Genomic DNA, 72,089 nt, shown 5'->3' with positions numbered 1-72,089 from the left:
GGTGAATATGCTATATGATTTGATGACTCTCCAAAGGCTGCCATGACCAAAAGCAGCCCCTGCCTGCTGCCTTGTGTTCTCATTAAACTCATTTCACTGTAGGAATCCTGTAGATCAACACAGGATGCTCCATGCGGGAGGAGACAGTCCCATTGTACAGATGACATGAATGAAGCTCAGAGCTTAAGCAACTACTCCTTGCAGCATCTAGCAGCATTCTGGGAACCTAGCTTATACTTGATAACACCGACTCAGCATCAGCACCAAGCTGAGATCTGTGACCTAGTTCAGACTCATTAGCTGTCATCATGCCATCAGCAAGGCTGTGGCCTATCTGAGCAATCCCACAGGTATCAGAGGGAAATGACTATCAGTGGTTCCCAACACTAGATGCATCTTAGAATTACATGGGGAATTTAAAAAGAAAATAGGCTGATACCTGAACCACACTCCAGACCAATTGAATCAATCTCTGAGTTTAAGACTTGGGCATTATTCTTTTTTAAAAAGTTCCCAAGATGATTCTAAAATGCAGTCAGGGTTGAAAATTACTAAGCTGTGTGAATTATTTTTGGAAAAAAGTAGAGATTAATTGAGCTGGGGAGTGCCAGATCTTCATTGTTGAGCACTGAGAATGGACCCCCTGAGTGCCTTCCTGGGATGGGTCAGAGAAAGAGGGAAGAATAGGGTAGACAGGGACAGAATTAAATTCAGATGTTTTCTATCACCACTGAGGTCAAACCAGCTTGCACTGTCTGAAATCCACCCGTCATTGTACTTCATTAATTTGAACTCAAGGTGGGAATTTATAAATACTCTCAAACTATGAGGAAATGGCTTTGTTTAACAAGGGAAAGATATAAATATGACTGTCAGTGACCTCCTTTGGCCTGCTTAAGGGGATAAGCCCTACAAACACAGACACACATGCACACGCACACACACACGGACACATGCCAATGGCGGGCATGTTAACGATACATCAGATTTTAGTCATTAAAGTAGATCTGTGGGGACCTCTATTTGCCAAACACTGTTTCTGGCATATGGTTAGAGGCTCAATAAATGTTTGTTGAATTAATGAATAAATGAACATATTGTCACTGTAGAAATCACCACATGCTCTTTGGATTATAGAAGTTTTAAAAAGAAATGTTATATTTTGAGGTCCAAACAAAAATGAGTAGACCTGTCTCCATCCAGAACATGGGGGACTGTAGCCCAGAAATTCCAGATTTTCGCTGGAAAGTTTCCACTGGTTTTGCTTTCAAGATATTCAAGCTCTAAACTCTCCTTTCTGTATACTCCAAGGCTGGCTCCAGCCCGGTTAAAGTTTGGCCAATAATATATAGGGCAAGGCTGCATGTCTGCTCCTTATATGTGCCCTGTAACAGGGAGGCAACTGCCCCCTCCACTTGGTTTTTCTTCTGGGCATTGCCCTTTCAGGGGACACATTAACATCCCAGGGATCTCCAGACTTGCCAGTCAAAACACTGATAAAGGCAGAGGAATGTGAACTCATAAACCCCATGATTTTGGGGTATTCCCTGAAGCAACCAAGGCTTACAGGTATATCTCAAGTTTCCTGAATTTTTACATTTAAAAATTTAAGATTTTTATTCTACTATTATAGTCTACTTGCCAAAAAAGTTCTTGTTTTCTTTAATATTAAATTTTCTGGTTTAAAATAATATTTTTCCTAAGGTTTCACCTAATCCCTACCTTATCTCTGATTACTTTCCCAGATGTACATGCCCAGTTTGAAAAGCACATGATGAGCCAATTTGGGAAGAAGCTTAAAGGAGAGTGACCCCAACAAGGAGGGAGCTGTGACCTGAGTCCAGGAGAAGTGATTAGAGGAACTGGGGGTGATTGTTGCTAAGAGGAAGGGTTCCAGGGGCAGGCATTCAGCTGTTTTCATATGTCTGAAGGCGAATCTGTAAGACATATATCAAACTAAGTTCTACCACTTAACCAATAGTGCATCCCCTGTTGATAAACATAAAACTCCTTGATGTCCTGGGGATTCTGGTACCTGTCCTCTGAAAGAGCACAAGTGGCTCTGACCTCTGGGTATCCCATCAGCCAAGATGTCATCAAGCTGTTGTTTGTATCACGGAAAATAGTATTTATTTTTCATTTCTCAGCTTTAAATATTATAAATTGAATTGTGCAATTTCAAACCATTTACATCATTTACCCCTTCTCTCACCTGGAGATTCTGTTGCATCCACCCAACCTGCTTCCTTATCTTCTTGCTGAGTTTCACTATCTTAAGTATGTAGCTCCACAAAGCAGAATTTGTCCACTGAGGATGTTTTAGAGAGGTAGATTTTATCACAGAAAAGAAGACTTTCTGGACATGACAGCCACCTAGCCATGTGATGAATTGACATGGGAGACAGTAAGCACCTGATGACTACAGATATGTAAGGAGACGCCAAGGGATGACTTGTCACCAGAGCTTTGGGTTGGACTCTGTGATTTCCAGTTCTGACTTTGTGTTTCAGGAACTAGGACATACCACATGGGAAGCCACACAACAGTCACACCTTTGTAGGTGAGATGTTTCCAGTACTTTAAAGACTGTTCTCCATACTTTGAAAACATCCTGGGACCAAAAATGGAAAGCAGATATTCTACTCAGGAAGTGATTCTAGAAAACACCTGTAGAAGATGGGAAAGTAAGACAGGGAGAAGAGAGCCAATAAAAATGGGTAGAAGAGCAAGTTACTACTGTAGGCAGCTAGAGTTAAATCATGCTGCGACCATGTGAGAGTCAGCACAGAACATGTTTTGAGTCATTGCTTCAGAGGGGCAAGGGAGCTGGGGTATTTGTACACCCACTCCTGTCAGTTGTCTGTTGAGATTGCACAAGCAGGGAGAGAGGCATTGGCTGGAGAAAGTGCTAGGAAAGAAAGGCTTATACTGGCAGCAGAAAACAGTGCACTGGAATGATATGTTTTGCTGGAAGGTCCAGGGGTATGCAGTAATAGCTTATGTTATAACTCTGTAAGATGTTTGACTTCATTCCCCCTGCTTTAAACCATTCTGTCTAGCCTTAATAAAAGGGTAATCACCTGCCATTCCAGTCCTTATCTGACGCAATGCCTTCGCAGTGTTATGTTGACGTGCTGTGTTATGTTATGTGGTTGCTGTGAGCTTAGCAGGGAGGCGAACACTGTCCCATAATAGAAAGTCACTTGCCTTGCAGAGCCTTGGAGACCAGGCCTCCCAAATTCCCAGATGAGTCTGATGTTCTTGATTGGGCATACAGATCCAAGCATCCTCTTTCCTCCTCTCCCCACAAGCTAGTCTTGCTCTTTCTTCCTGGAACATTTAAATTCCTCAAGTCCTCTGCTCTCTTGTTCATTCTAAGATTAGACAGCTAACTGGTTTCGATGGCAAGTCTTGGGGGGATTAATTGAAGGGGCGGGATTAACAAACCTCCCCTAAGTCAAAACTCCAGATCTGAGTCATCACGAATGATGCCTTTTTAAGTGCTTCCATCTTTGCTGGCATCGCTTTGCTGACCAGAGGAAGAACAGCAGACGGGAGACAGTGGGCCCCAATCTGCCCTCACAACCACAACACTTCCTGGAACCAAAGGGCTGGTAATATGTACAAATGAGAGGGGCAAGTTCTCAGGCAGGCCCTCCCCAGAGGGGAGTTAATCTTCACTGAAGACGTACTTTATTCTGAGAATCTGTCTGTTAAACCCTGTGCAGGCAGCTGTTGTTTCCACATTAGAGGGCCTGTTGACAGCCTCTCTGTCAAAAGAGCTTTGGTGTAGGGATTTCAAACTTTGAGAACCATGCCCTCCTCTCAGTCTCTGCTGGATTCATTTTGCCAGAGGTGCCAACCAAGAACAATTTTTTTTTCTTTCATATCTTTGGACACCAAGGCCTGGGACTGACTACAGCCTCTTCTGGATCAACTGAACTTTTCCTGGTCTTTTCTTTGCATATTCCCCTTTATCAGATGTTGTAAGCTGAGACCTGGGTATATCTTATGCCCCCAAGTGTTCCTGCCTCCTGGAGTGTGTAGTTACACTGACTAGAGGTGGGTGGTGGGAACCAGGCACATTCACAAAGACAAAGCCAAATATGAGAGCCTTGAAATTGCTGCTAGGGGTTCAAAATCCCTTTGCTTGCCAGCTATGTATCCTCAGCCAAGCCACTTAACTTCTTTCTCTCCCTGCTTCCTTGTCTATAAAATGGAAATAAGGATAGCACCTGCCTCATGGAGTCATGGAAAAGATAAAATGAGATTACCCATGAAAAGCGCCTTGCCTGGCACACAGTAAGAGCTTGATAAATGAGAACTGCTTTCATCATCATCATCATCATCATCATCACCATCATCATCATCATCTGAACTTCCAGAAATACCAATACTGGGCTTTCGTAAGAGGATTAGGCCTCATTCATTGAGAAGAATAAGAGGCAGCTTATTAAATAATGAAGATTTGGAGATGTGCCTGGAAGAATGGGAAGAATTTGGACAAGAAGTGAAGTCATTGGGGAGGTGGAAAGTCAGAGAAGAAGAGAGAGGAGGGCATTCCAGGTGAGGTGGGGATAATGCCCAGCTGTGTGTAGGAATTAGCAAATAACCCATTTGGTTGGAGTGGGTATAAGAGACACAGAGAAGGGGAAATGAGATACAGGGGGTAGGCTAAGCTGGGCCTAAATACCAGGCTTGGGAGGGGTGAGCACCAGGCATGGTTTAACTAGAAGCTGATTCGATCAGAGCAAGGAGTGTGCATGCTCAGGCACAATTTTAGGAAAGGCCAAATTCCTAAGGTAAGAAAATTCTCCTTGAGTCTTAACAAAACGGCCAACATGACCACATGCTTAGATGTTCCATTTGTCAAATTACATCCTTTGGTTTGACAGCAAAGCTGAGGCCTTGAGTTAGGTTCCTGGAGAGTGAGGGGTAGGACATTTTATTGGACTGTATTGAATTTGTTGAGACCCCTGCAATTCCCCTGGAAGGGGCCATGGATACGGGGTCAATTTACCCTCCGACCTGCAGCCACAAAATTGATAACCAGCTGCCACAGTCTATGGGGGAGATGAACTGCTTTGTGGTGCTGTTCAATAAATCTGCTATTAGCAGGGAAAGTGCTTACATGCACTTTAAAAAAATTAAACAACAAAATAAGAGCAGTTGATTGACAAGGCATCAATAAAGCTGTGTGGGTGCACTATTGACCTCCCCCCCTCAAAACACACACCTGCCAATCTGTATTTATTAGAAATCAGTTTCTATAAATAGCTTGTGGCAGAGAAAACAGTAAGCTATTTCTCAAATTCATGATGATGAAATCCTAACCGTTTAATACTTGGCTCTTGGTTCAATTTAGTTGATTGTTCACTGCAGCTGAATTGTAGAGAATCAGTGGTAAGGGGTTGTTTTCAGGAGATGGTTACTAATATTTTAACTTCCACTTTTGAGACAGAGCTGCTAGTTCCCACTCCAGATTCATTATTCCTTTTTACTGACCAACTGAACCCCAGTTTGTTCTCAGGGTAGCAATATGCTGCACCCCCACCCCCCCAAAAAAAGCTTTCTTATTCTTCTTTAAAGCTATGGTTCACCACACAGTTCTGGCTGATAAGACACAGACTTGGAGTTTCTGGGAAAGTTTTTGTTGTTCTGACATATATGCTACCCTTTTCTCCTTCTCTCCTGTTTTCTTCCTGCCTGGAATGTGGATGTAAGTCTGGAGGTACAGCAGCCATGTTGTGACTATGAAGTTATAAGCTTGAGGCTCAAGACCACTATGCTAAGCATGGTGGAGCAGAAAGATGGATATGGCCGAAGTCCCTAATGTTGTTGAGTCACTTACAGACCCAGGCTTTCTATTCATAGACTCTTGGTTGTGTGATGAAAATAAACTCTCTTCTGTTTAAGCCACTGTAGAAGAATTGTTTATTAATTGAAGCTGACCACATCCCTAACTGATGCAGTCTTCTTCCAGAATCTCATCTCAAATTTATGCTGCAAGTATGTGAAGCTCGTATGCCTAGCATTGGATGAGATTCAATGTTGGTAAAGTAGAGCCATACAGTAATTAAGAATAGAGCATGGTGGCTCTTGAATCAGACAGACCTGGGTTCAGATCCAGGAGCAAGCTGCCACTTACGAGCTCTGGGACCTTGGTCAGGTTTATTCACAGGTCTGAGCCTCACCTACCTCATGGGTAAAGTGTAGCCATATTACTTACTCCATTGGTTGTTATAAATATGATGGTGAATGTAAAAAGCATAGTCCTACGTCTCTTTTAAGGTCTTTTCCCCATTTATTCCATCTAGGTGTCAAACTTCATCCCCACCACTCACTAAACATGTCAAGCATTCTTACCTCTGAGCTTTTTTCCATTTCCCCCACCTAGAATCCCCTTCCCTGGGTTCCCACCCAGCAGAGCCCTATCCACCTCTAAGGACCTTCCTCCACAAAGTCTCCATCATCATGTCTAGCTAGAGGGAGCTCTGTCTTATCTCTCCAGGTCATTTCCATGAAAGGCAGTGTTGCTAAGTGGTTACAAACAAGGGGTTCAGACTGAGACAAATCAAACAACTCTTCCATGTCTCAGATGTGTGATGCAGAGCCTCCCAGAGGCCTGCCCCACTTCAAGGAGGAAGAAGCCATTCTAGGTTGGGAAATGGTAAGGAACACAGAAGGGGCTCCGAGCTGTAGTTCCCAGGAGAAGAGATCTCCAGTACCACCCCAGAGAGTCATGTATGGATGGGAGTAAGAAGCTATAGAAGCCACCCTGGCTGTCTTACTCCATTTTGTGCTGCTATAACAGAATACCAGAGACTGGATAATTTATAATAAACAGAAATGTATTAACTCATGGTTCTGGAGGCTGGGAAGTCTAAGACCGAGGAGCCAGCATCTGGCAAGGGCCTTCTTGCTGCATCATCTTATAGTGGAAGGGCAAAGAGCTGGAGAGAGAGAGAGACAGAGAGAGAAATAGAGAGAAAGAAAGAAGAGTCCTACCTGTGCTTTCATAAGGAACCCACTCCCGCAATAACCTACCTTCTTCTGTGATAACACATTAATCCATTTATGAGACTAGAGCCCTCATGACCTAATCACCTCTTAAAGGTCTCACCTCCCAATACCAGCACATTGGGTATCAAGTATCCAGCACATGAACTTTGGGGGACACATTCAAACCATAGTAATTGCTTTGTTTCTTTTCTGAACTGTGACCTCTGACTACATGCTCATGTCATTGTGGACAGAAAAGTAAGTGTTGGTTTGAAAGCTTCTCTGAAAGCTTCCCAGGGCTGGGTCTTTCAGACTTGCTGTCTTCTCTGGCTGGCTCAGGCTTGAGTCTGTCTGCCTGTCCTCTCTCTCCGACCAAACTCTCCCCATTGCAGGGGCAATCTAATAGAGAGAATTGATTAGACAATTGAGAAAAGAATTGGGAAGCCAAACAGGATGGCAAGGCAGCCTAGGTCTGGAGTGGTAATAGGAGGAGGTGGTGTCACCAAAGCCCAGAATCTGGAGTCACTATAATGGAGCTGCCCAGTTGGGAGCTGGAGCAACTGAGGAGACACAGCACTGCCAAAGGCTCAGCAAGGGGAGAAAATGCACCAAGGCTTGTCCTGCCTCTGGCCTGTCAATCTCCTTTCAGTCTCTCCTATTGGTCCAACAGACAAGGAAGGCCTTGACAAGGGAGCCTGGGAAATATATTTCCCTGTAGAGCAGGAAATGTATTAGCGAGGAAACAGGTCCAAGCTGTAGGTGATAGGGTCAGGAATGGCTCCTTAGATGTTCACTGCATAGGCTCAGAGCCTTTAGACCTACAAGGCAGCTCGGAGCACACCAAGACCATCCCTCCACTTTACAGATAAGTAAACTGAAGCAGAGAGAGAGACGGAGAGACTGACTTGCTCAAGTCTTCACAGCCAATCTGGAGCCACAATCTTGATCTCTAGACATCCAAGGCCGAGAGCACTTTTTCCCTGAATACTTCCAGTGGCTGTTTCTATGAACAGCAGAACTCCAAGTGCCAGAGGCTTTGCAGTGCATGCTTCCTACCTCTTCTGCCAATTTTCAAGCTGCTTAATTAAAAACCAGCTCCCTATGTCTCAACATCAGCTCAGCCTGGATTTTGCATGACAAAGCCCTCCACCTAGCAGAGAGTAAGAAGCCCTTGCTCAAGAAAGCCAGATGGGCACAGGCATGGCTGAAGAAGGCCTGAGAAGAGGGCAGATACATGCTAAAAGCTCAAAACAGAGAGCAGTGTGCAGGGGGTCCACAAACCCAGGGTCTGGTTGGTCATAGGTACACACCTTCCCATGATCCAAAGAGGAATGTGCTTGTGGTGCGGCTTGTGCTGTGCATGCTCTTCCTGGGCATTATTCTCAGCTCATTGCACCTTCATTTCACAACCTTTACTGGGAACCACCAAGCCCCAGGCCTATGCTGAGCACTTGACAATGACAATCTCATATTTTCTCTCATCATCTCTCCAAGTGGGTATTGTCAACCTAATTTCACACGAGAAGAAAATAAGTCAGAGTTTATTTCTCACCATCATTCACTCAATCGTGGGGGTCTCCTATCTACCAGGCACTATGCTAAGCCTTCTCTAAGTCATTATGTTACTTAATCCTCAAATTGGCATTATGGTCTACAATGACCCTTTCAGATGAGGAAGCTGAGGCTTGAAGAACATATTGATTTTATTCATTATTTCAATGAATTCTGAAGTAGGCCAAACTGGTTTTTCTACCGTGGGGGAGGAGTGGCCAGAGTACAGGACAGGCCTGCAGTCCCCTGGAAGACTCTCCCAAATGTCCTTTCCCTCTGGGCAAGGGGTTTGGCCCATCTGTCATCAACAGGCCTGCAGGTGGCAGGTTAGTAGGGCAAGCCTTTGGGAATCTTTCCAGACCCCTGCCCTTTGGCCTAGTTCTCAGCTTTGCAGTCTTGGTGACCCTACACTGGTTCATGTCAGCCTCAGATTTGCTTTCTAAGAGAGGCAGGGCTAGGATCCTTTTCCCCAATTGACTAATGAAGATGGAGGCAAGTCCTGTAGCCTGTGCAGTCCAAAATTGTAGACTAAGGTATAATGAATCCTTTGGTGCCCTGGCTAGAATCCTGCTATGGGCTGGGGAATGCAGCCCTCAGTGGCATAAGTGTTGGCTGCTAGTGGCTCACAGGTTTTCCTTTTTCCAGACAATTGTCCTGAGAAGATTGTGAGCCCTTTTTCCTGGGCAGTTAAATTCCCCAATACCTGAGAATGACCCGTAGCCAATGATCAACTGACATGAGGGGATGAAAGCCTAGACACGTGGCCTCTGAGTGGAAGTCCCTCTGAGTTGTGATTCATGCTCTAGGGCTCACTGGGCATGTAGGCTGAAGCTAGACACCAGCTAAGACCAAGTTCTGGGTTAGCCCTTTCCTTTACTCTAGCCCACTTCTCTTAATCTCTTTCTCTGGAAAAAAAAGAATCAACCGTATCCCTGTTCTGGGTTCTGCTTCTAAGGATGACCGAAGGTATCTGAGTAAAACCTTGGAAATCATCTAGTCCAAGTCCCCATTTTTATGGAGTCCTGCCCTGTTCCCAAGCCAGGATGGGTTGCCTTTCTCATTGAAGATTATATTGCATTTTCTTCTAATTGTTTGCTTATCTATCAGTCCCTTTTGATTGACTAAAAGATATTCAAGGACAGGACTCAGTTGTAGTCAACTTTCTGTCTTCCTCTTCAGTGCCTGCCTGTGGTAAAAACCCACTGATAAGAACAACAATAATAGCAACAGCAATAATGTTAAATATTGCTGACACTTACCAATTATTTACTATATGCCAAGCACAGTTCTAGTGATTTGACATATATTAATTTATTTATACCTTGCTATAATCCTCTTAAATAGGAAATATTATTATCCCACTTTGCAGATGAGGAAACCGAGGTCTGAGAAGAGCAATGAAGGGGAAGAATCAGGACTGGAATGCTGCACTCCTGACTCCTTCCTGGGGCTCTCTCTCTTCCTCTATGCTCAGAGAGGATGCACAGCCCCACTATGAAGGCAGGCGAGAATTTGTTCAAAAGTTTCCCAAACAATGTTTCTCATATCAACCTCTCAGTACAAGAAAGTAGCAGTATGCTTGACAAAAGCAAACCAGGATAAAATGAAACACACTGGTCCAGCATGAATCATACAAAAATGGAGAAGAAAGATTGATTATTGAATGTCAGATCTCTGCTCCAGGTAATATTTCATCAGGTTAGGAAATGAAGGCATATCAGAAGCCTGTCTGAGAGTTGGGTGGGGAATGCAGAAGGAAGGAATCTCTCTTCTGAACTTCAGCCATCACTGCCCTTGAAGGTATTTTTACCTCCCTTGGAGACACGTCGACTCCTCAGACATATCTTTTTGCTCTTTCCACTTAGGATCTGAACCATGGAGGGATTCTCAGGATCTTGAGGCTGTGAGAGACTCTAGGGGTCACCTAACTCATCCCCAATTCAGGAATGATAATAATAGTAAGAAAATTTGTTAGCATGTAATGAGCACATGCTATGGAGCAGGCACTGTGCTAAGTGCTTTATGTATTGTCTCAACCATCCTAAGAGGTAGGTCCTGCAGATAGCTCCAATTTCCCGAAGAAGAAACAGGATAGAGAGAGAGTTGAAGTAACTTGCTTTAAATCATGCAAAAAGTAACTATATTTGTTAGGATAGCATTAGTTCTGTAACAAGCAATCCCCAAAATGTTAATGCTTATAGCAGTATAAATTCTTAACAGTCTAGAACCTCTAAATGCCCTACCATTCTAATGAAAGTGCTTCTGGTCACTGGGTACTGTCCTGTACGTGGTGCTTTAGGGACCCTGACTCCTTCTGTCTTGCAGCTCTGCTACTCTCTAGGGCCTTTCTTCTGTGGACCACACCCACCGGGTAAAAGAGAGAACATGGGACAGGCACATCTGGTCCTTAGAATCTTGGTCCAGATGTTACGTGTATCATTTCCTTTCTCATCACTGGTGAGAAACAATGATGGAGTCAAATCTCAAAGCAGGGGGAAGACAGCCACTTCTCAGGGACAACTCTGCGCTACAGAATGAAAGCAATGAATGAAGGCAGGACGAGGGAGAAGGAGGGAAGGACATTACAACTTTATCTGTCCTCTTTAACCAAAAATGTAAACCCTTTCCCAAAACTCCCCCAGAAACTTCCACTTAGGTCTCATTGGCCAGGGCAGGGTCACAGATCTGTCCCTAGCTGCAAGGGAAACAGGGAAGACCGAGAATAGGATTGGCAGGATTAGCTTATATCCATGATGTTCTATCACCTGGAAGGGGGTGTGTTCCCTTCTAGAACTAAAACAGGATGCACTTAGCAAGGAAGAATGGGGGTAGGTGCATATGGAGTAACAACCTGCTTGGGTCTATCATACATTCATTTATTCAAAGTCTATTCCGCAAATGTCCTCTGAGCACCTTCTCTGTGTCAAGCACAGCACCAGGGGCTGGAAGAGGTGTTCTTTCTATCATCCAAGGCCATTCTCACCTCCAGTCAATACTGCAGTGAAACTGCCCTCACCAAGGCTACCAGGAAGCTCAAGAGAGATAACCCCAGAGACATCTTCCAGGGCTCTTCCTAGACCTTGTGGCTGCATTAGATACTTTTAACATGTCAAGGTCATCTCTCTTATTTAGGGTGGCCCGGAACAAATCCAGGGCCCCAGGATCAGATGTGGACATCGCATGACCAGATGTGAAGGTGTTCTTCCCCATCAACTCCATCAGCAAAGAGGACCCTGAAGATCTGGCAGCCTGACCCACAAGCCGCTCCTTTGGCTGCCTGGAGGGATGCAGGGAGGGGCCTTTCCCATCATTTCTGATGATTGAACCAAATTCATGTTCAGAATGTATAGAAGTAATTTGGGCCAAATTTTCATGTTAACTGCTTAGATGAAAAATGCTCAATGTCAGTTAAATTTGGTTGGATTATAAGACAACACAGTTGAGATCAAGAACATGTGGCCTGATTTGATTTAACCCAGAGAAGAAATGCCTTTTTCTTTCTGCTGAGCTATAACATTATACATATAAAGATACATACACGCTTGCTCTCTGCCAGAAATGTCAACTGCTTTTGATCTCTCCCTTCAGATATTAAAGTTTCCCCTCCTTGCCCCTCAGCCTGGTGGGCCCCGTAAGGGCTTTCAAACCAATAAACAAGCCTGGAGCTGCTGAGATGGTAGAAGCTGTTTGCCTTTCTGAGCCAGAGCACCATGGCCCAAAGGTCGTGTTTAATCAGCCTCAAGGTTTTGGTTAACATTGACTTATTGTTTAAAATAGCATTTCAATAACCTCAGACCCTTCCTACTCCCCCTCATCACCCATGGGAAGAAGGAGAGAGAGGCCCTTGGGTTTGGGGTTTTGTGTGTTTGTTGTTAAGGTTCTGAAGCAAATGAGCTGTGCTTGGCTGGTGGCCATGGTGGAGAGCTCGCCTCCTGGCTTCAGGGAGGGACCTGGCCTGAATGCCAGGACCAGGTCCTGAGGGCCCCCCTGCTAATAGGACTTAACAAGGCAGAATGGCAGCTGCAGATTGTGTTTCTTTCTTCTCCTCTTCTCAGACTCTAAAGATAGATCATGCTCTTTAGAAGACAGCAGGCAGCCAGTCTTGTATGAATTCTCCATCTTGCCCACCATAGTGAGTAGGAGAGGAGAGCAGAGGCACTGTAGTCTTAGAAGCTGTTTGCAAACTCACCTAAGACTAAAGATGGTAGAAAGCACTCACTGCCATTCCTACTCTTAGAGAGGTCCTTCATGCCACACAAAGTCCCCTGAGATGGCTGTTTGGCTGCTTCTGCTCTCTCTGTTCTTCTTCCTTTTGTCCAAATTCCAAATTTCTCACTGGACATTCCCCAAATATCCTTGGTCAACCCAGTTTCTCCCCGTTTCCCTTTCTTTCTTTCCTTCTCATAGTTCTCAGAATAACCATAGAATATGCTGGGAATGCAGTATCCTGAGATAGGTAGGATCTGCTTGGGACAGCTGATGTGGATTGGCTCTATGTCCCCACCCAACTCTCATCTTGAATTGTAATCCCCATAATCCTCATGTGTGTCAAGGGAGAGCCCTGGTGGGAAGTGATTGGATCATGGGGATAGTTTCCTCCATGCTGTTCTCATGATAGTGAGTGAGTTCTCACAAGATCTGATGGTTTTATAAGTGTTTGACAGTTCCTCCTTTACACACTCTCTCTCGCCTGCTACCATATAAGACGTACCTGCTTCCCCTTCCACCATGATTGTAAGTTTCCTGAGGCCTCCCCATCCAGGAAGAACTCTGAGTCACTTAAACGTCTTTCCTTTAAAAATTACCCAGTCTCAGGTAATACGTTTATAGCAGTGTGAAAATGGACTAATTTAACTGCCCAGGCCCTGTTCCTGTTCCTCCTAGAGACTATAATATCCTGCATTGGGAAGGAACTGTGCAGGACAGCCCAGCCTTTGTTCCTCTTGTCCCTAGAAACAGAATGTCTTTCAAAACTTTTCCCAGTGAGTCATGTTTTCCTGAAGTATATAACCTAAGGCAGGTTGCCTTCGGGGTCCTATCTTTCATCCTTCATCCTCCAACCACCACACTTTCTTGAGCCTTGGAGTATCTGCTTACAATGGATTATAAGCTTCCTTTGTCTTTGCGGTTTATCTGTAAGCAATAAATCCACTTCATATAACTTGTGTGACTATGTTCTGTCCCACTGGACTAAGGCAATTGGTAAAGCTTAACCAGAATGCAGTGGGTGGAAGCATTCAGACTCCTATTCTTGGTGGTTGGCATGGTGATGATCTCGCTGTCCTCCATGCAGTGAGAGTTTTCCCCTGGGAATGGTAATCAGTGAACCTACTTTACTCCCTCTTCCCACAGGATCCTGGTCCTTCCCTGGGGGCATTATTCCTGGGCCATCCTTGGAGGCTGGTGGTAGACAGCCTCTATTTAAGACAAATTTGGCTCTTCTTAACAATCTTTCTAGTAAAGCATTCTTTCAGTGTATTACTATGATAAAAAAAATACCCTGCTCATCTGGCTACCCAGTGAGTCTGGGGCTAATCATGTTTGGGGTCAAATAGTTCAGCCAGTCTGTATTAATCAGCATTAGGTAGACTATGCTGCAATAACAAAATAACCATGTCTCAATGCAACAGGAGTTCATTTGTCACCCATAAAAAATCCTATGCAAGTGGAGCAGCTCTTCAGGCCATCTGATCTCCATGCAGTGACTCAGTGATCCAGGCGGTTTCCCTTATCCCAACACATGGCCTCCATGACCACTGAAGAGACAACTGGAAGGTTAAATCAGTATTTAGAATGCTTTCGCTTAGGAGTACTACTCACCACTTCTGCTCACAGCCGACTGGCCAGAACAAATCATATAGCCATACTTACTGCAAGACATCTGGAAAATTTGAGGAAACATATGGATATTAGGTGAGCTGGAAATTCCTTTGCCCCACACGCATCTCTCTCCATATCTCGGAATCATCATCGTTTCTAGGAGAACGCGTGGGATCTTAACAGGGTATGGAGAAGTCACTTCTGAACCTATTGTTAGAGATGGATTGGGATATGCCAGAACCCTGAAGCAGAGATGGAAGGGACACCACCAGAATAGTAATAATAGCTAATATTTATTAAGTACTTCCTATATGTCAAGCATGTGCTTAACCTTTTCATGCATTGCCTTATTTATTCCTCTCAATGACCCTGAGACTCAGAGAAGTTAAGTGATTTGCCCCAGTCTCTCGGTCAATACTGGGCAGAGCCGCCTCTTCACACTGCAGAGGACTAGGTGACCCTGGGCTGTGCATGCGTCAACCCCAAGGGGTCATTGTGCCTCCAGAGAGGAGCTTTCAGCTCCTGCCATAGCTGATGGTTTCTAGCCTCAGCAGTCCTCAGAAAGCACATCACCTGGAGACGCTGCCCCTCAGGGGACCTAGTGTGCCTCCAGCCATGCCTTCTCAGTGGGCCAGGCATCCCTAGGGTTAGGTTCTTATAGAATAGCAGCTCCAATCCTGCCTGAATGCCCAGATTTGGCTGAGAAGATCATCAGTTCCTGCAGACCTCAGGTGTGCAGTCCTGGTGTCCAGGAAAGAGAGGCAGGTGAATCCCAAGGCTTGTCTCCAAGCAGAGCACCATGACCAACCCCAGGGAGAGAAAGAAGAGCCACCTCCTCGGGGCTCTCTTCCTGCCACAGCCTCCCTACAGCTTGATGGGAGCTGTTTTTCTTCTCCATTAGGCCTGAAAAGGGGAGGCCTGTGAGAATCTGATCTGTAGCTAAATATTATAAGGGATTGGGGATATTTCATTGTCACATCCTAATCCAGGCCCCAAGAATTGGGTACACATGTGACAGGAAAGCTGGTTGGGTGGGGCAAAAATTTCTTCACTCATTTGGCCACTTATTGGGTCGCTAATGGCAGTGCAGGCTCTGCATCCAGCCCAGAAAGAAAAATGGCACAAGCCTTCCTCTGCCTACCCTCCAGCAGGAGGTAGACAAATCATCCCAAGAGAAGGGGAAATAAGTATAGTAGAAGGAGATACAAAATATGTTGAAGTCCCAGGGGTGACAGTCACTTCCCACATGCAGGGAAGGCTTCAGTGAGGAGGTGATGAGGATTCTGAAGGGTTTCACCTCATTTGGCCCCAGGGGTGGGGGCAGGCAGCGAGAACAGCATGTACAAAACCCAGGACTGTTGAAATGCGTGTTGTGTCCCAACAATGTTAATCTATCCAGCATGACTGTGAAATTGGGCACAGGCTGTGCAGAGGAGATGAAAATGGCTGGAGAGAGATTTCCGCTTGGAGATGATGGGCTCTGGGGGAAATTCACAGGAATGGTGGCATTTGACTTGAGCCCTCCTGAAAGTTGAGTGGATGTGGAGATGGAGATTGGGGTTTATCCTGGGTAGAGGCTCAAGGCCAAGAAGGGTAGGGCCTGTGTGAAGAGGGAGGGGTGGCCCCAGGCAGAGGGTAGGCTTTTCATTTGCTGCGTAACAAATTGCTGCAAACACAGCAGACTGAAACAACATCCGTGTATTAGCTCACAGGTCTGTAGGTCAGTCTGACACAGCATGACCTTATTCTCTGCCCAGGGTCTCACCGGCTGAAATCAAGGTGTTGGCTGGGACCACAGCCCTCACCTGGGGATCAGGGTACTCTTCCAAGCTCTCTGGTTGTTGACAAAATTCATTTCCTTGTGGCTGTGGGATTGAGGTCCCCAGTATCCTGCCTTCAGCCCCGAGAGGTTGTCCTTTCCATCAGCAGTGCACAGCCTGGGTGTTTACCTTCTCCATGGCCTGAGTTCTGTCTGACTTTCCCTTGTCCATTCAGTGGAAGAAAACTCTCTGCTTTAAAGGGTTCCCATGATCAGGTTAGAGTTGCCCAGACAATCTCTGTATCTGAATGTCAACTGATTTGGGACTTTAATTTTACCTGCAAAAAATTGATGTTCCCAAAACCCTTCTGGCTCCATGCAAAGGGTAGGTGTTCCCTTCACCTCAACACCTAGATTCATATTTGATTAACCATGGGTCAGGAATCTTGGGGGTGGGGGCAGCTTAGAATTATATCTACCATTCTGGGCAGCTGGCGTGGAAAAGCAGAAAATTTGAAATAGAGTAGCAGGGAGAGGAAGCAGGCCCAGGCCGAGGAGTCTTCTAAGGCAGGTAAGGGATGACATTCACCCTGAGGCTTGGACTCAAGAGCAGTGGCATTCCCTGGGGGGCCTGGCTTAGGGTGGACTGCATGGAAGGGCCATGGCTTAGAGTGGAAGCTGCTGAACCTGATTGGCTGTGCCTAGGTTGGGCTCCCACTGGGCTTCTGAGTCCAGTGTGGGAGGGAAGAGGTGGGGCAAATACCTGCAGGGAAGAGACTCTGGGCCCCGCCAGGTACTGGAGCCCAACCAGCTTTCAATCCCTGCTAGGCTTTCTATAGCTGCCCAGAGAAGCAGAAAGCCTCCATGCAAGGTTCTGCTGGTCCAGCCACTTCCCTTCTAAGCCCCAATGTCCTCACTGTCTAGGCTGAAGCACCAGGGAAGATGCAGCTGGGAGACACTTCTATCTCCATTTTCAAGGCAGGCCTTGGGTCAAAGCAGGTAGCCAAAGCTTAGAACAGTCAAGAGGCATGATTAGGGCCATCTCCATTTGTTTGCAGAGGTGGAAACTGAGACCCAGAGACAGTAAGTTCTGGGCAGGGTCAGAGCTGGTAAGGTCAGAGGGCAATTGAGATGTAGTCCTCTCTTTGTTCACTCAAGTTCCTGATATCCCCCCCATCTCAGGAATCTTATGGCTTTCTTTGTGTCCTTCCTTCCACAAACTCTGGGGCTCAAGCCTTCCTGTGCAGAAAAGAGACCCCAGTCTCACTTCTGAATGAATCACTGGGAATTTGATGTGCTGCTCGGACCAGGATTAGGGATTGGTACTGGGACAATGTTTAACCCGCAGGAATGAACTGCAAAAGTCAGCATATCAGTGAAGGCCGAGAGGGAGGGAGGGAACTCTCACAGGAGGAGAGCAGGGCCCTTCCTGGTGCTCTGAAATCACAGTTCACACCTCTTAGGCACCCTCTGTCCTCCACCTAAATGGAGGCACTAATTTGTTCCCCTTGTTTCTTAACCCATTTTCTTTCTCCACTGCCCCCCCCGCCCCACACTCGACCAAACCCTCAGTTCTAAAATGTTTTCTTGAAATACTTTAGTGACTACATATGTGATAAGGACAGAAGCCTCTGCTGTGAGCGCCCTGAATTGCCATATTGTCTGAAGCCACACCTTGGGCTGCCCAAAGCAACTGGGATGGAGAGATTCACTAGACACAGCCTGGAAAAGGAAGTGGTATCCCTGGCCCCCTCCCACTGAGCAAGCCTCATCGGAGTCTGCGCAGCCGTCAGCTTTGGTGCCCAGGTGGAGGGGAGCTGGTGACATTCCCCCGAGCACGTGGAAACAGATGCCTCAGAAAGCCTGTGGATTACTTGCCTGGCACGCACTCCCTGCTAATTAAGTTTCACTATTTACCTCTGGAAAGAGAAGAGGCTGTCTGGGCTCTGGAGAGGGCCTGACCCCTCCCCTCTCTCCTTCCCATCCTCCACCCCGAGTCAGGCCCCAAAACCTTTCTGGCTCCATGCAAAGGGTAGGCACCTCTTTGGGGTCTGGAGGAGAGGAGAAGTTACATAAGACTATGCCCATCCCCAGGCCATCTCTGTGGGTAAAGAACAAGGCTGGGGGTAGGGGGTAAGAAAATGAGGCAGTTCAGGCTAAGCCAATTAGCTCTTTCTAGCTACATGACCTTGATCTTTCTGCAGGCCATTTTCCTCATTTGTAAAGTGGGGAGATATTCACATTTACCTGTGAGGATGGTTGGTGGAATTAGAAGAGAGTGTATGGGGGGGGTGGGAGAAGAAGCTGGATCCCGACCCAATGTACATTCTGTTCTTCCTCTTTACCTACAGACTTATGATTCTTTATTTGAGCAGTAAAGCGCTTAGATAAAATAATATATTTCTGGCCATCCTCATAGCTAAGGATGACCCATGAGATGTGGATGGAAGCTATTGGTGGTGATGGTGGAGTTTCCAGGCATGTTATAGAAGCCTGCCTCAACTGAGAGACAAGTCTGCTGTCTTTCCCTCCTCCTTCGCTCCTCCTTCTTGCCTGCAGTGCACACATGATGGCTGGAGCTCCAATGGCCATCTTGGAACATGAAGCAACCTTGAGAGTAGATCCACCTGCTGAAGATAGTGGAATTAACAGATGCAGCTGTCACACTGGCCCTGGGCAGTCTACTCCTGGGCTTTTTCTGAGGGATAGAGAAGTAATCGCTAATTTTTATTTAAGGCATTGGTTCTCAAACTTTAGCATGCATTAGAATCACCAGGTGCACTTGCTAAAATACAGATTGTTGGGCCCCATCTTCAGATATTCTCATCTCAGCGCAGCCTGAGAATTTCATGTCTAACATTTTCCCAGGTAATGCTGCTGCTGCAGGTCTGGGTGTCACACTTTGAGAACCAATGATTCAAGCCATCATGGATCAGATTTTGATTTTATGTAGCACAACCCAATCCTAACGTAGATAGCCGGGTGAGCACTTTGCACTGAATAAATGGGATTCATATTTTCGTACAGGGACCAAGTGATTGTGAGGCTGCCTGTTCACCCCACTGAGACCCACCCGTGGGAGGAAATCAGAGGCTTAAGGGGGCTGGAAGGGAGCAGAGGGAGTGATGGCCACTCTGCTCATCCCCCACTAAAGGGCAGCCTTGATTGACCTCAAGAACCCCAGAGAAGGCTTGGTGGTCCCAAAACCCTTGTGTGGGGAGAGGCTGAGTCCCCACCTTGCTCAGGCCTATTTTATAGCATCTGCTATTCTTCCAAGTGTCCTAGAAACTTAACAAGTATTACAAGAAAGTTTTTTTTTTTAAAGCGGGGGCCTTGGGTGAAATGTTTCCAGAGCCAAGCCCTCTGCATGTATTATCTCATTTAATCCTCATGACCCATCTCAAAGTTGAGGAAGCTGAGGCCGACAATGGCTAAGTAACTTGCCCATAGTCACAAAATACTAGGAAGTGATGGAGCCCAGACTCAACCATAAATCTGCCTGACTGTAAATGCCACATTCCAAATGATGATTTAAGGCTGGTGTCACCCCTGCCCCACCCCTGGGCTGTGCTAAACTGTATTCTCAGAGACAGGAAAGCCAGAGGGCTTTGGAGAAGCTTTAGGAGAGGGTGGGGTGGGCAGAGAGTTGGATCCACCCAAGCTCTGGGTCCACCCTCCTACCCTGTGTCCATGGATCCCCAGTAAGAGCTGAACATCAAGTCCTGTAGAGGCTGAGGGAGGTGGCCCCCTGCTCCCGGCAGGTGACCTGTGGTGCAGATTGGAAGCCATACTCCTCTCAAGGGGAGGGGGTCAGTGGTCCAGCACTTCTAGCTGTTCCAATAAAATATGAAGTCTGGCAGCTCCAGGCCATAGCTCTCTCCTCTGAGTGATGACCTTGCAATCGGTTCTCAAGTTAGCTTGATTTATCCACTCCAACCTGGGCAGCCCGAAAGGATGAATGAGCTCCAGGGCCTGCAGAGGAAAGCAGGGTCCCTGGGAGCAGTGAGGCTGTGGGAGTGGGGGCCGTTTGTCACCGGCGAGCCCTGCTTAATTGTGGGAAAATGAAGCAAGGAGGTACTGGATTGCACTGTATAAATCACAGTCTTTTGTAGTACCACCTGGGGCCCAGTCTGACCTGGACGGTACTCCTGTTTGGAGAGAGCCGCAGGACACAGACTGGCTGCTCTGCCCAACAACCACTCTGTGAAAGGGGCAGGCTTGTGTAAGGGCCTCAACGCGGACCCTGCAGGGAGGGACAGGAGAGCTATGTGGTATTGCAGCTGCAGTGCAATCTGGTGTGCTCTGCAGTCAGGGTGTCCTTGGTTCATATCCTAGTTGTGCCATTGGCTGGCCATGGGGCAGTGGCCATGTCATATAACCTCTGTCTTCTGGGCGTCATGATTAAGAGCACTGACTGTGAATTTGAATGTGGGCTCTGCCCCTACTAGCAGTGTGGCTTTGGGCAAGTCACTTTATCTGTCCCTGTGCCTCAATTTCTTCATCTGTAAAATGGGGCTAAATAATAGGACTTAGCTAATAGAGCTGTATCAGTTTCCCAGCCCTGCCATAACAAATTGCCACAAGCCACGTGGTGTAAAGCAACATAAATGTATTCTCTCAGAGTTCTGGAGACCCAAAGTTTGAAATCAAGGTGTTGGCAGGGCTGTATTCCCTCTAGAGTCTCTCAGGGAGAATCCTGCATTGCCTCTTTCTGCTTCTGGTGGCTTCAGGAGTCCCTGGCTGCACCTCTCCCACCTCTGCCTGTGTCTCCTATTGCCTTCTCCTCCCTGTGTCTGTTTTCCTCTCTGTTTTTCATGAGGACACTTGTCATTGGATTTAGGGCCCACCTGGGTAATCCAGGGGGATCTTATCTCAAGATGTTTAACTTAATTACATTTGTCAAAACTCTTTTTCCAAATACAGTCACACTTGCAAGTTTCAGGGGTTAGATCTTAAATATATCTTTTTTGGGGGGGGATTGGGGAGGCACCACTCAACTCACTACAGGGCTGCTATGAGAATTAATGAATTAATATTTGTAAAGTTCTTAGAAGAGGGCCTGGCACCCAGTAAGTGCTAACAAGTATCCGATGTATTTATATACATACATACATATGTGTGTGTATATATAAAATATATGCGATATTATAAATTAAGATATATGCAATATTATAAATTAAGCTATACCATATTAATACATACGTTGATATATACATTAACATAGTATAATTTATCTACATGTATATGTGTACAGAAAATAATGGCATACATCTTGCAGCAAGTCAGACTGAGACCACCTTTGCAAAAATTATAACAGTAAGAAAATTGTGGCACTGAAAAAGTTCTGATCTAACCAACTCCCATCTTGCCTTTAACCTTCAGACTGGCCTTCATCACACCTGGGCTTGGGCCAAGCCAATTTTGGGAGAAATTTAGTTTATAGTTTAAATGAAAATAGCCCTTTCCCCAAACTAAATCACCTTCGTAAAGCTAATGAGAGAACACCAGGTTAGGAAGATGAGAGGAACCTGAATTCTGCTAAGATACAGACATAAATGATTCCTGGCTATTATTCCAGAACTTGCAAGATTTCAACTTCTCCAATTACTCCTGCAGATAAAATCACTCTTACAGAACCTAAGGTTAGCCTTTTGAGATGCCTTTTCATGTCTTTGCATTTCTGATGACTTATGGCTCCACCAGGACCCTCTAATCAGTCCTGTGGCCCCCACCCACACAAGAGAATTAATGTATTAACATCTGTAAAGGACCATTTTCCACACCTCTATGATTGCATCCCCCCAACCAATCAGCTGCACCCATTCCCTTGCCTGCCAAACCATCCTTGAAAAACCCTAGCTTCTGAATTTTCGGGGAGGCTGATCTGAGTAATAACAAAACCCTGGTCTCTCATTCAGTCAGCTCTGCGTGAATTAAACTCTCTCTACTGCAGTTTCCCTGTCTTGATAAATCAGCTTTATCTAACCCATTGGGTGATTACAAGACGATTGTAAAGATTAGAGAGGATGATGAGTGTGAAGTGGCTGTCAGTGTTTCAGAGTAGAGTAGATACTCAACAAATGGTAGCTTTTGTAATTATGACATTGTACCAGGCCCAGGGATGGAGTAGAGCAATCATTCAAGTACTTATAGATATTTATTGATTATTCATCATGTGTCAGGTGCTGTGTTAGGCACTGGGGAGACAGAAAGGGATACAATACAATAATCCTCTGCCCTCATGGAACTGATATTGTGGTGGGAAAAACAGATAAACAAATATATATACTGTAATATCACCCAGAGATAAGGAAGGGCAAACACTAGCTATCAATAATGACTGTAACTGTAATGCAAAATCAAATTGCATCCTGGTAGAGAGTGGACCCTGTAGGAAGACAGGCATGAGAACTGATCATCCCCATTGACCATCTCAGGGTCTGCAAGTGGAAAGAGAGGAGCTGGGGCTGATAGGCAAGTCTCAGAAGACTTCAGGGTGCAGAGGCAGGTCTTGAACTACGAGGAACAACCACTGTGGTGCTTTACTATAATAAGAAATATATATTGAAACTTTGTTCATGGTTCCTGACAGAAGGAGCTCTAAGACCCTTGAAATCTCTGGACTGTTGAGTGTCTTTTTGTATGTTAATGAGATGATTGGTGGCTGGAAGCCCCTAGATAGCTTCAGGATGAGGACTGGTTGGCAGAGGAACCAACCATGTAATTAGAGGGCCGGAACTTTCAGCCCCACCCCCTTACCTCTTGGGAGAGGAGAGAAGCTGGAGCTGGAGGTCAACCACCAATGTCCAATGATTTAATCAATCATGCCTATATAATGAAGTCTCCATAAAAGTCTAAACAATTGAGCTTCTAGATTGGTGAGTGCTTTCACATGCCAGGAGGTTGGCACAATCCAAATTTCCAGGGACCAGAGCTCCCATGCTTGGTACACGAGCTATTAACCATGACACTAAAAGAGATTGAGAAAAAGAGTGCTGAGGGGTGTGCCAACAAAGTGCTATGTGCACCCATGGGGTATGCAACTGGTACACCTATGTGCACCAGGCGAGGGACTGATTGCACTATGGGAAAAAGACAGTTTTCACAGAGAATATGAGTTGAGACTTGAGTACAGGTAGAATGATATTAAGTAAACATTGGGGAAAAGGAATTCCAGGTAGGAAAAACCAGCCATGCCTGGCTATCTTTCCTCCTGGATCACTTGAATCACTCACTGTAGAGGCCACCAGCCACCATGTGGTGGGGACGCTCAGACAGCCCTAGAGAGAGGTCCATGTGGTGAGGAACTGAGGCCTCCTGCCGACAGCCACCATCACCTAGCCATCCTAGTGAGTCAGCCGTATTGGAAAAGGATCCCCCGAGCCCCAGTGAATCCTTCAGACCATAACCTATGTACCCCTTCATTTGGTTATTCATTTGTATTTGTTAAAATATCCTTTAATAAAACCAGTAAACATAAGTAAAGTGTTTCCCTGAGATCTGTGAGCCATTCTAACAAATCGTCAAACCCAAGGAGGAGGTTGTGGGAATTTCAAACTAAAGGAGGGGGTTGTGGGAATCCCTAATTTTTAGTGCAGGACACTGGGGACTTTCAACTGGTGCCTGAAGTGGGGGGCAGCCCTTTACCAGTATGGTCTGATGCTAACTCCAGGTAGTCAGTGACAGAATTGAGTTGAATTGCTGGACACTCAGTTGGTGTCTGCAGAATATTATAGAATTGCTTGGTGTGGAAAACTCACATATTTAGTTCAGAAGTGTTGCAAACGTAGAGAAATGAGTTTTCCTTTTAACCAGCCAGAGGATGGTGGGGAGGAGGAAGGCATTTGGCAGATGGGACAGCAAGAGCAGAAGTGAGGTGGTGCAGGGAGCTTGGTGTGCATGGCTGGGCCATGTGAACCGCTTGGCCGAGCTGGGGTGGAGGAAGTTGTGGGTGTGGGTTAGTCACGCTCCAAAGGGCCTCGGGGGACCTGCGAGGGCTCTCAGCTGCATCTTGCTGCCAGCAGGGTGCTAGGTTGTTGTGGCCTGACTAGGAACAGCATGAGGCTTTGCACTTTGCTTGAAACTGAAGTTCTGAGGAGACAGGGACAAGTGAATGAGAGAGCCGGAGTGGGGAAGGCCTGGGATGAGAACGAAATCAGCAATACACTGTTACAGTAGGTGGTCAGGCAGACATAAGCAGGGGAGGAGAGGGACCCCACCAGGAATGCCAGGCCACCAGGATGGTCAGGCAGTTGTCAAAGTGGCTCTGAAATAATAATTGGTTGCAGCCAGTGCAGGGGAAGGCAGTCTCCCAACAGATAAAATACACCTGAAGCTGTTGATCGGCGTTCTGGATAAGATCTCAGGAGTTGGGCAAGTGGACTCAAATATGGGCGAGTAGGCTCAAGTGTGTACTCTAAGAGGCAAAATGGCAGAGTTTACCTGGTATATGACCTTCCTCCAAGAACACTTGACTGGTAAGGAAAAAAACGCCTCAAATGAGGACGCACACAACTTCAATAAACACACTGCACATGTGGTCCCTCCCAAGTGCTGGCAGCCCACTGCACCTGCAGACAGCCCATGCCAAAGGAAGAATCAAGGAGGACAAGATGCAACCCCCAGAAGCATGCAAATGTATAAAATCCCAAGTAAAAGGCTGAACCGTGCACTTGAATCTCTTAAGTCACCTGCTTGACCCTCTTTCAAGTATACTTTACTTCCTTTTGTTCCTGCTCTAAAACTGTTTAATAAACTTTCACTTCTACTCTAAAACTTGCCATGGTCTCTCACTCTGCCGTATGCCCTTAGATGAATTATTTCCTCTGAGGAGATGAGAATTGAGTTGCCAAAGACCTGTACAGATTCGCCACTGCTAACAATACCAAACATTTATATCACACTAACTGTGTGCCAGACACTGCTTAAAATTGATCTGTGCTGTCGGACTTAATCCTCACATCTGTAAAAAATGAGGCTCAGAGAGGTGAAGGAACCAACCCAAGGTCACACAGCCAGTAAGTCATTCCCTGCCATGGCCTGCAAAGTGCTATGTGATCTGACCCCAACCAAGAATTTTGGCCTCATCTCTTTCTTTTCTCCTCCTGCCCAGTTCTGGCCACACTGCCCTGGAGGGTTCTGGAGCCAGCCCTCCTCACCCTTGCCTCAGGGCTTTTGCACCTGCTGTTCCCTCACCCTCTGCTTATCCCAGGACTGATGAATTTTTATCCTGCATGCCGCATGCTCCTGGGGAGCTCTTCCCAAACTGCCCTCTCTGAAGAGTCTATGGCAGATGTTTCCTGAGATCTGAGCCACAACCCTTCAGGCCACCTAGGATTGTGGCTGCAGCTGTGGGTGGTGGACAGTTCTAGAACAAATGGGCCTCATCTCATCTAAGTACTGCCTCATTGCTCAGCTTTTCTGTCTTCAGCCTTCTTCACAGCCTTGGCAGCTTGCCTAGTCTTGTGTGTGTTTTGCAGGGGTTGCTGGGAGGAGGCTTAGGGGAGTTAATGCCCTATTGAACCAATGAGAAACAGATGGACTGGGTAGATAAATGCCACAGCCTGTGTCCTTCGGGAGATAATTTGAGGCATGCTCTAGCTAGTACCTTTGAGGATCTTCCAGGGGATTGGGTTTCAGGGGTTCACAGTGGTGACTTCTTCACTAACACACCTTTTATTTGCTTTTTCCCATTCCCTGTCTCACTCTTCTTGTTCCTTCATTGCTTTCTGAGAACAACTCCTAGATTACCCACCTACCCACCTGCACCCAAAGCTGTGAATTCAGAGTCGGGAAATCAGACATGCACCTGCCCCAACCCTGTTAGTTTCTATCAAAAAAGATGTCCCCCTCGTGCATCACCTCCTGGTATTCATACCCTTATGTAGCCTGTGGTTGTGTCAGGGTGGCCGGGGGTGACCAACAAAATCCAGTGGAGGCCACAGCGTGTGACTTCTAAGGCTAAGTCATAGAAGACATTCCTCCCCTTCCTCTTCCTCTTCCTCCTCCTCCTCCTTCTTCTTCTTCCTCTTGTTCTTCTAGACAGGGTCTCTCTCTGTTGCCCAGGCTGGAATGCGGTGGTGCAAACACAGCTCACTGAAGCCTCAACCTCTGGACTCAAGCAATCCTCTCATCTCAGCCTCCCAAGTAGCTGAGGCTACATGCATGGCCACCAGACAGAGCTAATTTTAATTTTTATTTCTGTAGAGGTGGGGTCTCTCTATGTTGCCCAGGCTAGTCTCAGATGCCTGGGCTCAAGCAATTCTCCTGCCTCAGCCTTCCAAAGTTCTGGGATTATAAGTGTGAGCCACTGTGCCTGGCTATCCTTCCTTTTGGATCACTTGGGTCACTCACTCTAGGGGCCACGAGCCACCCTGCAGTGAGGACACTCAGAAAACCCTAAAGAGAGGTCCATGTGATTAGAAACTGATGCCTCCTGCCAACAGCCAGCATCACCCAGCCATCCTTGTGAGTCAGCCATATTGGAAGAGGAACCTCCAGCCCCAGTCAAGCCTTGAGATGACCCAGCCCCAGCTGACAACTTGACTGCAACTTCACAAGAGACCTTGAGCCACAACCACCCAACTAAGCTGCTCCTGCATTCCTGATCCACAAAATGATGCAAAATAATAAATGCTCAAGATTATTTTAAGCTGCTAAGTTTTGGGTTAATTTGTTATTCAGCAATACATAACTAACACATTTGTTGAATGGCATCAATTTTACAAATATTTGTTGCAGACCTACCATGAGTCAGGTGCTGCTATTATAACGCTGACCAAGGCAGATATAGGCAAATGCTAATGTAATTACAGCTGTACTATGTGTTGTGAAGAAGAGGAATCTGGTGCTCTGGAGAGTACAGTGAAAGGAACTGGCCTTGTCCAGCAGGTTAGGGAAGGCTTTCCCAAGGAAGTAACTGTGACCCTAAGAACTGTAGAATGAGTAGGGGTTGATCAGGTGACAAGGGGTGAGGGAGCTGTAAGAACGTTGTGTGTATTCCCCCTTGGCACTTTTGCTCAGACTAGTTTTTCCTACCTGGAATTCCTTTTTCCCAATGTCTACTTAACTCCATTCTACCTGTACTCAAGTTTCAACTCTTATACAGCCTTCTCTGGAAAAACTTTCCTATTTCCCATAGTGCAATTATTTCCTCACCTGGTGCACAGAGGTGTACCAGGTGTGCACCCCTATGCGTGCACATAGCACGTGACAAACCTCTCAACATATTTTTCTCACTCTCTTTTAGTGTCATGGTTTGTAGAAGGGGCTCTAAAATCAGATTACATAAATTCAAATCTCTACTTAACAATTATTCACTATCTCACCTCCCTGGGTTTATTTATAAAATAAGAGTAACTACCTCATAAAGGTTTTGCAAGGATTAAATGGTTAACATATGTATCAATAACATATGGATATCACTACCATAATGTTACATAAAAAACCACCCCAAAACTCAGTGGCTGAAACAATAATGTCTTCTCGTTTGTGTATATGATGGTTGGCTCAGAATTGGCTGATCTTGGCTGGACTCTGCTGAGCTTGGCTCCAAGCTGCAGCACACATGAGTTTGTTCCATGGTTCTGTCTTCTTCCTTGAACCATTGCGTTGTTCAGGACACACTCTTCTCATGATGATAACAGCAACATGAGGGAACAAGCCCAATTATACAAGCACTTTCAAGCCCTTGCTTGTGTCACATCTGTGAGCATCCCTTTAGCTAAAGCTAGTAACATGGCTGAGCTCAAAATCAAGGCAGGGGAGTACATTTCACCTGTGATGGAAAGACAGCCTAGTCACGTAACAAGAGACCTGGATACAGGAAGTGTAAAGAATTGGGACAAGCAATTCAACCTATCATAAGACAGGCAGAACATTTTGAACATGCCAGGCACATTGCAGGTGCTCAAATAATTTGTGAGCTATGATATTATTTTCATATGTGTCTTATGTGTCCATCCTATAACTGCAACCCCCAACTAGACTTTGAATTCCTTGGAGAGGGAAGGAGATTAACTGAAATGTGCAGGCCCTTTGTGCTGGGCATTGCGCTGCACTTTACCAGCTTTCTCCCACTGAAACTTAACAACTGTCCAGTAAGGAGGATTCTAATTCAATCTATTTAATGAAGAAACTGAGGTTCAGAGAGGTTAAGTGACTTGCTCAAGAACACACAGCTAATGAGTAATGCAGGTATCCATATGGTTGATTTTCTTACTCTATTCAGGTCTCTGTTCAAAAGGCACCTCTCAAGGAGGCTTTCACTGACAACTCTATTTAAAAGGGTACCCCATTTCTCTCTACATACTGTTATTCCACTTTATCTTTCATTTTTCTGCATACCATATACCAACACCTGACATATTATACACTTGATTGCTGAATCCCCTGGTCTCCTCTGAGATCAGGGATCTTGTCTGTCTTGTTCACTGCTATAACACTGGCATCCAGAGCAGTGTCTGGCCTGAAAGAGCTCAATACATTTATTGAATAAAGAATTGTGTTGTGAGCTGCAATCTGTCTGACAACCCAACAAAAAGTAAGATAGACTTTTCATTTTATTGTTAATAAAACTGAGGTTCAGAGAGGTAAAGTGACTTGCCCAGGGCAGCACAGTTAATAAGCATTCCTGTTGGGTTTTGAAAGTGTGTCTCTGCATGATCCCAAAGATGTTGTCATTTCCCCTAGACCATGTTGTCTCACTGGCAACTCTCAACATGGAATAGCCCTGAGGCTGACAGCATCCTTGCACTCAACTCAGTCCTCGACCCAGCCCCAGGCAGGTCCCTGGGACATGGCTTGAGAACACTCCTTTTCTCCCCTCCAGTGGTGACATGGTGCTCAGGAAAGGACAAGTCACTGGTATCAGACAGAGGGCTGGGCCTTGCCCACTCTTCCCTCTTGTTGAGCTGTGTGACCTTGGGCAATGCTCCTCCCCTCCCTGGCCTTAGTTCTGGGTTCCAAAGAGATACTCAGGAACTGCCACTGTAGTAAGGGAGGGTCTCAGTGTACAGGGCTCAGAACCCCTACTCTGGCTCCTGGCTCTACCCAGGGTAGCTTAACATACCTGTTCTGTAGATTTGCGTTTCTAGTAAATTGTCCCTTGATACACACCTATTAGAATAGTGGGAAAAGGTAACAGTATCAATTGCCAGTGAAGAGATAGAACAGCCAGAACTCTCATTCATTGCTGATGGGAATGCAACATGGTGCAATCACTTTGGAAAACAATTTGGTGGTTTCTTAGAAAGTTGAACATATACTTATAACATGACCCAGAACCCACTTGTATTTTCCAAAAAGATATAATATATATGTTGTGTGTGTTTATACAAAAGCCTATACTCAAATGTTCATAGAATCTTCGTAATAGCCGAAAAGTAGAAATAAACTCAATATCCCTCCTGTGGGGAATGGCTAAACAAACTGTGGTTTATCCATACAGTGAATTCCACGCAGCAACCAAGAGCAATGAGCTACCGACACACAGAGCAACCGAATGGGTCTCCAGGGCATTGTGTTAAATGAAATGGCCGCATTATGTGTGATTCCATTTACAGAACATTCTGAAAAAGGCAACACTCCAGGGACAGAAAATAGATCCATGGTTGCCAGGGGTGGGGGAAGGGGCTGACCACAAGGGACATGGGGATTTTAGGGGGACGATGGAACTCTTCTATATCTTGATTGTGGTAGTAGTTACACAACTGTATGTTTTTGTTAAAGCAGCAGAATTGTACGCTATGAGGGTGAATTTTGCTGAATGCAAATTATACCCTAATTTAATACTTAAAAAAAATCATCTGAAGAAAAGATTCTGTGGCTGCAAAACAAAAGCTGGAAAATCCCCAAACTGGAGCAGACTAGAGGTCTTTCCCATTACACCAGTGTGGGTTCCTGGGAAGACCCAGCTTCTGCCCTTGGCTGCTCTGAGCTGAGGCCAGGGGTTCGGTTTGTGGGTCTGACACCATGTGTCTGAATATCTGCTGGGTGCCCTGCCTAGAAGACGTTTGGTCCTCTCATGCCTGCTCCTGTGTGGCCTCCACTGAACAAACACTGACCCCTGCTGTCTTCATCTATTCCTTCTTCACTCCAGCTTGATCTCAGGACCAGAAAACCATGGTCCATCCCTAGGTCTGGGGAAGTCACAGGGGTAGCAGAGATGGGGAGCTGATCTGAGGCTAGGAAAAGACCTGGCAGCCAATGCTTCAGGGGTTGGACGCGATGATGAACTGGGGTTTTTTCCTGGATCCTTAAGCTGCCTCCTGGCCCTGGGGCAGGGTAGGACAGACGGGTCAAGGGCCAGGCAGACACCAGGTGGATAGCCCAGAGGCTCCCAGGACACATTACTATCTCTTTTCCTTGTCCAGGTTTTACTGTCCTGGCCCTAGCATCAGAAGCCGACACCAGGGCTTCCACAGATGGGGGCAGCACTGGGGTGGGGTAGGAGGCAGACAGATAGGACTTTGGTGAAGTCCTGCTCAGCCTCTCTGGACCTCAGTCTTTTTAGCTGTTAAGTAGGGATGCCAATCACTGCTCTTCTATTTCGTTTATTCATGTACTGAGACCAGTTACTGTAGAGGTCTTTGGGAGTAAGGGGATGATCGTCACTGCCGGGATCCCCGGCTCCACAGAGCTCAGAGATTCACAGTGATAGCAGTACCATCAAGCTGTGGCTATGCCCAGGCCCAGTCTACCGGGAGGCCTTGGAATTGGTCTACTGTTTACAACTGCCTGGAGACCACTCAGGAGAAATGAGGGGAAGAGAGACTGGCTAGAAGCAGATGGTGGGATAGATCCTTGGCTCTCTTGGCAGCTTCTCCTTGACCCTCCTGTCCCAGAGCCCCCTTAAACCTATTCTCAGATGCTTGTTCAGATGAGAGAACACCAACCTCTGGGGTGAACATGCCCAGGGTGAGGGAGGCCCAGGGGGCCAGGAACAACATGCCTGGGCCCATATGCTGATGTGCATGCACTCACATGTGTGGATATTTGCATGTGTAGTGACATATATATAAGTGTGTGTGCATATGACTGCTTATGGATACATGCTAGGGCTTGCGTGTATCTGTGCTTGCATGTGGATACATGCTAGGGCTTGCGTGTATCTGTGCTTGCATGTGTGTACATCTCTAAGGATAAGAACACACAGTCATGTGGATCTCTGCATATGTGCACTGCCACATGTGTGTGGGGGTGTGAGTACGGTGTGCATCTGCGTGCATGAGCAATGTGGCCAGTGTGTGCCTCTGTGTTCTCATGTGGGTACATGTGTCTGAAGCAGTGTACATTGATACATGAGCTTACATATGTATTTCTGGCTCTGCAGGTACACAATGTACATAATGTGTGTGTTGGTGAGTCTGAGTGTGTGTGTGCGTTTTTCTGTGTGCATTTGTGTGTGTGTGTGTGTGTGCAGAGCTACCAGGATTCATGTCCCATCTCAAGTCCCAAGAACCCTTGTCTAAGAAAGGGGCTGCTGCCCCAGCTGCCCAAGGTTGAGGGTCCAGGCAAACACACAGCTGCCTTCCTCCTGGGGCAAAGCTGGAGCCTCCCCAGGTGTCAGCAGCTACCCCAGCAGGGCAGGGCCAGGCCAAGCACAGCCAGCCAAGCACCGATGCGCTCCCTTCATGTGGTGGCGTGGGCCTATTTCTGTCTTGTTTGGTTCATCCTGGCCGGGTGTTCCCGTCCAATAATGCCCTGTTTCTCCACCCGGCTATTTCAGCTGAGGAATGTGCTGTTTGTGTCTCAAGCAGAAAACCAAAAACCCCCATTATGGTTAGCTGTCCTGTGGCTTCGAGCAGCCACTCATTTATTTAGGTTTCTCCTGGTCTATATTTGTCGATGGATGACAAGATGAACTCAGAAGGCAGGGGTTGGAGGGGACCAGGGCCTCTTTGGGGAGGCTGGGACATCATCTCAGGCCTCCCTTCTGCCCAGGGCAGTATTTGACTTCTCCTCCAGGAGGAGTCGGCCTTTCTGCTCTCCTCACCCCACCCTGGGCCCCAGCACCCCCAGGACATACTTCCCTTCAGACCATCAGTGGCTGGTTGTCCCGGCCAGGCCTCTCCTCTCCCTGCTTGCCTTAGTTCCACCACACATTTTCCCCATGTAGGATTTTTCTAGAGTCTGGCTCCACACAGCCAGAGCAGCATTGGTACAGTTAGGATGCAGAATCCAGAACAAAGCTGTCTGGTTCAAATCTTGGCTCGGCCAACTGCTGTCTGGGTAGCCTCAAAGGAGTTACTCAACTTCTTTGTATAGCCATCCCCTCATCTATGAAATAGAAGCAATAATTTCTTTCCAATTGTAAGGCACACATTTTCACACTCAAATGTTGGTCTTACAATCAGTGGTCTAACATTAAATGACTACATTTATTCTCCCTTTCAATGGTACATCGAATAATGGAGTGGTATCTGATCAATGATCTTAAGGATTCTATGAAATACACCAGCACAACAGTAACAGATGGCACTCTCAAATGAAGATCATTTGAGGAGGTTGTAATAAAGGAGCACACAGGTATGGACCGGGTGTAGGGAAATCGCAGGTGATAGTAAAGGACCTGGGACTGGGAAGAGAGGCTGCTATGACTCCGGCCTCAGGAGGAGGTGGTTGGCGTGGTTACTAGAACCTTTTTTTTTTTTTTTAATTCTTTTCAGTCCTGCTCCTTCTGTAACTAGAACCTTGAAGGAGAGAGTTGAGAGAGAGGGGAGCTGCTTGAGAGCAATGTCCTTCAGTGGAAAGACAGAGCCCGTCCAAGGTAGGCTCCACCATCTATCAGCAGCATGGCCTTAGGCAAGTTATTTAACTTACCCGTACCTCAGTTTACTCATCTGCAACGTGGGAATGATAATGATCCCTACCTCATAGGATTGTTGGAGGCTTAAATAGTAAAGACACATCAAGTATTTAGGACACCTCAGCAAACACTGCCCATCATCATCATCATCACCATCATCGTAGTACTGATACCTGGAATAGAATTCTCTGCCTGGTGTTCTAAGCCACCTTTGTTCTCATCCTAACTCCAAGAAAAACTGTCCACCCTCCTGTCTGTTCTGTAAACTACTCAGTATCCCTTTAACAAACTGATTTTTTTGCTTGAGTCAACCCAGCTTGATTTCTGTTGCTTGCTACCAGGATGCCCTAAACTTGGGGTGCCACAGTAATGATACAGAATCAGGTTACCTTCCCAGCAGACATCAGTGATGATACATTTGTGGCTTGCTGCCCTGATTCCACGCTGTCCCACTCAGCCTCACAAGACTAGGTCACAGACGGCAACCTACCATGAAGATTCTCTGATGGAAGTGGGAGTGGAGGGTTGAGAACCCTGTTTCTTCCAGCCTTCCCTCCTTAACCCTCCAGGACCTCAGTCCCAGCCCTGGATCTTCTAGAGAGCACTAATTTCCAACCATTGCATCCACAGCCCACATGGGCCAAACCAAAGTCATCAGACCATCAGTCTCACCCTATCCCCAAGCCAGAAGGAAGGGGTCACATTGAAAAGCCTCGCAGAAGCACTTGGGGAATCTTCATGTACACCTCTGCTATAGAAATAAAGGCATGGATGATTCACAACCAGACTGCAACACCTACATGTTTCAGAGTCTAGTAGTTATTGGAAAATGATAGGCCCCACACTCTGTTGGTGCAAATATGTATCTCTACATGTTGTGGGGTTAACCAACAACCCACCACAAGCTGAGCTGATGAAGAGGGCACCAAACCAACAGCGATTCATAATTAAAATGTAAGAATAGCAGCAACCGAAAACCAAGACCAGCCCAAGGCAGCCCCAATGGTGCCCTGGTCTGAAACGATCCTGCCTGAGCATCTCGCCTCTGACGTCTCTGCCTGTGGGAACATGTGGCAGCACTTTGTGATGTTGCCAAGGGTTGCATGGCCTTCTGACTTCTTAGCCAGATGCTGAATCGGGCCTTCAGGAAACTCTCTTAGCGTGCTGATTTTCGTTTATAAATACCAAGTCTTAGTAGCCCTCGGTGACTCACTGGTTTTACCCATGAGTGGCTTTTTGTCTATAGAGTTGTGTGTTTTTGCTGAAGAAAGGCCCGTCCCTTGGAAAAATCACTTTCTAGAGCCTTGTATTGCAGGGAGAATAGCCATAAAGTGGGAGTGAAAAGACTGGGGCTGAACCATGGTAATATACAGTATGAGCCTCAAAGTCTCACGAAAGATTGCAATGGTATACTGTATCAGCTGTAACAGGCTGATTTCGCTTCCATGGACAGAGAACTAACTCTTCCTGGTTCATAGCAGCTTCTCATGCCACCACTGTGGGGATTTCGTAGGAAGGGCTGTGGGGCCAGTTGATTCAACAGTGCAGTGATATTTTCAAGCACCCGATTCTCTCTCTGTCTTTTTGGCCTTCCTTGGCCTGCTTCCTCTTCACTGTGTTGGTCTGAGAAGCAAATGCACAGGGAAGTTTTTAGAAAACCATCTTGGAGAGGAGATGGGAGAGAGCTAGAGAAGAGTGCAACGCAAGTCCAACATCCATGGAGGGAGAGAGGGAAGGGAGGTTGGATAAGGACAGCCTGGACTGCAGTGCAGTTCAACAGAAGGCTCAGAAAGGCTATCGGATAGTCTTCTAGCCAAAGTCACCGCCGTTCGATGCATCCTGGGTCTCTCTGGAACCAGCCTTCCTCAGTATCCCTGCCACACTCATTCACTGATGGGAAGAGTGGCCTGAGTACAAAGGTGGCCATGGATTTCCAGGCACAGCAGCTGCAATCTTGGTCAGTCCCTGTCTCATGGTTAAAGGTCTGCAGGGGAGAACCTCTGCTGAGCTTAGGAAGGCTGCTTGTCCTCGCATTGGTGCCTTCCTCATGGCCTTGGTTGAGGGTGTACCTGCTGAGCCCTGTCATGGAGCTAAATCCCCTGGTGGGTCTTCAGACCTGCCATAATATATCCACGTCAGCAAGCCCACTTCCCTCTGCCTCCCCACTTCCCTTTCTCATCTGCCAGGGCAACTGGGGCATTACCACATTGCTGAGCATCAGACTTGCCTTTCCCTAGGCTTCTAACAACCACCTCGGTAGCATTTGCCCTATCCTTTGAGGTCCTTGCCAGGGTGTTACATTCCTGTGCCCCAAGAAAGTGCCCTCAATTCAATGAATTCTTGTTGATCTAGTTTCATACTCCAGCCCCCTTGAAAAGGAACCCTTAAAGCCAGTCTCGGGAGCACCGCCAGGCTGCGGCCTGTGCCATGACACACAGCTAATTTTTGCATCCATTTAGGTGCCCAGTCCCTTCCCTTCCATTCCAGGCTTAGTGGTGATGCTGGAGTTTGCCTCCAGTTATTGGCCTGGCAGCCGGGGTGAGGAGGTAGGGGCAGCTCCCCAGGGAAGCCCTTGTTCCAGTGTTGGGGAGAAGCTTCTGTAGCATGCCAGCTCTTATTAGGGAAGCATAGCCATTCCTGCAAGCCCCCCAGAGCCCATGGGGGTTGCAGAATCCATGTTCTCAGAGGCATCTATTCAGATGTCCTCATTCCGTATTTCAGGACCTAGGTTTTCCCACCAGGGCTTCCTTGGCCTTTGCATAACAGAACCACCTTGTGTAACAGAACCAACATCTCTGCGGTTGTACAGTTCTAACCACAGAGTCCTCCACCTTTCACTCAGCTGTCTGCCCTTTCTGGGTAGGTGATAAGGGTCTCCTGGTGATCTACCTCCAAAGCACTTGGGTTCTTACCCCACGCCATTAACTGCCTGTGAATCGCCCTCTTATTCTCCATCTGCAAGGCTGTAGGGGTGAAACTACTTAGCACTAACCAGCCAACTCCACGTCCTCATAGGCACTGTTTGCCCCACGTTTCTCAAATGTCTGAACCACTCCACGTGGCACACCATTTCCCTCCACCAGGATGTTTCCCCAGGTCGTCCCTGGTGAATTCTTCAGCAATCGAGACACCGCTTTGTGTCAGGGGCTATCCATGTCCTCCCACCCACCAACCCAAATGGCGTCCTTTTCTGCCACCAGCTGGGTGAACCAGTCTCAAATCCTCATCTTTCCACTTCTGTTCTCAGACCACTCCTGGCACCACTGGAGATAGCCTCCAAAAAGTGAATGCCAAGGGAACCAGGGGAAGGGTGGGGGAGAAAGGAGAGTTGGGTGGAAGTGTCCTAGATGGCTGTGCAGCCTTGGTGGGTTGGAAAACACCATCATACAGTCCTCAGTGGAATGGGCCTGATGGGATATCACTGCCACACGCTGGCCAGGAGCAGCCAGTGGGTAGCGTGACTTTGGCACAAATGTGGCAAAGGATTACTGAGCAGCCAGGGCTCTTGGTCATTAAGCTGACTTTAGTTGGAGGTCTATGAGGCCCATTCTCATGGCCACCACACTGAGGCTGCATCCCCTTGGCTTCTCAGAATGATAGTAGCATTGGTTGAAGTTCCTCATTTCCTTGCCCAAATTTTCCAGGATACAGAGTAGGTATTTTCCTCTTAGTACAAGGTGTTCCTTGACCTCGGTGGACCAAGTTAGGACATATGTCCACCTCTAGAGCGACACGAATCCCACAGAATGCCACATGCTGATCAGCTCAGATAAGCAGGAGTCCACTTCTGGAGCCGGCAATGGGATGGGTGGATTTCTGAACAAGACGTGAACTGTAGGGAGGAAAACAAGGGCAATGGGATCTGGGAAGACAATCAATGGTGTCTCCTACAGAAGGGAGCTTAGAAAGAATAAAACTCTTTTTTTTCTCAGAGATGGGGGTGCCGAGGCTTAGAGAGAAGATGGAAATGGATGTGGCCGGGACTTTGTTGTGAATTCGGGGAGAGACAGAACTGGGACTCACGTCAGACCCTTCCCAGAGTGGGTTACACACCCATCCAGTCCTGAGAGCCTTGCAGTGCCCAGGGCTGAGCCCAGCCAGGGGATCTCGGCCTTGGCCCTCACTGCGCTGGCCTGGCATGAGCCATCCCTTCTCAGACTTCTCAGCTTGGTTTGTCATTTTGGTTTTCTATGTCCCACCTGAGGTCTGGCCATTTCTCCCTGGAACACTGGATCAGCACCTAGGAGTGAACTCACAGCCAACCCCAGTGAGATATTTTTGGAGCCATTAAATGCAGCAATAATTCCTCACTTTCTCTTCAGGCTCATTTCCTATTTCTCTATTAAAAGAAGTAAAGATTCATCCTGGAAGGCTGCCCGACACCCTTTCTGGGGAAAGAGGTGGGACCAGACACCAGGCAGCCCTGGCCAAGGTCAGATGGAGTTTGCCTGTAATCCTGCATGCGGCTTGTCTGACAGGGCAGCTGCCTGGCCTCAGCCTGCTCAGCAGAAGCCATGCCTGAGACCCTTCCCCAGTGGCCTGAGCAGGAGTTGCTCAGGAAATGGGTGTCATAGGGCCTACCTTCCTGGTGTGGCACAGCAGGCAGCAGCATTTCCATCTTATTGACACTCACAGAGTTACCTCCAAATCACTTCCTATAGCCCTGCCAGAAATTCTCACTTTAAGCTTTTTGTCTTGTTGGTAAGCACAGGGTTAATTCTAGCCTTGTACATAGGTTTTGTATCTGCAACGACCCCCTTTAAAACAGAAATACCCAGCTGGGCATGGTGGTTCATGCCTGTAATCTCAACACTTTCGGATTACAAGGTGGAAGGATTCCTTGAGGCCAGGAGTTTGAGACCAGGCTGGGCAACATAGTGAGACCCTGTCTCCACTAAAAAGTAAAAAATCCCTACCCTCACCTCCTCCATGAAAAAAAAAAAAAAAAAAACCAGAAAAATCCCTAGGAAAGAAGATCCAATGACTGCCTCTTCACATATCAATGTGCCTTAGCTAGGAATTAGTGTTGAATCTGAGCTGGGAGGCCTAGGTTTGAATCCCACATCTGCCGTTTATAACCGGAGTGATTAAATTTTTTTTTTACTTTTTATTTGAAACCAATTTTATACTTACAGAAAAGTTGCAAGAATGATGCAAAGTACATACTCTTTACCCAGGTTCATTCCTTGTTAATATATTTTTTTAAAAATAAATTGTATTATACATATAAGGCATGCAGCATGATGTTGTAAGATACCTATAGATAGAAAATGATAACTATAGTGAAGCAAATTAACTTGTCCATCTCCTAACATAGCTACTCACTTTTTTTGTGGCCAGCGCAGCTACCATCTACTTATTTAGCAAAAATCTTGAATACAATACACTATTAATTATACTACTCATCTCCTACATTAGATCTCTAGACTTCCTCATCGTAAGTGTCTGCTACTTTATATCCCTTTACCTACATCTTCTACTTCCTCTCCTCACCCTGCCCCTGGTAACCACTGTTTCATTCTCTGTCTTATATATTTAACTTTTTTCTTAGATTCCACATATAAGTGAGATGGCAGTATATGTCTCTCGGTGTCTGGCTTATTTCACTTAACGTAATGTCCTCCAGGTTCGTTTGTGTTGTGGCAAATGTCAGGAACTCTTCTTCTTTTTTTTTTTTTTTTTTGAGACAGAGTCACTCTGTCGCCCAAGCTGGAGTGCAGTGGCGTGATCTCAGCTCACTGCAACCTCCCTGTCCCAGATTCAAGCGATTCTTCTGCCTCAGCCTCCTGAGTAGGTGGGACTACAGGTGTGCGCCACCAAGTCCAGCTAATTTTTGTATTTTTAGTAGAGACGGGGTTTTGCTGTGTTAGTCAGGCTGGTCTCGAATTCCTGACCTCAGGTGATCCTCCACGTCAGCCTCCCAAAGTGCTGGGATTACAGGCGTGAGTCACTGCACCCGGCCAGGATGTCCTCTCTTTTAAAGGCCGAATTTATATATATATAAATATATATCTCACACATATATAATAATGTACATACCACAGTTTCTGTATCCATTCACCCATCGACAGACACCTAGGTAATTTCCCCTGTCTTGGCTATTGTGAACAGTCCTGCAATGAACACAGGAGTGCAGATATCTTTACGAAGTGGTGATTTCATTTCCTTTGGATATATACACAAAAGAGGGATTGCTGGATTTTACAGTAGCTCTGTTTTAAATTTCTTTAGAAACTTCCATACTGTTTCCCATAATGGCTGTACTTATCTACATCCGCACCAGTAGCATACAAGAGTACCCTTTTCTGTACACCCTTGCTGACACTGGTTACTGCTTGTCCTAAACACAAGATCCCAAAATCATAAGACTCCTAGAAGAAAACATAGGGGAATGCTTCTTGATATTGGCCTTGGCAATAATTTCTTGGACATCACACCGAGAGCTCAGGCTACAAAAGCAGATATAAAGAAATGGGACTACATCAAACCACAAAGCTTCAACACAGCAAGGGAAATAAGCAACAAAATGAAAAAGCAGCCTATGGGTTGGGAAAAAAATATTTGCAAACCCTAGATCTGATAAGGGGTTATTATCCAAAACTCATAAGGAATACCTGCAACTCAATAGCAAGAAAAGATATAACCCAATTAAAAACTGGGCAAAGGACCTAAGTAGACATTTCTCCAAGAAAGACATAAAAACTGCCAAGAGGTTTATTAAAAGATGCCCACAACATCACTAGTCATCAGGGAAATGCAAAGCAAAACCACTAGGAGATATTTGCCTGTTAGGACAGCCCTGGCGAAAAACACAGACAATAATAAGCTGAGTGATTCTGAGCAAATCATTTGTCTTCTGTGAATCTCAGTTTTCTTACATATCCATTGGGAACACTAGTCTTTGTAGGACCTCCTTCCTGGGGCTCTTGTGAAGATCAGATTAATGGTTTTTTTTTTTAATTTTTATTTTTGAGACAGGGTCTTGCTCTGTTGCCCAGGCTGGAGTGCAGTGGTGTAATCACAGCTCACTGCAGCCTTGACCTCCCAGGCTCATGATCCTCCTGCCTCAGCCTCTCAAGTAGCTGGGACTAAGGCATGCACCACCATGCCTTGATAATTTTTGTATTTTTTTGTAGAGATGGGGGTTTTGCCATGTAGTCCAGGCTAGTCTTGAACTCCTGGGCTCAAACAATCCACCCTCTTCAGCCTCCCACAGTGCTGGGATTACAGGCATGAGCCACTGTGCCCGGCAGGATTAATGATTTTAAAAAGTGTTTTGGAAGCTGTGAAATTGTGTTAATCAGGTTAGGTTGAGCTGAAATACTCTAGAAAGTAGCCTAGTGCATATAAAATAATTTTTAAGATATTCTAAAAAATAATAAAATCTGAAGTAATAATCTGGAAAATAATCCAGAGACTATAAAATGAAATCATTTTTCATGAACTTTGCCAAATAGAATTTTTAAAAAGCATTGGTAGGAAAATGAAATGAAGAACATCCAAGCTTGTCTGAATCCTGTTCAGTGAGAGGAGACCGTTGCTCAGACCCTCGGATACCATGGCAATACCAAATAACTATGGGTTATTGCTAAGCGTTACTCACAGTTTCTGTACTTTATCTTGTGGTGGGCCAGTTACAAAGGTCTGTGGCTCAGCACGGGGTCAGGAATACACTTGAGGGGTGCTGCTCCAGATATAAGCTCTTGGAGGGCAGATCCTGAGTTCCCCTAACAGGGGATAGATACCTGGAAATACCCAGCTCAGCAACCCTCTGTAAGGGAGATACCAGACCCTGGAGAACGCTGGCTAATAAATAATGGAGCCTTCCAGCCTTGGCCAGAAAACATGCAAAGGCGGCAAATCTCTCCAAGCCATTAGTGAAATGTTTACCCCCCAAGTCAGAGACTTGCCCCTAGAGACTTATGTTTTGGGTTTTCTCTTTTTCCAGATTCCATGTGTCTCCCTCTGCCATCCCATTCTCACACGCCACAGCCACTCACTCATGTTTATGGCTTTTGCCTACTCAAGTCTATATTAATTAAAAAGCAGGCTCGAGATAGGAGAGCCAAGTGTCTTATTTCATAAAGCAGATAATGTTCAAGATTTTAATTTACAAGGAGAGGGGAGAGCAGGGCCTGTCTGCTGCAGAAACAGCCACAGAAAGCACCTTTAGTTTCTGAATCTGATATCTCAAGACTCTCTGAGTTGCCATAAATTCTGGTAAAATGTCTTCCCAGCAGCAAAAGATAATTTTTATAAGCTTTTGGAAGGGACTAATAAAGCAGTAATCTACCGTCTTCCATTATTTAAAGACCTGGCTCGAGGGATGTGATTTGTAAAGGTTTTTATATATAAATATATAGACATATATTAATTATATGTCTCAATCCATCAGCCTCTGTGGAAAAGAATTGTGGCAGAGCTTTGGTCTGCTCAAGACTGGCCTCTCGCCTTGGCTGGAGCTAGAAAGGTCTATCTCTGAGATTTACCTCTGCAGATGTCCATGCCACTACACAAGCCTTTTCTCCATGCCCTTCCCTTGACACAATTGCAGCTAACCCAAGCGGCTAATGAAGTGATCAAAGGTGTTAGTGCAAACACCGTTCATCTATCCCCTGGCCCTCTGTGATAACCTTAGGGTTACAATCCATGTCTGACAAACATCATTCCACCGTGACAAGGCCTGGTGGCGATGAGGGCGGCTTAGTCATCATCTGACAACAGACACATGTTGGGGATTTTCCCCTCTCCCACTGGCCTGAGTATTCTAGCTCTTGGGTTATCGTGTAGATACCAGTCTGAGCAGACAATAATAACAAGCTTAAGCTCAGAACCAGAGAAGTCAGCTCTTGCATCTTACTCCTAGAGCCTGGGTTCACCGCCTGGCTGCAGGATTTGTGGAGCTTACTCTGCAAGCGCATTGAAGGCCCACATAAAGCAATTGCAATGCTCCTGGGCAAGCATGTTGTCTAAATCCCAGCCCATGGGCTTCTCTACGTCACTCAAGCCAAGAGGGAAGGAGCTCAAAGATGTTCCCCAAACTAGGGGTCCCGAATCCCCTGGCCATGGACTAGTACCGGTCCCTGGCTTGTTAGGACCAGAAACAGCAGGAGGTGAGCGCAGGTGAGCGAGGGAAACTTCATCTTTACTTTCAGCCACTCCCCATTGCTCTCATTAACTCCTGAGCTCTGCCTCCTTTCAGATCAGGGTAGCACTAGAGTCTCATAGGAGCGTGAACCCTATTGTGAACTGTGCATGCGAGGGACCTGGGTCTCATGCTCCCTGTGAGAATCTAATGCTGAACGTCACTGTCTCCCATCACCCCCAGATGGGACCGTCTAGTTTCAGGAAAGCAAGCTCAGGGCTTCCACTGGTTCTACGTTATGGTGAGTTGTATAATTATTTCAGTATATGTTACAATGTAATAGTAACAGAAATAAAGTGCACAATAAATGTAATGTATTTAAATTATCCCAAAGCCATTTCCCCCCATCCTGGCCTATGGAAAAACTGTCTTCCATGAAACCCATTCCTGGTGCCAAAAAGGTTAGGGTCTGCTGTCAGAGTCGTCTCTGCATTTGCCACATTTTCCAGTGTCCTGAACCTGGCCTAGGGGACCCAATCCCAGGAAGAGACCAGCGCAAGTGATGGCATTTCATCCATGAGCTCTTCTCCCTCCGATCTCGTGGCTCAGGAACCCAGTGTATAGGTGAAGAAACTGAAGCTTGGATTAGTGAAGTCCAAAGTACACAGCTCCAAAGTTACAGCCAGGATTCCAATCCAGGTCTGGCCAATCCCACAGCTTTCCATGGCTTCTACTATGAATATTGCCTCCTAGATAGAAAAAAATAAAGAAAAGAAAAGAAAAGAAAGGAGGGGGAAAGGATTGCATCACTTTAGTTAGCCACTTGGTTTAGCTGCAATTGTGTCAAGGGAGGGGCATGGGGAAAAGGCTTGTGTAGGAAAATAACCCATACAAGTAAACAGCAGGGGCAGAAGACCCCTCCCCCTGGAGGCTCTGCAAAGACCCTATGAGAGACCTCGAGTAGTAGGTAGCTGGGGATCCCAGGGCTGAAACCTGAAAAGCAAAATAGGAGAGACTATCTGGCTGCAAATTGCAAAGCAAGAGGGATCCTCAGCTCAGTAGGAGACGATCAACCTCCAGAGACTGCCTGCTGGCTTTGTCCAAGCCCAGATTGAACCAAAAAAGAGTTCAGGTTCAGGGACAGGCAATCTGGCTGGACCTGGAGCCTGAACCACATCTCAGGGCCTGGCACTTTATCTCTGCAGCCGCTGCAGGAGAACACATTTTACAGCTCCAGGACTCAGGTATAAAAAAAGCCCTTGAGGGGCATTATGATCCCCTGAGGAGGGAGGGGAGGGGAAGGAGGAATTACACAGTCGTGAACACCAGCAGGCTGGCTTTCCATGATACCCAAATTCCTCCTCAAGAAGCCCAGGCACTGGGGGCACAGGCAGCTGAGGTCATGGGCAGAGGCTTCCTCACAATTCCTGAATTTCCAGATTTCTTAAAAGTCATCAGTAACCTTCCCGATCTTGGCTTCCATCACTACCCCTACCCACTGGCTTTTAAGAATTGCACATTTTCCCATTTCCTGAGTTAAAATCATGTTTACTGGAAATACCCACAGCAGCTCCTGTTCCCCTGGCTGAACCTTGAGTGAGATGGGGGCAAAATCCAAATACCCTGAGGATAAGTTTCTGCCACTGAAAAGGATGGAAACTTCATTTAGTTTTGAAAGAACAAGATTACCCCCATTGCACATCTGAGTACATAGATGGATCGTCATACCTGCTGCATGCTATCAGATAGCTGAGGTCCTCACGAGTTGCCCGCTTCTCTTACGTGGTCATGGGTCTCCATACTGACAAGGAACATTCACAACCACCGATCCCATCAGCAAGCCCTGAGAGGTGGCTATGACCCCCAGAAGGCAGATTGGAAATGTGAGTCCCTGGGACATGAGCAACCGGAACCAAGTGCTTGGACCCTGTCTTAGTCAGCTCGAGCTGCCATCCTTAAATACCATGGGTGTGTGGGTGTAAACAACAAAAACGTATTTGTTCCTGGTTCTGGAGGCTGGAAGTTCTAGATCACAGTCCAGCATGGCAGTTTCTGGGGAGGAATCTCTTCACGGCTTGTAGGTGGCCACCTTCTCACTGTGTCTCCACATGGCCCTTCCTCAGCTTGTGCTTGAGAAGAGAGAGAGAGAGAAAGAGAGCGCTCTCTGTCTGGTGTCTCTTCTTCTAAGGATGCTAATCCTATAAGATCAGGGCCCACCCTTAAGACCTCATTTAACCTTAACTACTTCTTCAGAGGCCCCATCTCCAAATACACAGCTCTAGCCCAGTGCTGGTTTTATCACACTCAGAAACTGGGTGCAGTGGGGAGAGGCATCTGGTAAGGGTAAAAAGAAAGAGAGAAAGACAGAGGTGAAGGTTGTAGTCTAATTTCAGGCCAAGTCAAAAATGCTGCTACTTTCCCAAGGCTCAAAGTAGAACCCCTCTGACACAGCGAATCAGCAGAGGTCACACATGAGCAACCCGCAGCAGCTTTTGCTGGTTTGCATAATATCTCCTAGAAATCAAAATTTGTCGCCAACATATAAAGATTGGAAGAATTCTCATAAAAACCTGGGCTCCTGGCTGGGCACGGTGGCTCACACCTGTAATGCTAACACTTTGGGAGGCTGAGGCGGGCGGATCATCTGCGGTCAGGAGTTCAAGACCAGCCTGGCCAACATGGTGAAACCCCATCTCTACTAAAATACAAAAATTAGCCGGGTATGATGGCGGGTGCCTATAATCCCAGCTACTCCGGAGGCTGAGACAGGAGAATCGCTTGAACCCAGGAGACAGTGGTTGCAGTGAGCCGAGACCACGCCACTGCACTTCAGCCTGGGCGGCTGAGCGAGACTCCCTCTCAAAAAACAAAACAAAACAAAAGAACCCCGGGCTCCTGGTTTGTCTTGAAAACTCAGAAGGTCTTGTTTCACTGGGGCTACAATGTCAACCTAGCAACCATTGACCTGAATTCTGGAGCGGCCCCTTCTGACGAGGCATCTAACTTACCCTCTAGCTCACCCCATCCTCACCACTGGCCCTGGACCTCCCTGGCTCCTTCTGGGCACGTTTGCCCCATGGGTGGGAGGAAGACAGGGCGCCACGGGGCAGCCCAACCTCCGTGAGCTTCTTTGCAGAGGCTACAGCACAGCATGGGTCCTCTTTGATTTGAGGGCTGCCCATCCAACATCCAGCTGCTCCTTTCTTCCATGACAATATTGTATAATTCACATGAAAGCGGATTAATATACAGTCAGGAAATTCAGACACTTGATACAACTTCTAAGAGCCTCTTTATTTGTATGAAAGAAGGGATCATCCTAAAATATTCTCTTCCCCTCCCCTTTGGGGTTTGAAGATCATCCCTCAAGACTCTGTCCCACTGACCATTTGGACAATGACCAGAGAATCCGTAGGCTGAGAGTGGGCGGCTTCCTGAGCACCCCATGCTGGCTGCAGGCTCCCCAAGCCTTCCATGTGTAGGCCCAATTTTGGCGTTTATTTATTATTAAAAACCCCATCTCTAGCTCTGAATCCTTTGCTGTGTTTTTGCTCTCGCCCGAAGTCTCTCCCACAACCCAGCTCCTCTGATCATCTGTGTCAGAAAGTTTCCTCTCTTGACCCAGGGGGAAACGAGCCTATTACCCCACGGAGCTGCTCAGTCCGGAGAAAATGGAGCGGAGGAAGTGGTAATGGCTTTTGCATCTGCCCACTGGGCTCCCTGCTCCTGAGCTGCATGACCTTGGGAAAGGTTCTCGACCTCTCTGGGTTTTTGATTGTTCTATTGTCAAGTGGGAGTTTGAAGAAACTTGGAGAAAACTTATTGTGATTGTGAGTGGGGAAAAATGCTTGAAAAATATAAAATGCTATAAAGAAGTAAACAATGCTGAATTGGTCAGGGCCCTGAAGGAAACAGACAGCGCAACCAAACTGAGTAATGGGAAGTGAGGTTAAAAAAGGGACTATTTTCAAAGGCATGGACAGGTTTGAGGACCCTGAAAAAGCAAGGGGTGGCACCTAGGGGCTGGAATCCATGGAGGTAGAATTGAAGGAGCAGCTGTTATAGAAGGCAGGATGTGGCTGTACAGAGAAGGCTGCCTTCAATACAGGGTACAGCCAGTGCATGGCGACCCAAGTATGGGGAGCTGGAGGGTTAAATATTCCAACCTGTTTTTCCTTGTACCCTCCACAAGCCCTTTGGGGCCTTGTATTGGCTAAACCCAACCAGAAGCTAGAAGGCGAGGGAGCCGTTGCTGCTGTCCATAGACTCCATTCTCTCAAGCCAGAAAGCAGGTGTAGAGGGTGGAGACTGGGTCTGGTGGGGGCAAATGGAACACAGCTGGGAACATCTGGAGCAAATGCCTGACAGTCACCGTGTTTTTTGAAAGTGCACCAGACACCATGGCAGTGCTTTGTATCATTGTCTCTCTGACTCTTCTTATCAGCCCTATGAGGTAGGAATATCTTATCCCCACTTTACAGATGAGCAGGCTTTGGCTTAGGTACGCTAATTGATATGCCCAGGATCACTCAGTCACTAGGTGGTAGAGGCAGGGGGTGAACTCAGAATCCCAGACTCCTTGAGCACGTTGCCGCATGGCCTCTCAAGGAGAGAGAAAGGGATATATGTTGGATCATCATTCTGGGTCACAGCAGCAGATTGACACTTTCTGCATTGTTCAGTATTCAAGTATCAGTGCCCACGCTCACCACCATGGATGCGTGCTGTGTTGGCCTCAAGATGCTCATAATGCAATTGTGGTCTCCATGGAGGCAGGAAGTACAGCCAGGTTTACAGGCACAGGAGATAGATGAGATGAACAATGCAGTAGAATATCACGCTTGGAGGCTAAGGAGCTCTGGGAAGTGAGGAGACAGCCAGCCCCAGATGACCCAAGGGCTTGGAGACTGGGGCTGACAAAAGCCAACCACCCGGGACTGCCTATGTGGAGTGAGAGAAGTGGGTTGGAGGTGGATGGAGATGAAAATGTCCTTCGAGGTACCTGTGGAACATGCAACTGGGCATGTCTAGCTGTGGGACTCTACAGAGCTTCAAGCAAGTTATTTAACTTCTATTTCCCAGACAACTCAAGAAACAGGCCTGCCTTACCTTATTTTTGCTCATCTGTGGATTAATATAGAGGAGCTAGGGAGGACGAAGCCTAAATATAGAAGGAGCCCTTGTCCCCATCACCATGTGGAAGTCATCTATCGACCAGGATCTCTTGCCTTAGACTAAATAATGAAAGTGAGAAAATAAGTTTTTATCATATGAAGACACTGACATTTTAGTGTGTGTTTTATACAACAGCCAGAATTAACTCACTCATACACAGAGTTTTCACATGTGAATCCTATATATAAAAAGGCTCTGCAAGATGGGAAGCTCAGAGCTTGCTTCAAGAGGAAACTTCTGTCTTCTAAGAGCAACTCGTCTAAGCAATGCAGAAAGAATCCCATCTTCCTCTAAATGAGACTCGGCCGTAGCCAAGCTGAGGCCAGGTGAGGCTAGGCTGGAAAGCCATTTAGACACCAGAGCTGGGGCACCCAGGAGATCAGCTTCTCTGAGCTGTTGGTGCAGCTGGGTTCCCTGTTCTCCAGAGGTGCAGAAGTGGCTGAGGCTTGGGCACTCTATAATTTCATCTGGTTTTAATATCAGGCCTCACGGTGAAATGACAGTCAGCTGGCAGGAAATTTATGTCCAATGCCGTCACTTTCTTACTGCATATTGATTGAAGTAGCTCTTATACAGCTAAGTCTCCAATGGGGAGGGTTTTTTTCCCCTCAAAATGAAGCCATTTTTTGTTAATTAATTGAGACCATCCGGCTTCCTCACCCTCCACTGTTGGCCCTACCACTGCACTCCCAGGATGAAGCCCCAGAAGAACTAGTGGGGCGGCAGCCAGGGTTTCCCAAACCATGGCCTAATTCAGTGCTATTTGATATTCCTGCAAACCCAGGACCCACACGATGTGCTGGGACAATGTTTGTTTGAAAAAGACATTTCCTCCCACTTTGTAATGCAAGCCTGGGACCAAATGAAATGCATGGATTTTCTGCAAATCTGGAGTTTGAAAGGATCCAAGGGAGGATAGCTTGGAAATGCATAGACTCACTAATTTCTCTATCCATGAAATGGGCATGCTGGTATGTTATCTGGCTACCTCAAAGCATAGTTAAGAAATAGGGTGGAAAATGTCTTTGTCAGTAAGGAATGCTCCCAACTTCAAGGAACAGAAAAGCCTACTACTCGTGATCTAAATTAATAGGGGGTTTTCTTCTACAACATATTTAAAGAATGGCATGTTGGGGCATTGGTTCAGCTACTCAATTATGTGATCAAGGTCTAAGATCTGTTTCATCTTCCAGTTCCAGCATCCTTAGCAGGTTGACTTTGGACCACATGTTTTTGCCTCCTGGTCCCAAAATGGCTGCTGGCTCCACAGTCTTCACATCTGAATCCAATGCAGAAAAAAAGAGGATCAAGGCAAAAGCTTTGTCCTAAGGAGATGTCATCTTTGTACTGGTTAAGGTAAGCCTTCCTTAGCAGATTGCGCCTCACATCTCAGGGATTGGGACTGGATCAGCAGGAGGGAAGAGGGCATGAGTGGTGACTTTGAATAGGCAATGGGTAGTTTTTGCCACAAAACCACAGACTAGCAGGCAAGATGAGCTCAATTCTAGCCTTGGTTCTGCATTTTGGGCGACTATGTGTCTTTGGGTCCTATCCCTGCCTTCTCTGGGCCTCAGGTTACTTTTTATACTAGGACTGAATTGAGCTCAGTGATCGTTAAGGGTATTCCCTTGAAGTCTGTGGCTCTGTGCTTATGGTCTGAGTGCAGTGGCTCAATAGTGGCATCCTCAGCAGAGGAAGCACATCAAGCCTCAGTGCAGAAAGCTGGGTGCCCCCCACCTGCCTTCTGTGTATGCCCCCTACTACCCTACAGTGCCAAATTCATCTGCCCCTGGGTCCTCCTTCCAGGATCAAATTCACTGGGGTTGATCTCAAAGAGTTAAACCTGAGAGAGCGCAGAGGCTGCCTGAGACAGAGGAGGCAGCACATGCTTAGGCCCAGCAGTGCTGGATTCTAGTCCTGGGGACGCTTTTGGCTTGCTTGGTCATCTTGGATCATTCTCTGGCCTTCCCTGTGCTGCTGGGTCATCTTGGATCATTCTGTGGCCTTCCCTGTGCCTCAGTTTCCCCATTTGTTCAGGGAGAGGGCTACACAAGATGACCTGTGCTGGGCTTTATAGCTCTAAACTGCATCTAAGAGGGTCAAGGAGGAAAACGAAAAGGAAAGCTGAGGTCTGGATTTTCGGGTCTGTAGAAGCCCTGGAGGTGGGGTGGGGCAGCCAGAGCTGCCATAGACAAACAAGGAGTCCTCCTGAATGAAGAAGCCAGAGTTTCTCTGAACTAACAGTACCTAGTTCCAGCGAGGATGATACACTGATGGTTCTCAGAGCCCCAGGGAACCAGGGGCAGATCCTCTGGTTATTTTTAATTCTGGCTCAGTTCATGTTTTGCAGACATCGCTAAGCATGGCCTGGAGACAACCCTATTCTCCCAAAGTCAGGGTTTAAGCATTCCTTCTAAGAATACTTGGCAATGACCCATCTCCCTATATTTTTCACATTCCTCCCTTACCCCTCCCCTCCTCCCTTTTTTCCTTTCTCTCTCCCTCCCTTCCCCCCTTTCCTTTTCCCTTCCTTTCTCCCTCCCTCTCTTCTTTCTTTCTTTTTTCTCCTTCTTTCCCCCATTTCTCTCTTCCTTCTTCCCTCCATTCCTTCCTCCATTCATTCATTCCTTCCTTCCTCCCTCCCTCTCTTCCTTCCACAGAAATGTGCTGCTCAACTACTGTGTGCTGGATGCTGAAGATATACTGATGGACAAAGATACACTGATGGCATTAAAGTTGAAACCTGAGGGGAGTTAGCCAGGAGTACTTGGCCCTGGTGCAACCCCTGCCACTGAGGCGGGGTTGCTAATGGCTCACCACTGCCCCTCTCCAGGAAAGCATCTGCCCAGGCAGGGAGCCACTTCACCCAGATTTCCTGAGAAATTCCGTGTTCCTCCCACTACCACCCTGAAGGGCAGAATTTAGTCAATGACTGATGTGAGGGTTCAAAAGCCCAGCCTCCCTGCCTGAAGGTGGGAAAACTGGTGCCATCCACTCTCCAGAGCTCCCCATGGGGTCAGGCTGAGGCTGGACTCTTCCTGAATGCACAGCAATGCTCAGCCTCTTCTCTCACTCTCTACCAGCTTGCTCCTGGGAACCATTCCTCAGAAAGCCACTTGTACAAGTATCTCCATGTCCATCTATTTTGGGGAACTTAAGACGCCGGGTGACCAAATGCTCCAGCACAAAGAACCGCATACACAAAGCCCCCGAGAGAGAATACAGGAAGTTCAGGAGAGCTGCAAGCAATTCAGGGTGGCTGGATTGAGCAATGAAGGTGCTTCTAGGGTGCTGAGACTAGAAGCTGCCAACCCATGCTGCAAGGCCCAGAGTTTCCACCCGTGCTGCTCTCCTGACCCAAGCCTGGTGAGCTATCAGTTGGAACCTGCCTCATCCCTCTGTACTGCCTTGGTTTCCACAGATACAAGCAAGCCCAGCCACAAGAGAGGGAGATTTTGAAAAAGAGGGGGCCTCCAAAGGAAGTCAGAGGTGTGCCTTGCTGACAAGATTGCACCAAGCATTTTGCAGGCCCTGTGGATCAATAGCAATGCATGACTGAGAGGCTCAGCCCTGACTGGTTACTTACTTGTGTGCCCAAGGGAAGCAGCCATTGTCAACCTGAGTCCTAAGGCTTGCTCCCTGGCTCTGAGACATATTCCTCGGCTTCTAGCCCTCTCCTCACTCAGGAAGAACAGCATCCATCTAGTGGAGGGCAGGAACACATACAACACGGGCAGATGGAGCAATAGTTAAGAGCCTATGCTGTGGAATCAGATTGTATCAGTCAGCTATTGCCATAATAATGCTGTGTAACAAATGACCACAAAATCTCATAACAGTAAGTATTATTGATATGGCCCATAACAATATGTATTAATTTAGCTAATGCCTCTGTGGATTGGCTGGAACAGCTCCACTGACCTTTAGCTGAGATTGTTTGTATATTAGTGGCTCAGCTAGGAATCAGCTGATCCAGGCAGTGGAGCTGGGTCTGTCCTACCTGAAGATCTGTACATCTGCTCCTCTTGTCTGTTAACCTCCTTGGTCCAGTGAGCTAATCAGGGTACATTCTCATAGCAATGGCCCATGAACTTGCCAGGGAATATTCTCACAAGCAAAGAAAATAGAAACATGAAACCTCTTAAGGCCTACACTCAAAACCGGCACACTGTCACTTCTGTTTCATGATCTTGGTCAAAGGAAGTCACATACTTGAGCATAAAGTCAAAGATGGGAAATACACTCCACCCCTTTACTGAGTGGTACTGTAGTCACCCAACAAAGGGTAAAAAATCAGGGTGAATAATGCTATCTGTTTCAGAATATGTCTTTGGAATTGTTATTTTGTGAGTTGCAAGCTGTGTGACTCTGAGTAAGTTACTTAACTTCTCTGAGCCTTCCTTTCCTTTTTTCTGGGGGGGAGGGGGTGGGGAATACAGGGATTCATTTATTACTTTTGGTTTATGAACAAAGGAACCCAATAAACCTTCTATTTATTTATTTATTTGTTTTTAATTTTTGATTTTTTTTTGAGACAAAGTCTCACTCTATTGCCAGGCTGGAGTGCAGTGGCACGATCTCGGCTCACTGCAATCTCTGACTCCCTGGTTCAAGCGATTCTATTTATTTCTTATAAAAGATTATCCGTTTACATTTAAAACGAAAACACAAAACAAAAAATCCCAAATCAATTCCCACAGACAACACAAAAAAGGGGAAAAGCAGATTATTTTCCCTGCTTTCAGGCTTTATTACACAGGTTCAAAAATGATTATTTAATGCCATCCTTACATCAAAGAACGTACTGCCGTGCTTCTCTGCACTGAGTCTTAGGATATGTTAATGTGGCCAAGTCAAACTTAAATATAGTCCGAATGACATCACAATTTACAAATGCATATGCCGGGATTCAGAGTGAATAGGAGGAAAAACCCCAAATGCTTTAGAATACAGTTTAATCAAATGAGTTAAATGAAATAAGAAACATTTAATTTGGTAGGCTATCCTGTTAAATAATGAGTTTTCCTTTTCTATAAAAGAGAGATAATGATGGTAGCTTCCTTTGGGGTGGTTGTGAGAACCCAAATAATGCAGAGAAAGTAGGTAAGTCATGGCTCTGTAAAGTTAGTTATCTTAGCACGAAGAAATGCTACAGCCACGAGGAACCATCCTTAGGACACAGCCAGCTCTAGGGTAGCAGAGAGAAACAGAACTCTGATCCTCGATGAAATTATTGAACTGGCTGATGGAATGGAATAACTAGAAACCGCCAAACACTAGACTTCTGTAAACGCAAATATGCCCTTACTGTTTAAGCCAGTGTGGTCACTTTTCCATTACTTACAGCCAAAAATGCCCCTTCTGATAGAGACTCAGACTTTTAATGTTTTCACAATCTTTTTTCTTAAACTCCAATTCTTTTCGGAATGAATATCCTTGAAATTAAATACTCAGCCATCTTTTTTTTTACTAATAGTTTCACAACAATTTACTTTTCTTTCATTAAATTCAAGCTAAATATATTCAATAGCTTTTATTCAAAGTAACATAAATACATAACAGGAGCCCATTTTTATAACTCACTTCTGTTTGGATCCATCTGCCTGGTTTCCTATTTGTCTGCCCTCCTTTCCATCAGTGCATATGTGGAGAGGAACAGCTGCAGCAACATGCACTAATGTGAACAACGGCTATTTAGAATGATTTTTGTTTTGATTTTTATTTTTTACATGTTAAAGTTTCTTGTGTTGCGTAAATGAACACATAACTTTTTTTTACCAAAAAATAATTTTTGGTAAATTTTTTGGTACAATGTTCTTTCACAAAACCTAAGCCGCTGTCATAATAAAGACAAAAGCTGCCCACTATTTACAATAGCAAAGACTTGGAACCAACCCAAATGTCCATCAATGACAGACTGGATAAAGAAAATGTGGCACATACACACCATGGAATACTATGAAGCCATAAAAAAGAATGAGTTCATGTCCTTTGCAGGGACATAGATAAAGCTGGATGCCATCATTCCCAGCAGACTAACACAGGAACACAAAACCAAACATCGCTTATAAGTGGGATTTGAACTTATAAGTGGGAGTTGAACAATGAGAACATGTTCTCACTTATAAGTGGGAGTTGAACAATGAGAACACATGGACACAGGGAGGGGAACATCACACACCAGGGCCTTTTGGGGGGTGGGGGGTGAGAGGAGGGAGAGCATTAGGACAAATACCTAATGCATGCAGGGCTTAAAGCCTAGATGATGGGTTGATAGGTGCAGCAAACCACCATGGCTCACTTATACCTATGTAACAAACCTGCATGTTCTGCACATGTATCCCAGAACTTAAAGTAAAATTTAAAAAAAGACAAAAGTTGCCATTAATTGAGTGCCCTCTACATTCTAGATCATTCCATCCTGAAGCATATTAAAGATTGCATAGGCAGAATCCAGACTCCTTCTTCCTCTTTCCTCGCTTTGCACCAAGTTTATCTCTTTATCCTCGTTATCTTACAGTCTCAAGAGACACCTGTGACATATTAGGTTGGTGCAAAGGTAATGTGGTTTTTGACATTAAAGTAATAACGAAAGCTGCACATACTTTTGCACCAACCTAATAGCAAGTCAAAATTGTAATTGCTGCCCTATTTGAAAAAGAGTGAGCTGAATCTGTAGAAACTAAAGGGCTTGGCCAAAGTCCGTCAAGTGAAACTCAGGTCTCCAGATTCCCACTCTGGAGCCTCTAGGGTTAGGACTATTGGGAGGTTTCAGATTAGATGCCATGAATTGCATCTTCTCAGTCCAAGACTTAGTGTATCCACTCTCCATCTTCTGCTAGAAGCCCATTTGAGGTTAGCCAGATCTCTAAGACAGTCTAATGAGACTCCCATTCTAATGCTCAAAGAGCTTTTTATGAATAACAATTAGCATTGGAGACTTTTTTTAAGTTGCTAATATTAATTTTACAGAAATAAAATCTAATTGAATTCCTTCTGGCTCTCCCCCATTAAGTTAATGTTATCGACCTTTAACGGATGTCTTAATTAGACTTTCCTATTAATGGGAATATGGCTCAATTTTCAAATAAGGGCCTAAGCTGCCAATATTCCCATTTGGTCTTTTAATTAAGGTGAGAAAATATTAACCAATTACACTAGGTTATTGCCTGGGCTCTTTGTAAGATGAGGAGGTCACAATAAACCAGGCATTCAAGGAGAGTAAATGAGGGTAGGAGTCGGGTTTGGGACAGTGGGGAAAGGCAAGTTGGGCCCCCAGCCACCTGGAGGAGGGGATCCAGGGCCCAGGATAGTTATTGCTCCATGTAGAGATGTGGATGTGGAAGCAGGTTTTTAATACTTACCTGTATTCCTCCCTGACATTGCTGGGATTTGTGGAAAACTCAGTTGGCAAGTGTATCACTTTGATGTGCTGTGTAACAAAACCCCCCAAAACTTAGTAGCTTTAAAAACAACCTTTGTTATTTCACAATTCTGCAGGACAGCAATTTGGGCTGAGCTTGGGTGAAACTTCTTCTGGACTAAGCCAGATTTGACGCATCTTGACTGGGTATGTTCACGAGTCTGCAGTCGACAAGTGGATCACTTGGGCCTGGAAGGATAATGTTGGCCTCACCTTGGACTGCTTTGGCTTCTCTCCATGAGTTTGTTCATCCTCTAGCAGTCTAGCCGAGGTTATATGGTTTCAAGAGCTGCAAGAAGGCAAGTGCTTTTTAAGTCTCTGCTTGTGTTACCACAAGTGCTTTTTAAGTCTCTGCTTGTGTTACCACAAGTGCTTTTTAAGTCTCTGCTTGTGTTCTATTGGCCAAAGCAAGTCACATAGAGGGCACGGCCCCACTACCAAAGGATGAAGATACAGGAGGCATGAACAAATTGGGCCATTTCTGTAATTAACCCACTGAAGCAGGTTGGGTGAAAAGCAGATGGATATAAGCTGGATGCAGTGGTTTACACCTGTAATCCCAACACTTTGTGAGGCTGAGGTGGGAGGATTGCTTGAGTCTGGGTGGTAGATGATGCAGTAGCTGTGATTGCACCACTGCACTCCAGCCTAAGCAACAGAGCAAGACCCTCTCTTGAAAGAAGAAAAAAAAAAGCAGGTGGATATAGAGATAGAGGTGTCTGACACAGCTCAGAGACAATAAATCATAGGTCTAAAATCTAAATGCCTAGACAGCATGGCACATGAATGAATGCAACATCCCTCATTGTAGGCACCCTGGGACCCTGGTGACCCACACCCTAAGGGAATCTCCACTATTCACTCCCATCCAATCACTGCCTTGCAGAAACACCAGCCTGGGGTGGTCAAAGAGTCCCTTTTCTCTATTGAAACCAGACATCTGTATTTTAGTATAGAGTTTCTCACTGTTTAAAGGTTGGAGACAAATTAAAATTTTTAAATCCTAGATAGTCAGTTGAGAAATAGGGAGACAATTTAAACAGGCTTTTCACAAAAGAGAAAAATTCAAATGGCTAATAAATATATAAAGTAATGCCTGACCTCATTAGTCATCAGAGAGATGCAAATTAAACCAGCGATGAGGTACAGTTCACATGACAATCTCAGACACCACTGGTGGCACTGCAAGTTGAGGCAAGACGTTATCTAGAAGAGTTAAAGATATGCAAAGACCATACCCAGAAATTCCACTTCTTGGCACATATTAAGACATGTGAGTCTATATTCTACAGAGTCAAGAACGAGCATAGCAGCATTGTACCAAACAGGCTGACATTGGAAACAACATCAATAATAGAACCAATAAATATGTTGTTGTGTACCCATACAATGGAGTGCTATACAGCAATGAAAATGACCAAAATATTGATATAGGCAACAACATGAATGACTCACACAAACCTGATGCTGAGTAAAAGAAGCAAGACATAAATGAATGCATATTGTATGATTCCATTTATATGAAGTTCAAAAAAGAATAAAACTAACCTACATATTTACGTATCTGTATGTGGATGATAAAATCAACTTTTAGAAGGGAGGAAAACCTTACATAACAGCCTAGATGATGGTTACTTCTGGGGGCAGAGAAGGGGTGGTGATTGTCTAGGGCACTACAGGGGCTTGGGATTTCTGGCAATATTTTCTCCCTTGACTGGGTGGTGGTTACATGAGTTGGGTATTTGAGCAGGCCTTGGCAGGACAATTTGTTTGCTCTGAGTGGAGATGACCGGCATTGCTTGGTGGTATCAGCTGGTGACAGGGCTAGTATGGAGGACCCAAGATGCCTTCACTCACATTATTAGTGCCTTGTCCGGACAAGGTGGAAGACAGGGCTTATCTGGGCCCTTTTTCCTCTCCATGTGGTCTCTCCAGCAGGGTAGTTGAAATTCTTACAAGATGGTGGCTCAGGGCTCCAAGAGGCAGGAAGTGGAAGCTGCTGGTCTCTTAAGGCCTGAGCCTGGAAACTAGCACAATTTACTTCCACCAAATTCTATTCATCAAAGCAGTCACAGAGCATCCAGGTCCAAGAATAGGAAGCATGGAACCCACCTCTCCATGGAAGGATGTCAAAGAATCTCTGGCCATCTTTAATCTGTCACACTACTGTTTTTATTATGACTATGTATGTATTTATTTAGGTTGACTCTTGAACAACACAGGGGGGCTAAAGGTGCCAACCCCTGCACAGTTGAAAATCCGTGTATAACTTTTGATTCCCCCAAAACTTAACTACTGATAACCCGCTGTTGACCAGAAGCCTTACTAATAACATAAACAGTCAGTTAACACATATTTTGTATGTTAGATGTATTATGTGCTGTATTCTTACAACAAAGTCAGCTAGAGAAAAGAAAATGTTACTAAAAATATAAGGAAGAGAAAATGTACTTAATAATCATTAGATGGAAGTGGATCATCATAAACGTCTTCATCCTCCTAATCTTCACGTTGAGTAGGCTGAGAAGGGGGAAGAGGAGGCGTTGGTCTTGCTGTCTCAGGAATGGCAGAGGTGGGAGAAAATCCATATATAAGTGGGCCCACATGGTTCAAACCTGGGTTGTTCAAGGATCAACTGTGTTTATTTATTCTTATCCAATGGTTAGAAATTTGAAGAAGCAGCACTGGACCCAAGATCCTCCCACTGCACCTGCTGAAGAAGCAGGTCCTGAAAATCAGCTTCTTCCTTAGTGTAGGGTGGGGTCCTGGCTCCTGCCCACCCCTCTGTGGCTGGTCAGCTGGTGGGTGATGAAGAGGTTTTCATTAGACCTTAACCTGGAGGACATGCCTTCCCCACCCTCCAAGAGCCCACCATTCCAGAGGCACCTCCTCCTGCTATGCCACGTGCATGGGCAGGTCTCTCTCTGGCCCCACTCCCTGCTCCCAAAGCAACTCTAGCAGGCCCGATATACTCTCATTGCTGAAGGCTTTGGAGCTGAAAGGAAGCTTCTGTGACCATTTGCACATCTGTTCCCTGTTCCTTCCCAGGGCACACCTTTTCATGTGTCAATCTATTTGCCAAGCAGTTTTTATGAAGCAGCAGATGAATACAGAGGTTACATGTCTGCACTTGGGAGCTGGGCTATCAGGGTTCAAATTTCAGTTCTGCTATCTACTGGCTTGTGTGGCCTTAAGCAAGTTACTTAATATCTCAATGGCTCAGTCTTCTTGTCTGTGAAATGGGGACAATAATAATACGCTCCTGGCAGGGCTATTACGAGAATAAAATGAGTTAATATAAAACACCAAGAACAAGATCTACTCATAGTAAGGGCTGATGAATGTCTGCCTTTATTTTTATTATTGCAAAGTAAAAATTCACCTAGTGAAAATTATACAGAAGAGCATACAATGAAAAGTCAGTCTTCCTACGATTGTGTATCTTCTGCCTTTCTCCCCAGAGGCAACCTCTGCTAGTAGTTTCTTGGATCCACTGCCAGAAATGTTCTCCGTGTGTAAGGGGGTGTGTGTGTGTGAGTGTATGATTTTTAAAATTATATGTATTACATATATATTGTAGAATACTGAATACTTTTAGATATTTATATATACTTTGCTTTCTTTCCTTAACTCAGTGTCAAGGAGATTTCTCCAGCTAGGCTCAGTGGCTCACCCCTGTAATCCCAGCACTTTGGGAGGCCAAGGTGGGTGGATCCCCTGAGGTCAGGAGCTCAAGACCAGCCTGGTCAACATGGTGAAACCCCATCTCTACTAAAACTACAAAAATTAGCTGGGTGTGGTGGTGCAGGCCTGTAATCCCAGCTACTTGGGAGGCTGAGGCAGGAGAATCACTTGAACCTGGGAGGTGGAGGTTGCAGTGAGCCAAGATCACACCATTGCACTCCAGCCTGGGTGACAGAGCAAGACTCCATCTCAAAAAAAAAAAAAAAAAAAGAAAAGAAAAAAAAATCTTAATGCATCTAGACTCAAGGAATAGTGCTCTAATGGTGGAATTTTAGACTATTCATGAACTTAGGGAAGAGACTCATGGAGAAAAAAAAATCCTCCAGGAGTTGTTCCTCAAATCCTTCCATTTAGTTCCCGACTCTGGTTATAACTTTTAAAGGTTTTGTCCAAAATTCACTGATTAACCCTGGAAGGTCCCTCCTTTCTGGCTTCAGTTTTCCCATCTGTTAAATGGGTATTGGACAAAGTTATCCCTAAGTCCTTCTGAAGCAAGACATTGTAGGGCTTCAGGGTACAAGTCGGCTTCAGCCTTGCTCGGGACTGAGGACATCAGGGTTCCAGGCTTCTTTTGCAGCCTAGGCGCTGCCCAGCCGTGTTCCACACAGCCTCTCAGGAGGCGTGGAGGGTCTGGTGACAAGGTCAGAGCAGGAACGAGGCAAATGTCCTGGGACTGCCTGAACCGAACCCGGGGCATTTGGAGACGCCAGGCGGGCGGCCTCGGTTTGTGTTGGACGCCTCACAGCCCGCCCGTGGTAATCGAACCGGCTTTTGTTTGTTTTTCTAAATAGGAAGACAGAAGCTCGGGGCTGCCTGGGATGGCTCCACAAACAGCCCCGTGGCCAGAGTAGGCGTCCGGGGACCGAGCTGGGCAGCCAGGGGCCGCAGGGATTGAGGCGGGGCATCTGGAGGCCAGACTAACTGAGCCTGTGAGGGGACCGGCACGGTGGGCAGGCAGGGCCGGGGAGAGTGGGTCCGTCATGTCAGGCGTCCCTTGCAGAAGTGGGAGGGCAGCAAGGCAGAGACTGGACCGGCCCAGGGCAGGGCCAAGAGTGGACCTCCCTCCCTCAGCCCTGGCTCTGCCCTGCAGCCTCCCACCTCACCCCAGGATGTGCAAGACTGGGCCCATCCCCTGTGAGCTGCCTCTTTCTTGCCTATCAATAGCAAATCAGTGTCAAATGGTCCATTGATGTCTCCCTTCTGCTGCAGAGGGGGCCGTGGCCAGTGAATTGGGGCCTTCCCTGGTCAGCCAAGAGAGTGGAGCAGGGCTGCTTCCTCAGAGGCCAGGGGAGCCACAGATGCTGAGCAGGTATCCACGGGCCTTCTTGGCCCTGGGGTTCTCAAGGTCTGGTTTCCTCTTCATCTCAGGGCATCCCGGAAGAGAGGGGAGGCAGTGGTGGTATCCTCAGACTTAGAGGAACCTTTAGTGAAAAAAAGAGATATAGACAGACATATATATAGCTATAGATGATATAGGTAAAGGGTTAAACTATTTGAAAGAACCACTGTAATAGATCAAAAACGGTCTAATATCAATTTTATGGGGTTCAATCCAACAGCAGTAGTTACAAAGGTATAAAAGTAATGATGACATAGATAAAAACATACACACATATGCACAGAAACACAAATATGTCTGCCTATGTTTAAATGATACAATAGTCATTACATTTACCTGTTTTCCTGAACTGGCCCAGACAAATCTCACTGATCTTTTTTCTGCCCTCTGTGCCTGACCCCGCAAACACTAAACACTTCGATGTGGTCTAAGGGCCTCTATAGTCTCAGGGCTCACTTCAATAGTGATCAGCCCTCCAGGGATTGCTGGCTAGGATTGAACCTCATTCACCTGTTGCCAGGCTAGACAGCAAAAAGAGAGCTTTGGTATCAGGAAAATCTGAAGCTGAATCCCCCTCCTTGAAACTTACTACTGGTGTGACCTTGGTTAAGATGTCAACTCCTGGAGCCTCGTCTGTGAATAGGGGGTTAAAAACAAGACCTCCTTGGTTTTGCCTCTGTGGAGATGCAATAATATAATATACGCCAAGACCTGACACACTGATACACAAAACAGCCTTAACAGGTTGGTGTTCCTCACCTCTGTTTTTCTTACTGGGCCTTTCTGGGTTACCAGGAGGAAAAAAAAAAACTGCTTTGGCCCTGGTGCATGGCGAAGACAGAAAGCATTTTTTATGTAACTTTTTTTAATTACAAAAGTAATCCAAGTTTATGATATACAATTCAGAGAAGTAAAATAAAAGAAGAAAGTAAAAGCTCTCTAAGCCTACAACCTGAGACTACCAGTGTTAATATTTTACGTTAAGAAGAAGTCTTTCGTTTACAATTTGCAAGTAGAGAAAACCTGGCTCAAACCAGTTTAAGACAAAAAGGAATTTTTGAGGCCCTGTGACTAAAATGTTCAGAAGAAGCTTGTCAGACATCAGGCACAGAGGACCCAGGCATTACATGATGTCATCAGGGGATCTACTGTTTTCCATCTTTACATCTGCTTTCCTCTGTGTGGCTTCAACCTTTGGCAGGAATGATGGCCACCAGCAAGTCTAGGCACAGACTTATGTACAGCAATAGAAAGAGAGTATCTCTGTATCCATTGCTCTTGCAGAAGTCCCAGAATTCCATTTGGTTGGCCCAGACCAGGTCATGTGCCCACTCCTGAACCAATCACTGTGATTCTGATGGGTCAAGCCTGCGTCACATGTTCCTGCTGGGGTTTGGGGATAAAGTCAGTCCCACCTGAATACATGGCCTAAAAGATTAGGTGGATCAGTTCCCCAAAGGAAATTGGGATGCTCTTTTCAACACAAGGGTGCACAGATGATGGATAGGCAAAACAACTCATGTTCACCACACATTTTGAATATAATCATATACAAATATATTTTTCCCAAAAGACGTGCATAAAAGTATTGGGTAGCTTGGAGAGGCATAGATACCAGTCACCTATCCAAATGCCAGTTCTATGGTCCTTATTCAAGGCTGCACCCTGCGATTCTCCTACAGATGCTCTTTGCCTTTATGCCTTCTTATATAAGTCTGAAAATCAGACTTCCTAACAGACACATCTCCTCTAGAGAGAACCAAGGTGACTGCCGACCCTGACAAGGCAGAATTATCAGAAAAGAGACATTGGGCCTTACAGGCTTTGAAAAGAAACATGGCATCAAATTCCATATGCCACTCAAACAAAATGCAATTACTGCAACCATCAAGAGATCGGGGCTCCAGTTCTGCCTCTTCCCTGACTTCTCTTCTCCTGTGCCCAGTGGATCCACCTGTAAAGGAAGCATTTTAATCAGTAGCAGACACTTTTTGGATCCCATCACCCAGTCTCCTGAAATCAGCACCCTTATTTCCTTTTGGAGAATTATCTCTCTCCCTCAAAGGGGTAGTTGGGTGGAATGATGAATTCAGGTGTTTGCTATGCTATGTGGAAGCCAACAGGACAAGATTAGTCCTCTCCCCTCTACTCGGCAATCAGAGAACAGGTGTGTGATCTAGGCACACCTAAAGTCATGAGGACTTTGCTCATGGAACCAGTGATTCATGGATGAAGACGTGGGTGGACTTTCCTTGCCCCAGGTGGTCTAACTCATAACCAGGCCACTCATACTGTGACACCATGCTTGTAGTTGCTGTTTCCTGGGTGTCCAGAATATCCCTGCCATATCTATGCTTGAGATTCCTTGATATTCTGCCAGTGAATGTCTCAATGCTTATCTGTTTCTGTTGCTTACAACCAAAGACCTAAACCAATTAGTGCTCTAAGTGCCCTTTCAATTCTGCAATTGTCTGAGAGGATAGTTGTGAATGAGACCACTTCTGAACACTCACGTCCATGTCCTCCCCTTCCTCCCTGGGCACACCACAAGATTGTATTTCCCAGGCTCACTTACAGCTAGGCAAGAACATATGACTAAATTCTGGCCATTGGAATGTGGGCATTAAGTGATGTGTGTCACTTTCAAGGTTGGCCCATAGAACCTCAATGCAATTCTCCCTGGAGTGGACTCAGGTCCTGGAGGAAGGCAGGGCCACGTGCTGGGGGGAGCTTGCAATGAATGCTTGCACTGAGCACAGGACCATCCTCATCTCCAACCCCTGTCACCATTTCAGATCACATGAATGAGAAACAGAGCTGCATTGTCTTAAGGTACAGAGACTTTGAGGTTTACTTCTTATAGCAGCTGACATGGTGTGCCCAACTCATACAATAATTCTCCAGAAAGAGATCTATGCCTTCAAACTGGCAAAGAAGACATCATCAAAGCCAAGAAGTGAACATCAGCTATTGTTTCTCTTGTCAGCCAGAGCAGTAAGTTTCCCCAGACCATGGGCCAGGCCATGTCTCCTGTAATGCGGAAGGGGTTTGATCAGCAAAGAGCCTCAGCCTGAGGCAGGCCACTCTGTGATGACTGCTCCTTTATTGCTCCTTCGAGTAGAACCTCCAATTACATGAAGGGTGAAGTTTCATCAGGGACCCTGGGATTTTGAAGTGACTTTCGGATGTTCTGGAGTCTTCCCTTCAGAGTTCACTGGGCTGGGCTCCTTTTCCCAGAGCACTTTGGGAAGATCCTTCCCTGAGTAGATGAGCAGATGTTGATTTGCATATATGCATGTTTCTGGCCTCTGATGAGATTAGGAGGTGCATTTTTAATCAAAGCCTCCAGCGAGGCTGGGCCCTGGGAGGCAGACTCAAGGTGGGAAGAGGAAATGTCACAGCAAAGAGGGTGTGGGCCTGGGAGAAAGAAACTCTCAGAGCTGAGCTTTGTTTATAAAATTAGAGATGGCTTGGTGTACCTCTGTGGCTGGGAAACAGGGATGAAAATGGAGGGAGACACTCATCCAATGCCCTGCACTCACTGTCTATAAAACCTTGGACAAGTCTTGTCTTTCTCTGTGGCTCAGTTTCCTGTATGAAATGGAGGGTTGGGGTGATGCCTCTGGACCTGTTAACTTTCCCAGGTTATTGTGAGATTTTTAAAAGTGTCATGGGCATGATATTCTTTGCGAATATCCTGCCCTGATTATCCAGGTGGGAGAAATTATCTCCTGACAGCTGCAAGCAGGAGAGCCCACCCACCCTCCCTACCCCAGTGCCCCTGTTGCTAAAGAAGGGTCAAGGGGTTTGTCTCAGAAGAATGTAGCCTTTTTGCACCAAGATGCCTGCTTGGAGCCAGTTGTAGGGTAGAAACTCTCCAGCAATCCTTCTGGTGAACGAAAGGTAATCTCCTTTTATTGGAAGACAATGTTGAGAAATTATTCCAAGGTGAAATCTGGATTCCCTGAGTTATCTAATTCACAGAGTGAAATGCCCTAAAGTCTTTAGAAAGGATAACCTGAGTCTGCAAGTATTCCTTAAACACATCAAGAACCTTTGCCCTGGCTGTCCTCTCTGTTTGGAAAGCTCTTCTCCCAGAGTTGACTACCTGCTTTTATTTATGTCTCTGCTGAAATGTCACCCCCTCAGAATGGCCCTCCCTGATCATCCTGGCTGCAATACCTCTTTTGCCTCATTCTTTTATCTCTAACACAGAGCATTTAATCTCAGCACTATTGATATTTTCTGCCAGATAATTTTTTGTTGCAGGATCCTATCCTGTGCATTATAGGATGTTCAACAGCAGCTCTGATCTCTATCCACAAGATGCCAGTAGCACCCACCCATGAAAAGCTATGACAATCAAAAATCTCCCCAGACATTGTCAAATGTGCCCCTAGGGAATGGAATCCATAATCCTCCCAGTTGAGAACCTCTGGTCCAACGCATTTCTTTTTGCTTTTTTGGAGACAGGGTCTTGCTCTGCAGCCCAGGCTGGAGTGCAGTGGTGTGATCTCAGCTCACTGCAACCTCCACCTCCTGGGCTCAAGTGATCCTCCTACCTCAGCCTTCCAAGTAGCTGGGACTACAGGCACACATCACCACACCTGACTAATTTTTGTATTTTTAGTAAAGAAGAGGTTTTGCCATGTTGCCCAGTCTGTTCTCAAACTCCTGGGCTAAAGTGATCTGTCCGCCTTGGCCCCCCAGAGTGCTGGGATTACGGGCCCAACCCACCACATCTGGCCCTGTTTTTTGTTTTTTGTTTTTTTTCTTCTATATAGGACTTGGTGCCAGCTGAAATACATTTTCCACGTTTTTCTGATCATTTGTTTCTCAGCCCTCTCCCCGACTGGAACGTGGGGTCTGTTCAGGCAGGGATTCTGTTTGCCTTGCTTACCAGGTTGCCCCCAGGCCCAGAATAGCACCTGACAGGCCTAGGGGCCCAACAAATGCTTGTTGAATAAATAAGCAAGTAAGGAGAAGAAGGAGCAGCTTCAGCAATCATATATGGCATGATCCTGTTAGTGCTGGTGTGCATCTGTGTGTAAAAGATGCAGAGGGGCATATTCTTGTGGCAGCTGGTGCAAAAAGCCTCTTAGGAAGAGGCCAATGCTCTTCTGCCTGAAGAGCATCGTTCTTCACAAGTCCACTCTGAGCAGGGTATCCTGTGGCCTATTGAGGTCAGCTCCCTGTTGGCCTTCTTAACGGGGCTGAAACTGCTCTGCAGGAGATAATGATCAGAACCCTCTGCTGGTTCCCACCATACTCAGAATAAAAGCCAGTATATGCGCAGTGGTCTGTACAGGCCCTATCAGACCTACACCACATGCCTCCCTGGGCTTCATCTCCTTTATTCTGCCCCCTTTAAACTCATTCTGACCCACTGGCCTTCTTAATGTTCTTTGAACACTCCGCGTATCTCCTGCCTCAGGGCCTTTGCACTTGCCGTTGTCTCTTGCTGGACGCTCTTTTTTTTTTTTTATTTTACTTTAAGTTCTGGGATACATGTGCAGAACATGCAGGTTTGTTACATAGGTATACGTGTGCCATGGTGGTTTGCTGCACCTATCAACCCATCTTCTAGGTTTTAAGCCCAGCATGCATTAGGTATTTGTCCTAATGCCCTCTCTCCCCTTGACCCCCACCCCCCCGGTGTGTGATGTTCCCCTCCCTGTGTCCATGTGTTCTCATTGTTTAACTCCCACTATGAGTGAGAACGTGTGGTGTTTGGTTTTCTATTCTTGTGTTAGTTTGCTGAGAATGATGGTTTCCAGCTTCATCCGTGTCCCTGTAAAGGACATGAACTCATTCTTTTATATGGCTGCATAGTATTCCATGGTGTGCATGTGCCACATTTTCTTTATCCAGTCTATCATTGATGGGCATTTGTGTTGATTCCAACTCTGCTTGGAACACTTTTTTTTTTTTTATTTGAGACAGAGTTTCACTCTTGTTGCCCAGGTTGGAGTGCAATGGCGCGATCTTGGCTCACCACAACCTCCGCCTCCTGGGTTCAAACAATTCTCCTGCCTCAGCCTCCCGAGTAGGTGGGATTATAGGCACGCACCACCATGCCCAGCCAATTTTTTTTTGTATTTTTAGTAGAGGCGGGGTTCCTCCTTGTTGGTCAGGCTGGTCTCGAACTCCCGACTTCAGATGATCCGCCCGCCTCAGCCTCCTGAAGTGCTGGGATTACAGGCGTGAGCTACTGCGCCCGGCCAGAACACTTAATACCAGCTATTTTCATGGCTTCAACCCTCCCCATCTCCTCTAGGTGTCTATTCAAAAGTCACCTCTTCAGGGAGGCCTTTCCCGTCCACCCCGTTTATTTAGTGTTTGAGTATGTCTGTCTCCCCCATGATAATGGCAGCTCCTTGAGGGCAGGGGTTTTTGTTCTCTCGCTGTTCCTCCAGCACCTAGATAATTGTTTGGCACGTTCTTGGTTTGTGTGTATGGAGATGGCATGTGTGTGACTTATTTAACACAGTTGATGCCAGGCCTAAAACCACGCCTGAAACATAATGGATATTTTGAGTGGATTCCCTAACATCCACCCTGAAACAGAGTTGGGTGAAAGTGATTTAGTAGACAGCATTTTCAGAAATAACCCACAGGGGATGGCAGAGTGGAACAAGGAAGGGAAGAAGGCCAAGAGACGGTGAATATCATGCAAAGTCCTGTGGAAGGTTCCTTGGGCTGGAGACAGCGTAGGTCACACATCAGAGCTGTCCCAGTCAGGGGCAGGGGAGGTGAAGTTTTTTGTTTGTTTGTTTGTTTTCTTTTTTTTTTTTTTTGAGATGGAGCCTCGCTGCGTTGCCGAGGCTGGAGTGCAGTGGCACAATCTCAGCTCACTGCAACCTCCGCCTCCTGGGTGCAAGCGATTCCCCTGCATCAGCCTCCTGAGTACCTGGGATTACAGGCACCCGCCACCACACCCAGCTAATTTTTGTATTTTTGGTAGAGACAGGGTTTCACCATGTTGGTCAGGTTGGTCTCAAACTCCCGACCTCAGGTGATCCGCCCGACTTGGCCTACCAAAGTACTGGGATTACAGGCATGAGCCACCGCACCCGGCCGGCGGGTGAAGTTTTCACACCGCATCCGCATCAGGCTGCTCTAGAAGGCCGTAGGTGCCCAGGAACTTCCTGCTCTCCGTGCATTCAGATGAAGCACCGCAACCCAAGGGCAGCACGCCAATAAAAGGATGCAGATACCGGCTGCTGGGAGAGATAGTGCATCCAGAGCCAGCATGTGATGAGCCTCAAGATGGAAAAAGGATCTGGGGGTTTGTTCATGGAGCCCCGACAGTGTCTGCCACAACATGTGGGCTCCATATTTGTTGAATGAATACTCTGGCTTTGCTCAATTGCAACTGGAACATTCTTGTAGCTAAAGAAGTGACCTCATTCCATGCTTCCACTACTCATACTTCTCACTGAAATGAGGACACCGGGACCCACTCCCAGGGTTTGGGCAGGGTTACATGGGTGGCCATATGCACTCACATCCCACTCCGTGAAGTTCAGGCAGAGGTGCCCCATCCCAAGGTTGAGTGTGTTCCCTGGTTCATGTGCTGTGGACCCTGAGGTTGAGCCCACAAAGACGCTGTCCCCAGAGCATTGTCCCTGGGGCAGGCCTCATGTTCATCTGCTTCCTCTGCTGCAACTCAAGTCAGTTTCTGACTTGCCCTCTCACATCTCCATGCCTTCACAGAGGCCATGCACTATGCCTGGAATGCCCTCCTTTCTCTTCTTTGTCTTGAAATCTGAGTTTTTCCTTCATGAGCAGTTCAAATGTCACTTCTCAAGTGAGTAAAACCTCCTCAACTGCCTTTTCCCTGGGCTCTTCCAACAAACACCCAGGAGAGAACCCCCATTCCACCTCAACACCAGCACCCCAGCCTGTGCACACAGTCCTGCTCTGGTTGGTTTCCCTGTTAGGCAGCAGCTGTAGCTCTGTCTCTCTGCTAGCCCAGCGCCTGCTGGATGCCTGGCTTCCAGATGTGTGACATGTGCTTAATCAATGAACTGATCAACTGACCCACCAAAGAGGAAGAGGAAGGACAGAAGTTACTTAAACCTGAATCCTTCTTCGTGGCATCTTCCCCCACCCCACATGGACCTGGGACTGAGCATTCAGAGATGGCTCTGACTTTTGAGGTTACCAATGGAGACCTTCCTTCTGAGATTTCCTTTCCTTGCAGTGGTCTGCCATGGCCTTGGGGACTTCTCTCCATGTTACTTCCTGCCCCAGAAACTTCTGGAGCCTGGTCAGACTCTGGTACCCCAAGAGTTAACCGCCTCAACCTCAGCTCAAACTGCTTATTGTCAAATGGATTTCTTGAGCCAGCCAGGATGCTGGGGAGCCCAGGCTGAGCTGGGTCGAGCGGAGGTTTATTTTTCTGCTGACTACCATCTCCCAGTTGAGTATCTTTCCCAGGACAGATCTCCAGCCCCGTTTTCCCTGGCTCTCTCTCCCCATATAAAAACAACTTTATCTCTAAAGAGCAAATAACACCCAGGGCTCATAACAGATGCCAAGAACTGTTTCTGTTTTGATTTTTGAAAATAAAAATTCAACTGTGTTCAATAAAATTCAGAAGCCGCTTCCCTCTGTGGAAATTAAAGGAATCCAAGACGCCCGAGAAGCCACCGACCTTCCTAATTAAAGCTGCAGCAACGGCGGGAATCCGCTTTCTACAACCAGCCTGCTCTTGCTGAGCCAAGAACAAAGCCGGCCCCCATCAATATTTCATTCTCTCTTTTCTTCCACGATAACAATGCCGTGTGTTCTGAGTGCGCCCCCCAAAAAGACATGCAGAGCTATGTTAATTAGGGTTTAAATAATTGACGCCCCAGATCTCACTGTGTTTCCGGAAGTGTGCAGGGTGTGTTGTTGGCATGGCTCATAATTGCATCTGTTCATGGTCACAGCCCTTCTGTCTCTCTCTCTCTGTCTGTCTATCCAATTTGGCAGGTATGGGCTCAGGGTTCTCCTAAATTGCTCCCATCCTGAGGTTTTAGGTGTTTTTTTTTTTTTTGCTTTCAATAGTAGGCCTGAGTTTGATAAGATGTGTTAACTTGGGGCCTACTCACAGGAGGTGAGCTCTGTACTTTGTCCTGCCTGGGCCAGGGGCCAGGCCACCCCCAGGCCTCTGACTATGTTCTGGGCACACTCCCTAGATACCTGATGTGATGTGCAGGGAAGGCAAGTAAAAAGTTTTTGAACAGAGGGAAGGGAAGGGAAGGGAAGGGAAGGGAAGGGAAATGAATTTGTCCTGTGGGCCCATGGTGACTTTTCTCCTCCTAGGTAAGATAATGAAAACAAGGTGGACAATCCAGTGCAGGTCCTCCTGTGGAGATAGTACCTGATATGGTTTGGATGTTTGTCCCCTCCAAATCTCACGTTGAAATGTGATTCCCAATGTTGGCGGTGGGGCCTGGTGGGAGGTATTGAATCATGGGAGCAGATCCCTCATGAATGGTTTAATGCCATCCCTTTGGTGGGGAGTAAGTTCTCGCTCAGTTAGTTCACATGAGATCTGGTTGTTTAAAAGAGTCCGGGACCTCCCCTTTCTCTTGCTCCTGCTCCTGCTCTCCCTTTGCATTATGCCATGAATGGAAGCTTTCTGAGGCCCTCACCAGAAGTCAAGCAGATGTTGGCATTATGCTTCCTGTACAGCCTGCAGAACAGTGAGCCAGTTAAACCCCCTTTCTTTATAAATTACCCAGCCTCAGGTATTCCTTTATAGCAATGCAGGGATGGCCTAACATAGTACCTTAGTACCTTGTTCTCTAGACAGCAATGAGAGAGCTGTGAGGTTGTGGTTAAGAGCACAAACTCTGAACAAGACAACAAAAGTTTTGATCCCAGCTCTGCCACTTACTAGTTGTATGACCTTGGACAAGGTACTTGGCCTCTCTGTTCTTCAGTTTCTTCGTCTGTGAAATAAGGATAACAATAGTACCTACTTCACAGGGTGGATGTGACCTTTAGGCTGTGGACATTCGATGTGTTACATCAAGTAGAATCCACTCTGACTATTCTTGTTGTTCCAGGTCACTGCCATCCCTGTCACCCCTGCCACCCCATGCATCTGAGAAGTACCTACTCCAGTGTCCAGAGAGGCCTCCCAGCTGGCAGAAGAAGTATGAACTAGGATCCCAGTACTCTGCCCTCCAGTTCTCACCTTGGTCATTGCCTATCAAGCTGCTGCCCTGATATGCGAGGTCACTGTCACATCTGCAGGGCTCTCTACTATGCTGATTGTCCCCTAACCTCCAGGACTTATGGCTCTGTCAGGTGGTTTTAAATCTCGGGATCTGTCCTCTGAACTCCCCAGCCCCCTATCCTGCATATCACACAAGTGGTCAGTGTCCCTGCAGCCCTATCATTGGCCCCTGCACCCAGAAACCTGGGAAGTTGGAGTCCAGTTCAGAGTCTCACTTTGGCCACCAAGTCTGCCCAACCCCATTCAAACCCAAGAGGAATCTTAACGCCCTCTCTGTAGATGAAAAAGTAGAAGTTTCTTTCCTAGTGGAAGACCATGGAGGGGATGGGTCCTTCTTTGCAGAAACCAAGCTTTCTGCCTACACTGTCTTGCCCTCTGGCCCTTCTTCCACCCCCACCCCTCAACCCTCATCCCTGCAGAGTTGTAAAACACAGGAGTCTTTACTTGACTTTGACTCAGGTACTCAGAGGTCATCCCAAGGGCCTGGGGTTCAGGACCTGCCTATCTATGCACAGTCATTTTCTACCTCTTTTCTCCACATACTCAACAAACAAACTACCATTCTCATTCAGACCTCCCAGCATTTACCCACGCCATTTCCTCTACCAGGAAGGTCCTTCCTCTTCTTTCCTGGCAAGTCTTACACATCAGCCAACACTCAGCTACAATGTCATTGTGATAATTAGATGTTCCTTGGGGCTCCCACTATTGGTCACAGACTGATGCAGTGAGTGGTGCCTATAGCTGGCTTCTCAGTTGTATTGGGAAGGCCGCATGGATGGGGGTTGGAGATGAGATATGACTTATCTCCAGTGTCTGACCCAGCATCTGGCTCATAGCAGTTCTCAGTTATGTGAGTGGATGGATAGATCGATGGATGGATGGATGGATGGATGGATGGATGGATGGATGGATGGATTAATACAGGTGGATAAAATAGTTACATGGCTAGGAGGTGAGTAGGTAGGTGCTTGGTGGATGTATGGGAAGATGAGTGGATGACAGAGGAGAACATCAGTAGACAATGGCTAGGGGCATGTGCGAAGGTTGGATGACTTTTCCCACTGATCTCCCTATCCTGTCTGTTTCCAGTGTCCATTCCTCTGACCCTTCTGACATAGACGCATCTTCTCTGGCCCGGACACATAGACCTGCCTTTGTTTTATGAACACCTACCTATACTGCAGCTCTGAAGCAGAGAGAGCTGAACTAATTGGGCGAAAGGTGGATGGATGGACCCCTCCAATAAGGAGGGACTGAAGAACCAGAGTCCTGGAGTTCCTGGAAGAGCCACCGTCCTCCAATGGGGACATGAGCTGGGGAAGAGAGTCTCTCTCCCCTTGGCTGTCTTTTGCCCTTATGTGTTGGAGTTCCTGGAGGTCCCACACACTCTGCTGCACTGCCTTAAATTCTATCCTTTGCAATGAGGACTTGCCTTTTCCAGGAAGCCCCAGCTGAAAACAGAGTTCTTACTTCTGGGAGTCACTGTTGCCTTCATATGATTAGCTTGTAAGCCTGCTGAAAGAATCATGGAAAGGTCTCTGGTTGTCAAGAGAAAGGATAGCTTTAAGAACACATGACCACCAAATGGTGGGGTCCCTTAAGACATAAAATTCTGCTGGTTATCCTGCTGATGTCATGTTTAGCAAACCTCTCTTAGATGATGGAAGGATTTAGCAGTGGCCTAGTGTATGGACAGCTGCTCTTGGTGGGGCCCTCCAACCACTCCCTCTTCTTTTGGGAACTCCACCCTCATTTTCTTTTGAAGACATGCTCTGCCCTATCCCATCTCCGTGTAGTTCTTGCTGAATTGACACATGTCTCAAGCCAGGCCACATGACACCTAACGGGCACTGAAGCGGCAAATGCTCTCTTTATCCACTGGGCTTCCGACGCTCTCAGGGAGTCGGCATGCAGACTCCCAGCATACAGCCCCCTTGGCTGATGAGGGGGACGGAAGAACCAGAGTGCTAGGTTTCCTGGGAGAGCCACAGCGCAAGGCTGCTGAGAGTGAGGCCGGCACAGAGGAAAGCCAGGTTGAGCGATGGAGCCAGTCGCCCTTCTGAAACTGTCCACAGCCAAGCCTCAGCTTTCTCTCCCTTACAATGAAAGAGCCCTGAAAGGCCCACCTGCCTTCCCTCCTTCCATCT

At 46.5% G+C, this 72,089-nt stretch overlaps 1 long non-coding RNA gene across 1 annotated transcript; it reads left to right on the top strand.

Moving 5' to 3' along the window:
* Window positions 1-46,805: 46,805 nt before the first annotated feature.
* LOC129015389 (uncharacterized) lies at window positions 46,806-56,177 on the top strand. The gene is made up of 4 exons (XR_008494553.2): window positions 46,806-47,525; window positions 48,393-48,555; window positions 49,860-51,037; window positions 54,700-56,177. It is a non-coding gene; the product is annotated as an uncharacterized LOC129015389 (long non-coding RNA).
* The last annotated feature ends 15,912 nt before the right edge of the window (window positions 56,178-72,089 follow it).

Source organism: Pongo pygmaeus, chromosome 18 (assembly GCF_028885625.2).
Source record: "Pongo pygmaeus isolate AG05252 chromosome 18, NHGRI_mPonPyg2-v2.0_pri, whole genome shotgun sequence".
Taxonomy (NCBI): domain Eukaryota; kingdom Metazoa; phylum Chordata; class Mammalia; order Primates; family Hominidae; genus Pongo; species Pongo pygmaeus.
This window is presented reverse-complemented; position numbering and strand designations above follow the sequence as displayed.